The following is a 63,090-nucleotide window of genomic DNA, read 5'->3' as shown; positions in this document are numbered from 1 at the left end:
TCAATTATCATCAAACAACCACATGGTATCTCATCATTTATCACTATTATTTTTAGGTTATAAATTATAATCACAGACTTAAAGAAATCTGTGATTATAATATCTTATATCATTGATAAAATAATTTGATAGTGTAGACACTATTATCCCGGTCTATTATCGTTGGAGTTTGGACTATTCACCATTCTCAGATTAAGAAATGCAATTAGGACATCATAAATAAAAATAATTCGTAATTGGTCATTATGTCAAACGATAATACAGATATACGTTTTGTATTGACTACTGTTTACTGTAATAAATCGATAATTCGATATCCAGATATTAAAGTCGTACAACGGAAGCACTTTTAGTATTATTCACAGTAGCATTTTATAAATTAACACAAATATTCAGATGCCAATAACACCTTCAATTATTAACTCATTAATGTTAAAGACCCGTCAAAATTCATTAAAAATTAAGCTGTGCTCGAATTATATTTCAAAAATATAGGTTCCCATTTGAAATTTTAAAGTTACCTCTCGAACCTTCCCATTTTAATTAATAGAAAAAATATTTAATATCAAATTAATTTAGATTATATGATTCCAAAAGGTTTTCACATAGGTCATTTTTCTCTAATTTAAGTATATCATGCTGAATTTTGCTGTCACATGAAATTTGGAACACCCTGTATATATATAATATTTATATATACTTAGATCAAGGAAAATCAGTAAGTTAGTGTTTTTAAATGAGTTTTTGGTGTTAGTAAGTATCTCATTTTAAGATATTTAACAAGTAGATACAGTTTTACATAACATTATTAACTTGATATAATCTAATACATATTACATAACAATAATAATATACAATATAATAATTAGGAGTCATAGGTTTGTTCACTTTTTTAATAATATATTATACAAAATGTCTAGAATATATTAATAATAATATAATATGTCATATACAATTGCCACCGCCACTAATTATCCAACAACAAAAATTAGTTTTAATGAAAAAGTATTCACGGGGGTGATTAGATATATATATATATCCCCTCTTGAACTTATTAAAAAGTTGGAGAGTCAAACACTTGCTAAGGTTACTATAGTGAATGCAAAATAGCTAAGTGTGAGACAAAGACAACACATGTAGGTGTGTAAGAGCATTTTTTAAATGTACATACATTTTTAATTCATATTAAATAAATAAATAAATAATATAATGTAATATAATATAATGTAATATAATAATAATAAAAATAAAATAATAAATTTATATATATATATATATTATGTTCTATTTTTTTATATTATATTATTATTAGGGCTCGGATTTTGTAGCAAAATAAATCCTTAAAAAAGCATTTTAAGTAGCCAAAAAAACAAATTTCAATTACACATAAAATTAAATATTAAAAAAAGAATTCACAACCATATATTTAGTCAAGTTACTTTCATTGAAACTCATTCTATTGGGTGCTAATATATTTTTATACATAGAAAAAGACCTTTCCACGTCAACCGATGTAATCGGTGCATATTTCATATAAACTAAATCATTTGAATCATACTGTTCCACATTTACGTTTAGTGCAATGCCATTATGAATACTATTGACTTTTTGAAGTTCTGCCCATCCATTATTTTTTGAAAAAACACGATTGCACTTTTCTAAAATCAATTTCGCTACTTTGCCATTAGCTTCCTCTAACTTTTGTTTTGCTTCTAACACAATACCTTATACTTTTTGCCAAGGCTTCGCCTAAAAAATAATAATATATAAATACAGCAAATACTTGAAACAAAAATAAAAAATAAAAAATACCTTTTTTTTCTAATTGTGTAATTGCATGTGGTAAAAATCCAAAATTTGTTGTAATGTAGACGAGATTTGAATGTAGAGATTGATCTTTTATAAGCTCTTTTACAACATTCACACACTGGGCATTCTCGTTGAATTCTTCAACTGCACTTTTTATTTCATTTAAATATGTGCAATAATATTCGACTGCTGTAATCCATGTACCCCAACGAGTAGTGATTGGTTTAGGTGGATTTGGAATATCCGGACATTTTTCATTTAAAATAGCGATCCGTTTTGGACATTTCAGAATTGTTTTTTTCATCTCGGCAATCAGACGATCAACTTTTGGGAAATGTGCACGCACTTCTTCACACACATTATGGAGGGCATGAGCTAAGCATGTCACATGCAAAGCTTTTGGATACAGTGTTTGAATACAGCGGCCAGCTTTTTTCATATACGGCGCGGCATCCGAAACAAATAATAAAATTTCCTCATGATTAACATTATTTGGCCATAAAATATGCATAGATTTGTCAAATAATTGAAAAATAGTACTATGGTTCACTTTGTCTAAATATTCTGTGTGAATAAGATAAGTTTTACCAACATCTTTTGGTTTCAAAATACCAATAATGACATTAGCTACATTACGTCGCACATTGTCAATTGTTTCATCTATGCAAACCCATATTTTTTGGCCATTCACAGCATCGCGTATTTTAGTTATCGTATTAGTGTAGCAAGAATCGAAGTATCCTTTTCGTAAAGTTGATTCATTTGGAATAGTTTTATTGCAATATTTTGAAAGAAATGACCGAAAATGTTCGTTGTTTAATTTGTTTAGGGGGATATTCGCGGCTACAAATGCGGAACATAGGTCAGCATTAAAATCAGACTTACAAAATTGTTGAATGAATGGCTGAACTGCATTATGTTTTGCAGCTTCAAGTTTTTTCAATGCTTCTTTGTGTTTTTCTCTGCCAATATGTTGTTGAACGTTATATTTTTTATCCGAATTTATTTTGACTTCACACAATTTACAAAATATAATATTTCCGTCAGTCATAAGCACATTTTCACCGAATTTTCTTACGATTTTTTTTAAATTTAAATTTAAATTTTTAACTTTTGGCATTTTGACGATTAAAGAAATTATTTAGAACACTATACGTTTATACCTCACTGATTGTCGATTGCTATTTACCGGTCAACTAAAGTATTAGCACGTGCTATAAAAATACGTAGGTATAATTCAGATAATTTTCCCTTTCCTTGAGTCGTAAATACAACTATAGATAATTGTAGATAAAACTATTTCGGCACAATAACGACAGTTATTTTATCAGTCATATATTTATTACTGGTTTTTTCACTGGTTTTATAATTTCTGGTAATACTAATATAGTCCAAGACGTATAATATACATAGAAATAAGCTAAGTTTTCAAGAAAAATATATAAAAATCAAGAAAAAATAACCAAATAGGGGAAAAGCAATAAAAAGCAGATTTTGTGGAAAAAAGCAAAAAAAAGCAAAAAAAAGTTTACTCCATTAAAATCAGAACGATTCAAAATGTATTTATATAAAAGAATTATCTTTCTATCAAACTTCCCTCAAAAGAAGCATTTGCTACAAAATCCGAGCCCTAATTATTATTATTATATTATATTATTACTAGCTAAATTACCCGTGGTTGCTGGGTTTAAGTATAAAAAATGTCTACAGCCCAACTTTAACAGGATGGCCGCAGACCAAGACGGACGATTAATTTTAATAGGTATATAATAAAAAATAATAATGTATGACAACAATCTTCTTACAAAATTTCTCTATAAACTACATTTGATGTTTTTTCTGTTGGTGCCAAAATAACTAAATTTGTGGGCATACTGACTCTGGAGCATGCCACATAAAATGTTCCATGTGAAAAACAATCTTCTCTTACATCGTTCCCTGCAATTTTCAAGGTTTGTTCTTGTGATTTATATATTGTCATAGCAAAACATACTTTGACATGAAACTGCATTCTCTTAAATTGGAATGGATAATCTGATGGTATCATTGGTATGCGAGGAATAAAAACTGATTCACCTTTTAAAGATCCAGTCATAATTTGAGCTTCTATCAGATATTTTTGAAGATCAGTAATACGTAGACGAGTCTCATTGCACAATTTTGGTGGGCTAAAATTTTTTAGAATCATTAAAGGAGTACCAATTTTTAATGTTAATAAATGTGGTGGGAATCCAGGAGATTTGAGTGAATTGAGAAATTCTACGGGATAATTAACTGCATCATCTATTTCCAGCACCGAATTCACCGATCTGTATTCCATTTTTCTGCTTGAAAAGAGCCCAATAATATTTTTTTTATTTCACCTGCTGTACTATTTTTTGATGTCAAAATGGCCCTCTCATATAACCAGTCCATTGATATTTCTTTGAGGTTTTCGATGCCAGGGTATACTTTGTATGTAAGTTCTTGTAAAGTATTTACAACGGTACATAATCCTGTCGGCAAAGTAATTTTTTCTTCACATTCTGGATATTTTCCACCTCCTATTTTTAAGAGTAGCTCAGAAAACTGTTCAGAAGTCTTGTCTCCTTTTAAATGTATTCGCCTATTTTTGGTCAAAGGACATTTTTCTATTTTAGGCCACAAATATGAAGACTTACCCTCAGGGGAACACCTAGTGTTACGGGTTTAGCGAACCCGGGGCCCCAAGCTGAGGCGTAGGAAAGTGGCGCTCCCATCGCCCAGCGCACCTTAATACGTGTACTGCAGTAGCCCTGCCCTTACCTTAATTGGTTGGGGTAGCCTGGTCCTCCAGCATGGGGGTTGAGCGTCGGGCTAACAACTCGACCTTATAAAACTTTTCACCGTTAAGAAACCATCAAATAAGCCTCGGAACTGGATCAATCATGGTAAACAACTGGAATCTGAAAATGGACTAAATTTGGGAACTTGGAACGTAAGAACTTTGAACAAACCTGGAGCTCTAAAATATGTACTTGAAGAACAACACAAGTATAATCTGGACGTATTAGCTATACAAGAGATCAGATGGACTGGTAACGGGAATATCAAAAAAGAAAATATAACTCTTTTCTACAGCGGATCTGAAAATGGTAAACATGAAAATGGAGTGGGTTTTATGATACAGGACAAAATACTACCAGGCATAAAACATTTTTCAGCAGTCTCAGATCGGCTTTGCTACATCCGAATAGCGGGTAGGCTATTTGACCTAGTCATAATAAACTGCTATGCACCAACGGAAGATAAAAATGAAGACCTTAAAGACAATTTTTATGAAGATCTGGAAGCATTATATGATAGTTTACCGGTACATTGTGTAAAAATGGTAGTAGGAGATTTCAATGCGAAAGTTGGAAAAGAAAATAGGTTTAGACCAACAATAGGACCAGACAGCTTACATAACATCAGTAATAACAACGGAACCAGACTGGTCAATTTTGCTTCTTCGAAAGACATTATAATTAGTAGCACATATTTTCCCCGGAAAGGCATACATAAGCATACATGGAAGTCACCTGATGGTAGGACGAAAAATCAAATGGACCACATACTAATAAACAAAAGGCATGGTAGCTGCATTCAGAAGGTGAGATCGTATAGAGGAGCCGATGCAGATACCGACCACTACCTACTGTATGCAAAGTTCATTATAAGACTATCAGTGAAATGGAGAATGGCATCGAATAAAGCCAGAGAAAGATTCAATGTACAATCGTTAGAAAATATCGAAATAAGTAGAAAGTATGCCGAAAATCTACGACACAACCTAGAAAGGACTAAGAGTCACATAGAAAAGACGAATGACAAGAACGTTTGTGTAAACAGTAGATGGACACAAATAAAACATGTAATAACTAACAGTGCAAATCAAGTTTTGGGAATGGAGAATAAGCAGCGAAAAAAAGACTGGTTTAATGATTTATGTAGTGATGCCGTAACTAAGAGAAATGAACTGAGAAAAAGAATGTTGCAAAATTCCTCACAGGAAAATATTAATATTTTCAAAGAACAAAGTAGGCAGACAAACAGAATTTTGAGGAGAGAGAAACGGTTACATGAAAAGAAAAAGATAGAGGAAATTGAAAGGAATAGATCCAATACTAGAAAGTGTAAGAGGTGTCAAATATCGTCTAAAAAAAATTATTAATATGTTTTTTTTTGTAATTTATACAACACTTATATATATTTTCATAAATAATTAGTATGATTTATATTTTATTTAAATTTATGTTCATTTGTTTTTTAATTTTTTAATTTAGTTGTAATTGCTGTATTCGTAAACATAAAGAATAAAATTGAAAAATGTGTACAAAATATTTATTTTTTCGCTAAATTTTTATGTGCGGCCCAAATAGTAAACTTTTCAATATATTTGGCCCACCTGATACTTTGAGTTTGACATGCCTGACCTACACAGAATAATTCTGTGCTACCTATGTATGCTTTTTATCTAAACATTTTAGGTGATTTTAAAATTTCTCCATAGTCCATACTGGATTTTATTTGCCTGTGTTCACTATTACTATACGCGTCACGTGAAGTGTAGGTCTTGACATTTATTTTGTATTATACATATTAAATATTCTTTCTTTGAAAAATGAGTTATCGATCTAAAAGTTGGGTATGGCAATACGGTAAACGCCAAGGCGATAAAGCTTTTTGTGATCTGTATGACGATAATTCGAATAAAGTGTTTTGTTGTGCTGGTGGATCAACGGGATCATTCGGCAGACATTTAAAACTCATACACAATATAAGCAAAAACACTCAAAATCAAAGGTATGTATAAATGCAATTCATTTGTAATAATTCAAATAAAAAATGGACGGGATTGAAAATTTGAATAGCTTTAATTACACAATAATAAAATAAAATAAATAAATAAATTAAAAATTGGGTTATCTTAAAAAGCCTATTTTTATATAAAATATTCGTGTTAACGTATTATCGCGTAGTGGTGAAATTTAGAACTTTATAATAGTAAACAAAATAATAAACTAAATAATAGTAACTCGAAGTTGCGAGTTCGAATCTAAAAAATATGGTTATAAGTAGGGCCCGGATTTATATGCATTTGCGTGTTTTTTCTAAACAGTACAAAAAATAGATAGGTAAGCTACAAGTTTGAATTATAGTCAATAGATCCTAATTATAAAGTTATATTATGCACATTTTTGCATATTTCTGTATTTTACGATTTTTTATTGCATATTTAATTTTTTAATTGCGTATTTTATTGCATACACGATTTTTAAATGCATAATATATAATATTTTGCTTATTTTAATTAAAATAACGTATTTATAGTCCATGTAATTTGACGAAGTCGTTTTCTTATCTTATCTGAGACATATCGGGACAAGTAGTAATCTGTTATTGAGTAGGTTTTCGTAAATCATACATTAGACGTGTTTGTCATAATCCGAGTGCACGTAATTTTCATTCGATTTAATTTATTTATATTTAATATGCAAAAAATATTATAAAAAATTAATCATATAAATATTATATTATTTTATGTTAACATAAAAAATAATGAAAACAAGACTTTTTTTTAATAGATTTTTTTGTATATTTTTTATTTTATAGAATATAATCCTACAAAATAAGAGTAAAAATGCATATTTCTGAGGGTTTTAGAGTATATAAATCCTGGCCCTATTTAAAAGTTTTGTTTTTTATTACAATTATGAATATGGTGTAAAACGAAATATTTTTAATATTTGGTTTTATAAACACATATAACATTATTATATGGTTTATATTTTTTTAATACGATACACACATTCGATCAGTCCTAATAATAATTACATTAACTTTAACAACAATAATAATTGTAAATTATATATTTAAATTACAATATTATTTATATCTACATAATATATATTAATCTTATCATTCAATAACTATACCTATAAAATTGATTTACGTAATTGTAATTACTGTTATACTTTAATTTATTTCCTATACTAGGGCCGGCGAGAGAACGCTTTTGGGCGGCGACCAAAATTCGTCCGATCTCGCGCATTCCCACCACTTAATCTTCCCGAACGCTGGCCGCCGCCACCGTCGCCGCTACCGTCGCTGCCGCCGTCACCGCCGCCGCCCTTGAAACTGTATCAGTGTTTGTATACAGCGTGTACTATAGTGTTACCATAATATTACACGTTTACGTATACCTACATAATATTTTCATATTTGCGCGCACACATTTTTTTCGTATTTAATTACGTAATTGTTTTTTTATACAAACAACATGGACAACATGGAAGACGTCGCAAATATTTCTACTCCCATAAAAAATCCAAGAGGAAAAGTAAATATTAATTTATTATTTTTTATGGCTGGGCATTAACAAGTTAAAAAGTTAATTTTATTATAACTTTTTAACTTAACTAGTTACTTTTGGCTTTTCATTAACTTAACTGTTACTTTCTTAACGTGAAATTAACGAATTAATTTTTCATTTTAAGAAGTAAGTTAATTTATTTTGTTTTAAATTTTATTATGTTTGCAAATTCTTAATTTTTAAATATATATATATTTTTTTTAGTTCGTTGGCACTGCTCAAAAGAAAATAATTATTAATGTGTACAAGGATAAAATGAAACAACAGCTTGACAATCCAGAGATGCCCAAATTGTCGTTCAGGGACCTTATCGTGAGCATTTCAAGAACCACTGGTATTGGGCAACGTACAATTCAAACTATATTGGGAGAGTACAAGAAGGAAGGTATAGTGTCATCGCCCAACAAAAGAAAAGTGAGACCTACGGTAATTCAAAAAGTGGACGAATTCGACAAAAATGCCATAAGACAAAAAATTCACAATTTTTGGAGAAACCGTGAGGTGCCAACAATTCCAAAAATGTTAATTGCCATCAATGAAGACGACTCATTACCGAATCTGAAACGTACGTCTTTCCAATTAATATTAAAAGATTTACAATTTGAGTACGTCAAGAAGAATCGAAACAGTGCTCTTCTCGAAAGAGAAGATTAATATCTTGGCGCCGAAATTATGTGTATAAAATAAGGCATTACCGAACACAGAACAGGCCAATATATTACTTAGATGAGACGTGGGTCAATGCAGGCGAGACGCATAGCAGAACGTGGGTTGATACAACAGTTGAATCAACACGAGATGCACACCTGAGAGGTCTCACCACAGGACAAAAGGCACCCTCCGGCAAAGGTAAGCGTCTCATTGTATTACACATCGGGTCGTCAGACGGTTTTGTTCCGGGGGGCCTTTTGTGTTTCGAATCAAAGACCAATTCTGCGGATTATCATGACGAAATGAATGGCGATACGTTTTACGAATGGTTTGTTAAGATACTGCCATTACTTAAACCGAACGCCATAATCGTCATGGATAATGCTTCATACCATTCCGTAAAAAAACAGAAAATACCAGTGAAATCTTGGAAAAAACAAGCTATAATTGATTGGCTTGAGAGTAAAGGTGTGGTCGTTACTCATCCTACTGTTAAAAATGATTTAATGGAAAAAGTGAACAAAATAAAAAAACATCACGACACATACGTAATCGATGAGTACGCAAAAGATAACGGCAAACTCGTATTGCGATTACCTCCATATCACTGCGAGCTAAATCCAATCGAGCTCGCGTGGTCGTCCGTGAAAAGTTATGTTCGGACGCATAACAACACCTTCAAATTAAAGGACGTGAAGGAATTATTAATAGAAGCCGTGGAACACATAAGTCCGGATATGTGGAAAAATTTTATTGAACATGTTAAAAAGGTGGAAGACAAGTTTTGGGACTTGGAACATATTACCGACGAAATAATGGACGAGCTACCCGAAGAAGATGAACGTCATGTTCTCACGATAGGAACAAGAAATACAAGTTCTTCTGATTGTGACTCACTGATTGATTTTTTTTTGTATTTGAATATTTTTATTTTTTTGTATATCAACTATACAAATTATACTCCGATAATAACACTGTCTTGGAAGTTGAACAAAGATCTTCCATGTATGTTTCAGTTAATGACAACAATTTTTTTTCATCCATATTAAGACTTACGAGTGAATTAAAATTAGCTAAAATAGATTTATCACTGGTAAATCGAGCTTTTAATTGCTCAATAAATGTTTCAATATAAGGTATAAATATAGCGATTCTATAGTATACTTCTATTGAATCTGTTTTAACATTAACACGGTTTGTTTGTCTTTTTGTAGTTCTAGGGATACTTATATTAACATCAAATGTATTACCAAGACAAACAGCATTTTCAAAAATATTTTGGAAAGTAGAATCAGCATTTTTTCGAAAACCTTCTAGTTCTTTTACTGTATCCTCTGCTAATTTGATCGCTTCGCCAAGGTCAATATTAACCCGTTGAAGATGTTTCGATAAAAGAAGACCAACACTAAAACATTTAGCCACTATAAGCATAGAAATAATAAACTCACCTTCTAATATTGCACTACGCAGATTACTGGCTTGCGAAGAAGTCTCAACATCTTTCCACTCTGATATAAGATTTAATGATTCTATTACTTGTTCAAATAACTCCTCAAAATCATTCACTGCATGGTAACGTTCAATCCATCGGGTAGCGCAAAGACGTTTTAATGATTTTTTTGAGATTTTTTCATCACTGTTTTCAATTTGAGTTTTTAAAATATCTTTTCTTTTAGGAAAAATGAAAAAATCCCGAGCTTTAGAAATGGTCTCCAAACAATTTCTTATTCCATGTACTTTGCAAGAGTTTGAAACCGCTAAGTTAAGGACATGTGCGGAACAATGCACATAGAAAGCAAGAGGATGAGTTTTACGAATTAAGGCTTGTACGCCGTTAAATTCTCCTGACATCGCAGCTGCGCCGTCATAACCTTGTCCTCGCATGTACTTTGTTTCTATTCCAAAAGTGTGTAAGCTTTCTAATATTAATGTTGCCAAACCTTTTCCTGTCGTATCAATTGTAGGTATGAATTGAATAAACTCCTCTTTTATTATCATATTTTTTTTATCTAGGTATCTTGCACACAATGCTACTTCTTCGATGTTCGCAATGTCAGCTGTTTCATCGGCAAGTATTGAATAACATTGAGCAGAGTTCATTCTATTCACAATTCGTTTTAATAAAATTTGGTTACACGATTCGATGATTTTGTTTTGAATTAAATGTCCATTACTTTCTAAAAATAATTTAAGCTTTTCATCACCACGAGCCCTATACCGTAAAATTTCCTTCATTGTTTTCATATTCGTCATCAGTTTGGTCGATAATTAATTTTCTGGAATCTATGTGACCCTTAATTGCTATATTATGCCTGCCGCATAAAATTATTGCTTCAATTATCGGAGTTAAAAGTTCGCGATTTTTTATTATTTGATTCTTTCTACTGGAGTCTAGTTTTACTGATATGTCTTCATTAATATTTTTTTGTACTTTAAGAAAATGTTCAGAATCGGATAAACAGGTTTTGTGATAATTTGTTTCACATTAGTTTTGAAATCCTTCCAGTGCTTTTCTCCAGTTATCAAATTTAGTCAATACAAAAGAATTTGGCTTTTTTGAATTATATCCAACACCAGACTTAACGAATGCTACACAAAATTTACAAAAAGCACCGCATTCTTTTTCGGAATAACATAGCCATGGATACTTCAAAAGCCACGAATATTGAAACTTTAAATTTACTTGCTTGTTTTTTTTCATATACATTTTTATTGGAAATTTGTAATCGATATCGGGCACCCATAGATTATTCATAATATCAGAAATTTCATTTTGTGATAATGTACGGTTTATATAAAATCCTATATCACATACGTTCGTAACACTAGTAGAATCAGGTATAGTTTTTGAGACGAGAGATATAGTGGTTGAATCATCTTTTTTTTTTATTGAGGAAATTATAGAAAAATGTGCTCGCTTTTTGGAGGGGCTGATAATGAACGTGACGTATCTTCTAATTCAGGCGTAATACATGAGAAAATATCTTGCTTAGAATTAGCATCTGTACTAGTACTTAAATATTTAGTAAAATAGTATGTAAACTGCTTGGTTTAATATTCAAAATAAGATTTTGAAGATGCAAAAAAAAAAAATCATTTTGACCACTTTTAGGAGTATTGTGGAATAGGGTCGATATCATGTATAATCCAATTAAATTTTTTTTTCTTCATTATTACGGTCGACCTACCTCAATTTTCAAGTGGGGGTGTGAGTAATAATAACATGATTTTAACAACATAGTAATACATTTCCTAAAATATGTTGTATAATTTTAAAATAAGAATATTTAAACATATTTAGAAATAAAAACCTCTGTTTATAGAAAGCTCATTTTCTCTATGGCCTCTAAAAGCAATTCCTTGTTTACTTAAAAACAATGTTATTTCAATTAACTGCATCATGTAGGTTCTGTTTTCTTTTATTTGTTGCATACTTGCAGAAACAATTTTGTTGTGAACGGATCCATTTTTTTTCATTGAATTGTGACCTGACCATTTAGACATTGCAGTTAAATGATGTATACATCTATTATGCAATTCAAGTTTTGTACAATTAACCTTTGAATCTCTATAACCACTTAACTAAAACAATAAAATAAAAACTCATTAACGGTTAAGAAATTATAAGTAGTAAATAGTAATGTAGAACATACAGACATAGAGTTAATTGTATAGAATTCTAAAATATAAAATTTATTATGAAAAACTTACTTTTTTCCAATTATTAAATCCAATACTAATAAATGTTTGTTCAACATTGTTATTTGAAAATAAGCGACAAGCGTAACAAAAAATGGCATCATTTTTAATGCTGTACTCAATCCATGAAAATTTTTTATAGTGGGTACTCGAAAATGATCTGTTTTGTTGTCCAAATTTAGTTTTTGGATATACCTAGAAATATATTAAAGTAATTAACTACCTACACAATTAGTAATTACAACTTAAAATTAAAAATTGCATAAATATAAATTATGACCAATACAATAAGAAAAGGAAATTTGAAAAAAACACTTACTTTTAAAATTGGCCTCATAGGTCCGGAATTTAAATCGCCAAGATCTAAATATCCACTTGGGGTATTATTGGTATTAGATTCATCATCGCTGTTGACAATATTGGTGTAGGTAGCAGTAATGATAGAAACCGATATATTTTGATCAACATCTATTTTTGTAGAAACTGTAGAACTTGTAGAAGTAGTTGTGGATTTATTTTTGTTATTGAAAATGTTGAATAACTTTTTACTTTCCATTGTTAAGTTTTTAAAAACGATGAAATAAGTTTGAATGCACTGATCATGTAAAATGAACGATAGACTAACGTAAACGCGGATTGTTAACTGTTGTAATGAAAACGACAAGCGGATAATATGACGTAACCATAATATGTAACCAAAATATAAATGCATTCAAAATTCAGATAAGCGCACTAAATGGTCGCAGGGAAAGACCTATATATAGTTTGCCGAATTTAAAACAATAAAAATAAACATTTAATATAATATAGAATAAACTATATATAAACACGTCATGTCAAATATTATGCGGGCTTATCGCCTGTTAGTAAAGAGTATCTTATATAATTATTTATTATGAAGTATGTACCTATAAATAGTGTATAAATATACATTTAGTATAATATACAATCGCGGTCATGACGTGATAGCAATAATAAAACAATGTAATAATAATTCCTAATAATATAGGATATAAATAAAATTATACATTTATTTCTACAAGATCGGTGATAATTTTTATTTTATAATTAACATAAATAATATATAATATTATTTAAATATGTAAGAGATTAACTAATGGCCTTTTCTGCCAAGTTATATATAAAGATCAATAAAAAAAAAAAATTATTTAAATATAAAAAAAAAAACTGTACACATTTATTATATTATAGCATTATAAACATGTAGATTTTTTTTTTTTTTTGGGGGGGGGGGGGGGCTACGGCTAAGTTTTGGGGGGGCTAAGCCCCACCCAATTTGCGCCTATGTGTATCATACTGAAATACGTTGGCTTTCTAGGGGTAAAATATTAAATCGTGTATTGGAACTTCAAGATCAATTACAATTTTTTTTTGAAGCTGAAAACATAAATAATTATGCAAATAAAATTGATGATCAAATGTGGTGTGCTAAATTAGCTTACCTTGCTGATATTTTTCAAAAACTAAATGTTTTAAATTCAAGTATGCAAGGTCGTAAAGAAAACATAATTTCAACAAGTGATAAAATGGAAAGTTTCAAAAAAAAAATTAATTTATGGTTATCATGCATAAAAAATGATGATTTTTCATGCTTTTCTTCAGTTGAAGAATCAAAAATCCATTTAAGCATAAATCAAAAAACGGAATTAAAAAATATAATGTACGAACATTTATTGACACTTTCTCGAAATTTAAAGAGTTATTTTCCATCACTTCTAACAACTGTAATACAGTGGGTAGTTTCATTATATGGTCCATGTGGAGAAGAAAATATAAAAAATGCAAACTTATCTTCTACGGAAAAAGAACAATTACTAGAAATATCATCAGATACCACGTTAAAATCTAAATTTTATATGTCTGAAAATGATTCATTTTGGATTTCTTTGCAAAACGAATACCCAGAAGTGAGCAAAAAAGCGTTGCAAATTTTGCTTCCTTTTTCAACATCATATATGTGTGAATCAGCATTTTCGATATTAGAAGTAACAAAATCCAAAAAAAGGTCAACGCTTAAAGATATTGAAAGTGAATTACGCGTAAGTTTGTCAACAATTCGCCCACGAATTGAAGACCTATGTTCAATTCGCCAATCACAAGTATCGCACTAATTTCCATTATAAACTAACGCTGTTTTTATAATAATATTTTTTTAATACCTAATTTAAATTGTTTATATTTTAATAATGTAAATTTAAAAGATTTGTTTTTTTTTCAAATAAAATGCTAACATGAACTTAAATGTATTAATTTACATAGATTTGTAATTTTTACTTTTTCAAAAATCCATAAAAAAAATTTTAAGTGTGTCGCCATTTTTATGGATCTAAATTAAGGTGTCGTCGTACAAAAAAGGTTGAGAACCACTGCTTTAGATAATACTATGTAGATGTTAATACTATTACAACTGTATTTATATTATTATTTTATTTTAATGAAAGAATGGAAACCACATCTATATCTACCTTCATTCATTTCACGTGTTTTATCGATAACCATAAATCCATAATCATTATGATTCCAACATAGATGAGAAATTTTCCAAAATTCAGAGAAATCCATATCTGCCGATGAACGGTCATTGAATATATGGCGTAAATTCGTATCATCTTGTTTATGTATTATTAAAAAGTTTAAGTTATCTCTTACTAACTGTTTTGGTATTTTAGAATATGTTTGTGCTAAATAAAATACAAAACTAGCACCTGAATGTCTACACATTGAGAAGAATTCTCTAATTACAGATTGTGGATCACAAATCACGTCATCAAAAATTATGATAGAATTTTTCTTAGTTAAGTTTGGTTTTATAACTTCATCGGCACTTGAAAAAATGAAAAAATTAGCACCTTTTATATCATCTATTATTTTTTTTAGTAAAACATATTTTTCTTGATTAGAAGTTTTAGAGTATAAATAGATATTCTCAAATCTTAATCCGTTTTCATGTGTGATTAGGGTATACATTATATTTGTTTTACCTGAACCACTAGGACCAACTATAATAGCACGTATAGTATCCGGTAATAATGGTCCATGTCTTGATGGTTTCTTTATTATTTGAGCATCTACGTTTAAAATATCTAATTTATCTTTCTGTACAATCAAATCCATTTTCTTATAAATACTCTAGAGTTTTCAAATTATAATCAGTTGTAGATGATGCGTTCAACCCAAAAGTGGGAATCAGATAAGACTGGCAAAGGTTTCGTAAATTTCCTTATAAATAAATAGTCTCCCGTTTGAAGCCCATGTTCCAAAATATCAGTATTGTGGACCTGGTACGAAATTAAAAAAGAGGTTAGATCGTGGCGATAAAGGAATAAACCCATTGGATACTGCATGTCGTGATCACGATATTGTGTATGCGACTAGTAAAAATTTAGAAGATAGACATAACGCTGATAAGGTGTTAGAACTCCGTGCTTGGAAAAGATTTAATGCAAAAGATACACCTAGAAAAGAGAAAATTGTAGCGTACGCAGTAGCCTACACAATGTTTTGCTGAATATTGTATAGCAGCAATGATGCGGATCATCACATTTTTCCAATGTTGTTTTTCTTTTTCCATAGCCGATTGATGTGCTCTATCTATAGTGGAATTTTCCGAAATCCTCAATTTTAGTTCCATCCATGTCTGTAAAGCTTTTTAATGTAGGCTAGACTGTTCGTGAGATTCTAAATTTTCAGATAAACACTTCCAATTGTTGGTACCTATAGTTGACAATAAAGATTGTTGTGGTCCATAAGAAGTGAAAAGTTTACAGCAAAAGCAAAATACTCGGTCACATGATTTTGAGTAAATTAACCAACTTTTTTTTACAATTTCACAATTTTCCAATTTTCTAGTATAATAAAATGTAGAGAATTTTCTTTTTGTGCAGTCAATATCCGAATAGGGAAAATCAAAATCCTTCACTTGATATGGACCAAATTTAACAACTTCAGTTCTTATAGTTTGCGTCATATTATCATCAGTCCAAGTTATGTTGCTGGGTCTACCATACTAAATTTTCCATTTTCACATAAAATATTTGTATCCAATCTATTAGTTTCGTTGTCTTCTAAGCAAAAATTAATATTACTCTTTGTAGCAGAAGAGAATGTTTGTACTTCAGAAATTCCAAAGTATTCTTGTTTTTTATCTGATACAGTTATTTGTAATGTAGGGGATTGTACTTGAATATTTTCCATTGTAATTGATGTTGTGTTATTGTTGTTATATTTAAAGTTTTTGGGTAACGTTTTTGCTATGTATTTAAGAAAGCTTCCTTTCATTTTTTTTAATCGTTTTTCATGTCCTGACGGATGTGAACGATACTTGTCTCTATCACGTCCACTCATTTTAAGAATTTCCATATTTAAATAATAAATAATAAATAGATCGTGGATTTCTATATAAAAAAGTGTTTTTTATGTATGTAATATGTATGCACAACTAGGATTATGTACTTGAATTACCTACATATTAAGAAAAACCATAAGAATGGTTAATAAAATTACTATTTTTATTTTTTTATTTATACCTATTGAAAACTATTACACTGTTATTAAGGTGATGTAATAGAAAAGGTGAATACTAATTTATTTCAACAACATTTTGTTATTTTATTTATTATTTTAATTTACGTGTTATTTTGTTTGTAAATTTAACATTAAAATAAAGTTTAAAAAATATAATGTTTAATATTTTATTAACTATTGCTTTAATAATGTTATTATTCAATAACTATTATTTTAATAATTTTGTGAATTTTTATTTATTATTTATATTTATTACCTAATTTTAATGTTAAAAAAATAAATTGATATAAAAAGAATAATTTTGCATATTTTACTAATATTTTTAAAGAATACTTAAAGGATATATTCAATTTTTTAAGATAATATAAGCATCATATTATTAATAAGTTAGTCGTAAATGATTATTAGTAATAATTAAGGAACGGATTTTATTGTAAATATATATTTTTAATGGAACGAGATATTTTAAATCTGATTAAAAATGTGTACGATTTAGATCATTCTAATTGAAATAAAACCAAATTCATTTTACATATTTTATTTTAGTGATTTTTGATTTATAGAATACCGCTATTTGACTAGCTCAATTATAACACTAGTATAGTAGTATGTAGGTACTGCATACTCTATTGTCGATATTGGTATTGCCAGGCGATAAAAATATAAATTTGTTTTTTAAATTATATTAATTGTTAATTCAATCAGTTTATTTTACAAAGCTGTAACTCATTTTCTTGAACAATATGTATAAAGTTAGTTGTATTAAATTCTTCAGGTACTTCAAACATGGTTTTATCTGGTGAAAAGGATTCTAAATTCTATGGTAGAGATATTCAAATCTAAAAATTAAGAAATACAAATACAATATAATATGGATATTATAAAATTGAAAATTAAAATATTAATTGTTTAAAACCTAATGAAATAAACATTTGAATAATATACATTTCATAATAAAATTAAAAAAAATATTTTAATGTTGTTATGTACCTACTTGTTTTATCATATAATGCCTACAACTGAAAAGTCATCAAGTAAATCATTTTTTGGAAGTAAAATAAATTTGTTGATAGTTGATCAATCATTCCTTTAGATGATTTTCCATCAGGAAAAAATAATTCTTTAGCTAGACCAATCAAATCTGACTTGTAAAATGATTTTTGTACTCGTACTTTTCTGAAACCTCCACCATTAACAGTTTTCGCCTAGAAATATTTTACTTATCACTAGGTAGTAGATATACATTTAAAAGCATATTATATAGATATGTCCGTGGAAAAATAGCTCTTTAAAAAATATTTAAAAATAATATGTATGTTGAATCACAAAAATATTATGATTAATGGAGATAATTAAATTTAAGAATCTCAAACATGATTTATAAGAACTACCTATTATGATATTTTTGGGGAAAATAATACAAAAATTACTTGAAAAAATAATTATGCATTTTTCATTCTTATAATACCTGTTTATACGCAGACATTTCATAATTAAGAAATCCAATTTCAACATACCTCTTTGTTGATCTATTTTTCAAAACTAAGCTATATTAAAGAAATAATATATATTTTTTTGTTCGAACACCGATCCTCTTGGCGCGTTACAGCCGGGTCAAAGGCCATCGCGACGCAAGTGACAGTCCGGTCATCACACTTGTCCATTCTCCCTCCCGAGTAGTCAAGTTGTGATCGCCGCGAACTTGTCGCCGCCAGGACGGTTGACGCGTCAACTTTGTCAAGCCATCTTTACACCTTTTCTGACTGTCGTCAAAACCGGACGACCTGTGTTGTTGCCACGGTAGGCCCCCGACACCTTTTTTTATACTTGTGTGCCCGGTTGCGTTGTCCGGTGGCATAAAACCACGTGTTTATTACTACGTTTAAGCCGGCGTTCATATAAACTTACATTTTTCCATTTATTATTGTGGCGTCGTGTGCGGCCGGATATAATTGTGATTTGTACGTCACAGTCTTACATTCAACGTGCGAAAGCGTTTTTTCATGCATTTATCGGCCAAGTAATATTTTTGGTCGTCGTAATATAGCGTAACCGTCGCGGCCGTATGTATATATATATACATATTATATCACTTTATGTGCTACGTCGTCAAGCTGGTCCTAATCATCTACCACACCAGTGAAGATAATTAATTTGGATCCGAGGATCGACACCACTACCGGATACTCAGGTCTATGATTTTTTTGTTATATTGTATACCATTATTTACCTTAAAGGTGAATTAATATTCCATGTTATAATAATTAGTATTTATATTTTATATTATTTATATGTTATTATTGTCATTATTATATTATATTTATTTGTGACACTTTGCGACAGTATCGTATTTATTATTATATATTATATTTTGTGACACTATATTTGGATCATTGTCATTTGCTCCCACACATTCGCGAGTCGTTCAGTAAACTGCTAACGTAAGTGCTGACGGCGCAACAATTTTTTAATAAAATTCAATAAAAAAACTTAACATAATATTAAATAATAAACTTATCTTTTATTTGGAGTTTCTGATTTTGACTCATTATTTTTTTTACCTTAGACATCAATTTATAAAAAAGAGTGCTTTTTCTTTTCGATGAATTGGCTTGTTTTGAATAATTTAATAATGCTAAACGGTCACCATATTTAGGTGAGTACATTTTTTAATGTGGTATCTTCAGTAGAAATTGTTTTCAGAACATCTATATCAATCTGAAATACAATTTTTCAATTAAATTAACTTATTAATTAGAGGCTACTGTGATAATCTAAGAAAAAAAATAGACATTAGAGAAGATCAAATTAAGTAGAAATGGAAAAGAAGGATGTGTAATTATGTATGAAAGTTTGAGGCACGCACAGGATAATCATTTTAAAAAGTTTAAGTTAAGTTAGCCAATATTATAGAGGAAAAAAAAATTTTTTGAACCACTCAATCTTAATATTTAAATTAATTACAGGCAGGGTTGGACAAATTTGTGTATAAAACTTAAATATTATCCGGTTATTATAAATATTCCCGTTTTACCCGTTAACGATAAGCCACAAGCATGATTTCAAAATAAATGGTTTAATTCCTTTTAATTATTATCTCTTAATAAACATTGGATGCCTTGCCACACACTGTACCTAATTTAGAATAGATTATAGATGGGATTGATAATGGGAAAAATCACCATTCTATAAACATATTATAATTATAAAAATGTAACTTCAAGATTTATTTTCGTAGAACGAATGGGCGGTACCTTTTGCGGCCAAAATGAACCTTTCCCTTTTCGGTCATTCTGAAATGACTGTTTTAAGCCAGCACACTATTTTGGCCACCAATGAAATATTCTTTTAACGTTTTATTTTTGTTAAACTACCAAAAATTCCTTTTTTATGGACTGTATAAAATAATAATATAAATTATATATAAAAAATTAATTTATCAATTATATATAAATTAAGTTTTAATTATTTTGCATGTCTAAGTACTTTATTTATATATGCGGCAGCAGACACAATGATACATTTATGTAAGCGGATAGAAACACACTGAAATATAATTGAACAATGATATCGGATCAACCAGATATCGACAAGAATAAGATACTTATAATACAATATATTAAAGATAAAAGTAATAATAATTACATCAATAGTTATTATAAATGGCGAGTACGCGTCAACAATTGTCAATTATCAATTTATAATAAATTAAATTAAGTTAAAAAGTATCTATTATGTAAAATGGTAGTTTAACAGAAAAAAACACGAAAATAATATTTCATTGGTTACCAAAATAGTGTACTGGCCGAAAAAGGAAAGGTTCATTTTGGCCGAAAAGTGTCCCGCCCGAACGAATAGCCATAATATTATGTAGTAGGTTTTATGAACGCGCGCTGATACAAAGTATCTACATTGATAATTGCGATTACGTATAAACACTACACGTCTACTAGGACTAGGTTAATAGATAAGTACACAGTACACACCGTTACACAGTGTCAGTTATATTTTTATACGCTTAAAGCAAAATCATCATTCAGGCACCCCCATTTGTCTTATCAAAAGAAAATGCATAATCATGGCAGTTAATAAAAGCTATACAATTTTCCTTAACAATTCCCTTATGTACATTAGGGTGGTCCTTAAAATTGAAGATCAACATTTCAACTGCGCCACCTTCGAATTTGAAACTAAACTATAAAAAAATAATATCTGTATAATTTTATAACGATAGTTCAACCCTAAGACGTGCCTCAAGAGGGTTGAAATTTCTTTTAAGAGGGTGTATTTTCGTTTTTTTTATATACCTAAAAAATTATTGTAATTAATAAAAAAAGTGTACATCATATTATTTTTAGACAATTTATTTAAATTAGTATTTATAATGTACAATTTTAAATTGTTATAAATTTTCAAATGTGTTTTGAAAGTGTACTTCGTTTCGCGTCAGGATACTTATGCCGGTAGTCGTAAACTGTCTGCATCAAAAATTGTTTTTGTTCCTCGTCTTTAGTAATTTTGTCATTGAAATCAGTTATTAATTTTACTCCCCTCTCAGCTGCATCATTTACAACTTTAACTTGACTAAGTACAGATATACCTTTTTGGTAGTTGACATTTTTGTACCATTCCTCTGGGTTTTGGTTAAGGAAATCTGTAGCAATGTTAAACCTTTCAACAAATTTCATCGATGAACTGTTGATAAAATCAGAAATTTGTGAACTTTTTAGCAATGTTAAATTATTCATCGGGGATGAATTACATTGTACATATCTTAAAACAAGGCTCATTTGAGAAGTATGGCTGACATCGGTGGTTTCGTCAAATATTATAATAAAGTACTTATTTTCATTCACTTCATTAATAATATTTTCAATAATAAAATTCTGACATCATTCAATCAGTTCATTTTGGTGTATTGGGCTGATAAATGTTGCTTTAGAATTTTCTGATTTTAAATGTGCTTCTAGCATACTATCGCCAGATAAGATTCTATACTTTAAAAGTTCTCGAAAATTCCTCTGGTTAATTGTAGAAAGTTGAGAATCTTCATTATTAAAAACTACCGAATCATGGTTTCCCCTAAGTGGTATGATTTGCCTATAAAGAAAAATAATAGACTCTATAATTGGTTTTAATCTTTCCCGGTTCTCTAAAATTTGTTTATTTCTATGGCTGCTAACCATATTAATTATTTCATTTTGTGGGTGTTTATAGTTAAATAAAAAATATTCTGCTGTTGTTATTGCATTTACATGGTACTGATGGCTATTATGAACTTCCAAGTCACCTGTTTTACCCAAAATCTTTGCATATTTGACTAAAGGAATAGCAACCAATTTTTGTAAAACCACGTTATTACATTTTCTTCATTTGTCAGCAAATGGAACACAATATTTACAATATAAATCATTTTTTTTTTTGGGAGAATACACTAGCCATTTGTACGTTTCAAAAATAAGTTTTATTTAAGTATCTCTTTTCTTCTTTACCTTTCTTTATGTGTGTACTAAATGGGTATACAAAATTGTTCGCAGGTAGTTAGAAAGCTCTAATATTGTAGTTTTATTGTAATCTAATATTTGAGCACCTTTTTCTTTGACATAATCACCAATATCATTACTAACTAAACTCGATGTCATCACATATTTTTGAGGAAAAATGGACTCAGTAGTAGCAGATAACAATGCAGGTGGATTAGGATGTTCCAGTTTTTTTTTTCTCTGAAAATATAGGTTTGTTTTAATAAAATCCAGTGGCGCCGAGTACGTACTTGCATTTGCACCACCTAAAACTGTGGGTGGATACCTGGGTGACTGGGTCTATATAATTTGGTAAAACTAGCACTTAGTAGCCAGTAGGTCAGGCGCGGATCCGGGCCGGGTGGGCCCGGGCCCACCCAAAATTTTCAAGAACAATTATTTTAATTTTGAATATTGGCATTCAAGTTGTTATTTTAGAATTTTGACTATAAGTTTTAAAATTGATTTTATCAAATATATTATATATTATGTATTAATCGTGCATGGGGAGTATAACAAAACAACATTATATTTAGGTACCATTTATAACATGTAATTGCCCGTGTGATTAACCTGATTTTATCTAAATATCGATCGTCGTCGTTCGAATGCCGATGGAACTCCGATAAGATATAATAAGTGCACGTAAAACTGGGCATCACCCGACCACCAATTGTTAATTGACACACGTCACTCGTGTACTCGTAATATTATTCTGTCTGCTGTGAACTCCCAATACGCGATACCTGAATCCACATTTTAATTAAATAATTTAAATATTAAAATTTGTTGGAAATCCATCTACGAATTGTTGATGTGCTGAGCATATACATAAAATAGGTAAGTTTTATTTTATTTTTTAGCTATTTATTAAGGCATAACCATTTATTTTATATTTAACAAATTGTTTGCGCAATTATTGAATATAAATACATACATAATACCTATATGTACAGTATACACACGTAGATTGTTATATTATTATAGTAAATAATTATTCACACATAAAAACAAGTTGCCATTCTTTATATATTATGATATTCTAAAATCCTGTTTTATTTTATTTATAAATACTGCTTTTAGGCCATGAAACGTTTTCTTGTCCCCCTTTCAAAATCGGATGAATCTGATGAATCTGTTACTTCTAAACAAATTCGTAAATCTTCTACTACAATAAGTGTCAATGATCGCGATATTCAAAACAATATTTTTGATATTAGTCAAAACGTTGAAAACGGGCCAAATCAACCCAACATTACGTTCCCGAGACGAAACATCGGTGGAAAACAGAGATCATTTAATGTTTTGTGGTATTCAAAATACGAATGGTTAGAATACTCGAAAATTAGAGATTCGATATTTTGTTTTTACTGTCGCCATTTCACTAGTGATAATTCCGGCTATAGAGATAAAGTTTTAATTGTTAATGGTTATTCTGATTGGAAGCATATTGGAAACATGTTAGAAAAACACAATTCTTCAAATATTCATAAACTGTCTCTTAAAAAATATAAATCGTGGATATCCGCTAAAAAAACTGGTTCTGTAGCAACAAAATTAAATACACAACTAAAAGAAGACATTTTAAAAAATCGGGAAATTATGAGATCGTTGATCAGATGCGTGTTATATTGCGGGAGACAAGATATTGGTTTACGTGGTCACAGAGAAACTAATAATTATATTGATGATAACGACGATGATAATTTAAAAACTGATATTGACACCTTTCAAAATAATGGTAATTTTATCGAGTTGGTAAAATTGCTTAGACTTGAAAATGACGATTTAAAACAAAATTAAATACATTACCAAAAAATGCTAAATACACTTCAAAAACAATTCAAAATGAAATTCTTAATGTGTCATTTAAAGTAATTTTAAAAAGTATTGTAGAAGAAATTCAAAATGGAAGTAATTTTTACAGTATTATTGTCGATGAAGCTAAAACCGAATCAAATATAGAACAAATGAGAATTTGTGTACGCTACATAAGTGACAATCGTATTAACGAAAGATTTCTTGGATTTCTTGAGCTTAAAGAATTGCATGCAAAAGCACTTGCCGATAGTATTCAACTTTTTTTGTGTTCTATTAATTTGGATATAAAAAATTGTATTGGCCAATCATACGACGGAGCTTCTGCTATGTCGGGGACTATCAATGGTGTTCAGCAATATATCCGAGAAATGTCTAAAAACCCATGCCTATATGTGCATTGCTATGCACACAGGCTCAATCTTGTTTTAGTAGATGCATCAAAACATGTTTCAGCTATTCATAATACAATTGGTATATTAGAAGCAATTTATTCATTTCAGTCGTGTTCTTCACTAAGAAACAGTTTATTTTTGGAATCACCAGAAGACAGTGATAAAAAATTAAAAATACCACAGCACTGCGAAACAAGATGGGTTTCAAAGTACAAAGGGATACATTTCTTTAAAATACGTTTCAAAAGTGTTATTAAAGCTTTAAAAGAGTGTACTTTGAGTAAAAAAGCAAAAGAAGCTGCAAAAGCTAGAGGTTTATTAAACCAATTTGCAACTTTTGATAATTTATTGATAATATTTTGTTTAGATGAACTTCTATTTTGCATAAACTCGTTGTCAGTTTATTTACAAACAAAATCTACAGATTTAAGTAATTGCATAACACTTATTGAATGTACAAAAGATCAAATAAAAAGTATGAGAACCGAAAACAAATTTCATGATTTATATGAAAAAGTTATTAAATCTGTAGAAGAAATCAGTGGTGAAATGAGCATCCCAGTTACGAAAAAGAGAAAAAAGAATGTATCATCAAAACGTACAGATTATTTTGTGACAAGTTCTATAGGACAAAATCAAATGGACAACATTTCTGAACATGAAATAAAAATGAGAAGTCAATACTTTGAAATAATTGACAATATCGTCGTGGAAATGAACCGAAGATTTAAGCAAACAGAACTAATTGAAGCAGTGGAAGCCTGTAATCCAAGCTCCAAAATGTTTTTAGACTTTGACACACTTATAAAATTGCCAGGAATTTCTACAGATAATCAATTTATTGAAAAGTTGAGAGCACAATGTGATTTAGGAAAAAAAAATGTTTGCTGCAGATTCAAATTCTATAGAAGCCTATTTATCAATTAAAAGCATGGGAGCATCATTCTTACAGCTAGAAGAAGTGTACAGACGAATTTTAGTTATTCCAATTTCAAGTGCTACAGCTGAAAGGAGTTTTTCTACAATGAGGAGAATTAAAACGTATAATAGATCGACCATGACCGGAAAACGTTTACACAACCTAGCTCTGCTATCGATTGAACGAGAAAAAAGTGAAGAGTTAATACAAAATCCAGACGAAATTTTAAATGAATTTGCTAGTAATAAGTGAAGAAGGTTAAATTTTTCCATGTAACTGTAATTCAATATATATTTTTTTTTTAACTATTATTATATTTTTAACTAAGTGAAAATTATTCTTTATTAAATCTTAATTTTACTGCATTATCTTATGTGGTTAAATTTACGGGCCCGCCCAAAAAAATATTCCTGGATCCGCGCCTGGTCGGTCGGTGTGTTAGTATAATACGTAATAAAACGCGAAATATTTTGTTAACCGGACGCACGGCCTATTATTGTCCGTTCCCGGCTCAAACAGACACCTCGGGCGTAATCAAGCAAGTTCTTCCTTCTTCAGCGGGCCCTTCCTATTCAGCAGTTCTTTCTTCTTTAGCGGTTCCTTCCTGTTCAACAGTTCTTTCTTCTTCAGCGGTTACTTCTTCTCCAGCAGTTCATTTATCGCCAATGGTTCCTTCCTCTTCACCAGTATCATCTTTACCGGCTAAATCAATTTATGATGAATTTGCAGACCTGCAGATTAAACGAGTACATGATTTACATTATAATATTTACATTACCATAATACTATCTAATATATTAATCACACATTTTCTGTTCAAAAACCAGAAATTTAGGATTCAGAAATTATTATTTAAATTGTATACTTACATAAAATTTAATTTAGTGCACAGAATGGTGGTGTCCCGTACACTCAAAGTTCGAATTATTGGTGAAATCAGTAAAGCCAACGTCATATGAAGACGAACTTTTGATCAAAAGAGCCAAATCACGGTTTGTGTACTGGTCAAAAGGAGACACGGTAATATTATGATGAAGCATGATGCAAATAATCAATGTGTAATAGACAATAATGTATAATTTTCTATAACAGGTTCGTTGTTGCACTCTGGACAGAAAACACCAAACACCGCCAAATAAATATGTTTTCCCATCTTTTTGGCCAACAGTGATGCCTAGTGACATGGATAAACTAAGCAATTCATTTTCAAAGCTTTAATTGTTGATAAACTTGAATAAAAACTACCTATCAATTATTTATGACTTATTTCAACGTCTTGAACTTATTAATCCTACTGGTTAGTGGCTATTAAAAAACTAAATATACTTACATATTATAATGTACTGTACTACTATAGTATAGAAAAGTACTATAGTACCAATACCAGGGATACCATTAACAATATTAACTAAATTAATTTGTATACCATGGAACAATATTATATCTTACTTCATGTAAAAAATTAAACCTATAAAACTAATATTATCATAGAATTATGGACCACAGTCTTAAGAGTAACCATGGTTGAAATACATACATCTTAGAATATACCTTAAACAAGCTTCCAATATTGGTAAGGAAAGTAAGGTTTGGTTAAGTTCAAAATTTAATTAAAACAGACAAACACATATACAATACTTAGTAGTCAATTAAAGTTTATTAATAATCAGGGCCGGATTGGTATGTATCGGCCCATCGAGATTTTCACTTCTAAGCGGCCCATTTATATGTTCACCGGCCCAAAATTGTGCTAATATATCAAAAGACTATCTTATCGTCGACAACAAATTATTCATGTAATAACATATTGTAAATCTATTTATTGTTTATTCGTCGGTAAATTTCCTACGACTATATTATATATTACACATATTTCGTTTTTTTGTACGTTATAGTTAAGTCTGTTGCAGATAAAACCAATATCTGCACTATAGCAAACACCTTATAATATATTGAAAATATTAATGTATTATAATAATATATATTAATATATATGCAATAACAAAAATTCGTAACAAACATAAATGTACAATATATACCTAATAATAAAAAATTTAATATACGTCCACAATATATAAGTTGGAAATCGTATAAATATATTTGTGCGTGTGTGTGTGTGTGTGTCAGTATACAATATAAAAAAAAATGTGAGTAGGTATAAAAATATAATAAAAATAATTTAAAAAAAAAAATTTTAAATTTATTGTTTTTGCTGTAAAAAAAAGAATTAAATACATTATTAATTACAATAATAGTAAAATAATTTTAAACATAAATGATATTACTTATATTTTTTTTTTTTTATCATAATCATTGTACATTGACGTTGTTCTGTTAGACTTAACGTTACAAACATAATATGTTATACGTATATTATACGTGTAAAACTCATACTCTCCTCTGTACACAAATTATTGTTACACCAATTATGTAATAAACATAAAATAATTGAATTAATTATATTTCTAATGTTTTATACTTTTATATAATATCTACCTAATAAAATACATCCAATTGAATATAATATTTAATTTGTTTAACACAATACATTGCAAATTTAATCACGTGTATTATATTTAATAATAATATATAATATTAATGAGTGTATTGGCTGATGTTAGTATTTAATATTTAATTTTTAAATACACATTAGGTATATGCTGTAATGGTCACGATCAGATTGCCTACGTAGGTGGCTTTATTATACATAAACTGATTTTCACCGTTGATTGCTGATTACTAAAAGTACTTTGACTTTTTTATGAACAAATCGACACTCTACTATCGACTTCCGAGGGAATCGAAACGGGGATTAAAGAAAAGTTCTTATTTCACTGATTGCGCCCACGTGGTCTACGGTCTACGATCCGACGAATATAAATTTATTTTCACGAGTGATGACTGATTATTCAACGCTCTAACGACAACATTCGATCAGTGGCGGCTCGCAAGTAAATTCATTGGGGAGACTGAAAATTTAATAAAAAAAAAATGAATACAAATAATATAAAAAAAACCTTTTTTTATTATTATAATTGATAGCTTTATAAAAATTATAAGAATAGATAATTTATATTATTTTATATTCTAATTCAATTCTTCTTTCTTTTTTCTTCGCAAAATCATCAATAATACTTTCCACAAATGTCGGGTCCTTTGCCATTGATTTTAATTGACACTTTTCTTCGTATGTTAACGTATTAAAACTATTTTTAAACAAAAAGTCTAGTATATCTGTTTTTTTTTCTGTATTCCCATAGTAGAAAATATAATAAATATATGTATTTCTAGTGTAATTTATTATATTATAATTAAGTTTGTAACTTGTGTAGTTTTGTATAATACCAATAATAAATAATAATAATTTAATTACTACACGCTGCTATACAATGTCAAATAGCTAAATTTAATAATCTAATACGGACGCACGACACGCTGCAGTTTTCGTGTTTACAGAAAAATACGTGACGACCGCAATGCGAACGGCAAAAACTTTGAATGAGTCTAGTCTCAATGTACTGAATAACATCTATACAATATATGCCCGTCCTCCGCCTAGTCATGCATATGAAATTTGTATTCTATTCCTAACAGCCCACTCTTTTAATTGATCAGTTATTGATGTTTTTTCACAATCAGTGATATGGTTATTTGAGTTAAAACTGTTTAATAAAGTAGTAGAACTAGATTCACCGAATAGGGACAATGTTTGACTAGTAAAATTACTATTTTCAGAAAACATTTGAGATGAAATACTAAGTGGAATAACATAATTTTCCTTAGTAAGTGTATCATTCGAGGGATCATTAGATAATGTATTTTCAAAATTAAATTGAGTCTGTGCAATTGAACTAATATTGCACATAACTGGTAAAGCAACAGATGTTGTATTATTATGTTTTCTTAAATGATCTAAAGAATCAAGTTGCTGTTTTATTTTTTTATTGAATTGAGATTTCGATAAACGAATTTTTTTTTTGAAGCCATTTCTTGAATTATCCATTATATAATATAACTAGAAATAAATGATACCTACCAACAAGGGAACCAGTGCCGCAACTAGCGGGGTGACCGGGGGTGCCTATCACCACCAAGAGGCCTCAGTTTATAATAAATTGGGGCCCCGAAATTTAAAGAAGATTTAAGTGTAAATTTGAGAGTAGGCAGTAAAGAATAATAGTTATAAGGAAAATAAAAATAATAAAAATTCTCATTTCCTGTACATATTATAGTATAATAATTAATAGTATGACACTATAACGATCTTACATTTATAGTGATTTAGTCACATTAGGTAATAATAATAATAATAATTTTCAGTATTTGTGTGTCTATAATTTATATTGTATGTTGTAATTTTAATTTTATATTTATAAAGGTTGTTTGGTAACCTTATTGCCTGCTGCAGTTAACAGTAGACGTGATGGTTGGTGGGAAGGAACTCGAATGATTTGATATTAATTTTGATTTATTTTTAGAAAACCCCATATAATTTCTATCGATAACAAAAATAACACTCATACACACAAAGTATATATTACATATACTATGCAGTATTATATTATATTAATATAATATTATTGATTATAATGTTTTATATTACATGATGACAAATGGGAATTTCCATTATTATTATGTGTTTACAGTCTCGACTTTTGAGTGTTAAATCTTGAAACCATTAGTATTTACTGATCAGTGATTTAGTTGTGCGGTTGTTCCTGTGGCCTGTCGCGCGTGTTAGTTGTAATTTATAATTTTATATAATATTAGTATAATATTACCTACTTGCTATTTACCAAAATCGTGAAGTATTTTTAAGTAGTAAGTATATTTTTTTTATAATTATTATGTCGACACGAAGAGTGTATGAAAGTGGTTTTGCTAAACGCAAGGCAAAAGAACAAAGAGCCGCCGGTTTGGATTTAATGAGAGGTTCAATGACTAAATTTCTTCGAAAAACATCAGTTACTTCAGGTAAATATGGGTTAAAAATTAAAATAAGTATCTTGAAATATGCAATAAAAATCAATAAATCTAAAAAATATGCATTTGAAAAAAAAATTCCAAAATATGCAAACATATGCACAATAAACTTTTATACATTAACTCTAAACACCACAACATAAATTTGTACCTGATCAGATTTATTCTATTTACTTCCCAAACAAATATGCAAATGCATAAATTCCCGAGCCCTGGTCATAGCTCTAAAAATAATAGTAAATGGTGATAGAGACTTGAAAGTTGAAATTTTTTTAACAAGCAACGTCTAAATCATAATGCATAAAAAAATGCAATTATTCGATTTAAAATTGAACAGTATTTAAGTGTTAAATAAGTGAAAATATTTATTAATATGTTTAGAAAATGAATCAATTGTGAAGACAAATGAAGATGTAATAGATGAAGCTGAAGCAAGTGAAACGGTAAATGACATTATTTTATCACCTCATATTGAAATGGATCTAAATAGTGAATTTCCTTCAAATCGTGGAAAGTTTCCAGATGTCATAAATAATTCTAATTTAAAAAGACAGATTATTTTATTTGGGCCTTGCAAACCAAATATTAAATTTCCACTAGATTCTACACCGTGTCAAGATAATGAAAACAAAAGGTGTCGAAAATTTTCTGTTGAATATTATTTTATAACAAATTTAGCTGGCCATAAAATTCCCAGATCTTGGCTTTGCTACTCAGTCATACTTGATAAAGCATACTGCGAATCTTGTTGGTTGTTTTCTGATAGAACACATCCTTATTTTAAATCAAACTGGATAACAGGAATAAATGATTGGCGACATTTATCGCAAAAAATTAATAAACATGAGATTTCTATTCAGCACATTGACGCTGTTAAATTACGCACAATATGGGTAAAAAATCAAACAATTGATCACTCAATAGAAGATCAAATATCCCAAGAAGCTCAGAAATGGAGAGATATTTTAACTAGGTTAATTAAAATAATTTTATTTTTAACAGCTGGTAATACAGCCCTCCGTGGTAATGAAGGGAAATCAACTTCTACAAGTATGAACGAAGGCAATTTTATCCGATCAGTAAGACTAATGGCTGAATTTGATCCACTATTACATAATTTACTTTACACTGAAAAGACACAAATTAAATATCTGAGTTTTCATTAAAAATGAACTAATTGAATTACTATCAACAAACTTAATTACTTTAATTTGTGAGGAAATCAGATCTGCTCCATGTTTCTCCATAATAGTTGATTCAACACAAGATATCACGAAGATTGATCAAGTTAGCATTATTATTAGATATGTAGTAATTGATTATAGAGAACAAAAGTTATATTGTAAAGAGTCTTTTCTAGGATTTTACCCCCTTCATAAACATGGTGCTGAAGATCATGTAAATTTAATAATATCTATTTTAAAGAATTATAATTTGGATATAAACAAATGTAGGGGCCAAGGATATGATGGTGCTTCGGTAATGAGCGGTGGCTACACAGGTGTTCAAAAAAGAATTTCTGATATAATTCCAAATGCATCATACGTGCATTGTGCTGCACATAATTTGAATCTTGTTTTGTCAGATGTGGCCAAAAGTTCATCAAAAATGTTAAATTTTTTTGATATCCTTCAAGATATATTTTTATTCTTTAGTAAAAGTGCTCCTAGATGGGCCTCTCTGGCGCTAGGTGATGATGTAGCAAAAACAGTCTTAAAAAAAGTATGTACAACGAGGTGGGAATCTCGACATAACGCAGTTTTTGCTCTCAAGTATCGTTACAGAGATGTTTTAAAATCTTTAACAAATATAATGCTAACAAGTGACAAGAAAGAAGAAATTAATAGAGCTAAAGGTCTAAAAAAGAAGTTAGAATCTTTTGAGTTTGTGCTAATACTCACTATATGGGAACAAATTTTAAGACCTTTTTATGTGGTATCTAAAAAATTACAATCAATTGATTCTAACCTTCATAATGCTTGTGAGTGTTTACAATCAGCTATTGCAATAATTCAAAATTTGAGAGAGAAATATGAAGAACTGGTTACTTCAGCAACAGATTTGTGTAATAGTTGGGGAATAGCTGTGAATAATAATCAACGGCGTCGAATATATTCAAAAAATTTTTTTGGTGATTTAGATGGAGACAAAAGACAAGATATAACCGAAGAAAACCTCAGAATAAAAGTATTTTTGCCTTTGATTGATACAGCTTTAGTTCAGCTAAATAATCGCTTTTTAGGTTTACAGAAAGTAGTTGATAAATTCAACTTTTTACAACCACAAGTAATTTTAGTATCTAGCGAAGATAACATTATCAAGACTACTTATGACTTCATTTTATACTACAAGAAAGATATAAGTTCAGATCTTACGAGACAGATGTTATCTTTTAAAGAAGTGATAATTGATTCACTGTCAACTATGAAAAGTATAAAAGATATAGCAAATTATATTTTAGAAAATGATATGGCTTCTCTTTTCAAAGATATATTAACTGCTTGTATCATTTTTATATCATTACCAGTCACTGTTGCATCAGCAGAACGTTCGTTTTCCAAGCTAAAAATAATAAAAAACTATCTAAGAAATTCAATGGGACAAGAAAGGCTATCAAATATCAGTATTTTAAATATAGAACGATCAAGAACTAAAGAACTTAATGTAAATAAAATAATTGATGACTTTGCTAATAAAAAAGCAAGAAAAAAAAATTTTTGTAAATAAAAATGTTATTTTATAAAATATATTTTAAATTTGAACTGCATAGGTATGTTATAATAGTTTTTTATTTATTTATGAATATTACTTAATTTACTTAGATGTTTATTGTTTATATATTTTATAATACAGAATAAAATAATAAAAAGGTATTATTATTATTATATTATGTTTGAATTTAATTTTTTAATTACTTGACTGGGTGCAATAGTTTAAGTGCCTAATAAGTAAGGACCATTTGAATAATGTAAATTAAACTAATTGTAAAATGTAAATTTATAAAGTATTCAAATCACAAGGGAACAAAAATAAGTTCATTTAAAGACTGATTCTTAGGAGCCATGTAGTATATAGAAACAATTTACAATAGTATAAACGATGCTTTTATCTACCTATATAATATTATACATTGCAGTGGCATAGCTAGGAATTTTAGTTGGGGGGGACTAATTTTTCAAAATTGTTCATAATAATCATGAATTATATAAAGTCAAATACACAAGTATATAGGTAATAATAAGTAATTAATTTCAGTAAATGAAAATAATAAAATAAAGGATAGAATATAGAACTTAATACTATACAACTTCAATATACAGTTTTTTTAAATTATCAAATTGTGTTTAAAAGTTAATTTTCAGAGTAGGTTGAGGGGGCAAGTGTACAGGTACAGGTATAGTATACAGGTACAGGGGCCCCATAACATTTTTTGCACCAGGGCCCCACAAGACCTAGTTGCGGCACTGAAGGGAACAACTATATAATTTAACTATAGCTTATTATTAGCTTCCTAGTTCTTACTTACGGGGAAATTATTTAGCTGCCTAATTATTATCGATACATTAACCATAAATTTACACAAAAAAAATTCAGAATATCTAGATTAATGACAATTACTTATTTAATATTTGAATTATGTAGGTATATACGAATATATTAATGTTTAATATTATTTTGTTTGTTTATAATATTATGTAATATACATATGTATATATACATACAGACATGGTATAAACTACAAGTATATCGTATGTATTAGTTGTTACCTAGTTAGGTTAGATTATATTACATATTGTTACACTTACTAAATGGAAAATTACAATATATAATTATTTACAATTTATTATAAAACAACAATCATATTTTTACTTATACGTACCTTAAACGACGAATGGCCAAACTAATTAGCAAAATAATAATAAATATTCAATCAATATAGTATCGAAAAATCGAGACTATAACAGCACAGAGTAGATTAAATAATATAAAAGTATAGACTATCGGACTGACGAATACGGAATATCGATCGATCGGAGTGACAGACGACGGTACCGTATAATATTATATAATGTCTGCATTTCCACTGTGGTGTGTGTGTGTGAATATGCCGTATCCGTATCGTTCTTGGACTCTTCTGTCTCCCTTCGCCATGTGCGTTGAATGTTTTGGGTAAAACCGACCGTTTTAAAATATATTACATTATATTAAAATCTTAGATATAACACCACGATAAAAGACATCGTATACTAGACGGCGGTTAATGATTATTGACTATACAGTGTAAATAACTGGTACATCGTACATGGTAATATTTTGTATGACAATAAACAAAAATAGAACAACAATCATAAACCGCCGTCGGGTCGCCCCGCGCACACACACATAGCATAGACATATTTATTAATTTAATATAATAATTCAATTGCTGTCGACGATCGGTTCGTATCGTTCTTATCAGAACGATCGTCAAAAATCCAGTTAACCAAAAAAATAATTCTACTATAGTAAATCCTAACAATAATATTATTTATTTTTAGTAAAATTATTAAAATAGCTTTACACTATTATACTATATGTTTATATATATTTAGGTAATTAATTAAATAATATTATAATTATTATAAACAATAATGGCGTTGACATAATTAATAAAAGAATATTCTTCTATTATTTACAGACAAAACTATAATGGATAATCTATAAATATTAAAACCATATTATTCATTGATTGTACATAAAAGAATATGAAAAAAAAATACGAATGTAATAGGATAAAATGAATATTCCTTTATCATCTGTATTATAATATCCGTAGAGTATTTTCAAATAGATAATTTTTGTAGAATATGACAATATTATGAATAGAATATCCTCTGTTGAAATCACCTGATAAAATTAACTAAAGAATATGTTTAGAATATTGATTAGTATTATTAATAGAATACTTAAATCGAAGATTGAAGGAATATCCAATGAATATGCCGTGCTAGTTGGGTACGTTTACCCCGTTTGTCCGTGAAATCTGTTAGTGTGATTGGACGGAACGATTAGAATTGCCGAACGACGTATGCACGTCCCACCTACTCGGTATTATTTTAATGATTTCGATTAAATCTCACGATTCTATGTGTTATTTCTCCGTACGTGTTGTTGGCCTTTTGTTCGTCGATTCGTGTCGAATTCAAGTCGTTTTCGTAGCCTTCGTACTCTGTCGTTCCCGATGGTCGACGGTGCTGAATTGGCGCTGCAGGTTTTTTTTTTTTTTGGATATTAAACGCCGTGGCGGGGTATATTTCTTTAAATATCAAATGTGTGTGTAGTACTACATTAATATCTATTATCATATGTGTTGCAGGTGTGTGGAGCATTAACGTTCGTTTGTTCGCACAGTGTTGATTTACTCATATTCTACATAATATAGTTAAATTACTGTTTTTGATTTAATAAATTGCATTTTATTATTTTATTTACATTGTTTTATCCTTTGTAACTCAGCCCTAACTCCATAAGACCAATGTTTTACCCCCAGTAGTACTATGTGGCACACAAGTGTTTGTCGACGATGCAGGTTCATTCGCAGAGTACCGTCAGTATGTACTCCAATACAGTGTATTGAAGCTACACTATGGTTGAATAGTTACTTTTACCCAGATGTACACATATTAACAGCATAAACACATTAAAAACATACGGAAAATGTTAATAGTTCATAAGTGAGTTGTTGAGTTAGAGGAGCTGATTAACTACGTACCGTGTGATTCTTAAAACCCGAATAAAAAATAAAATAATCTACATTTGATACTTAAATTATTGTTGTTCAACTCTAAATATATAATATAATGTAATTTTATAATACACATTATACAAATTATAATAGTACTATATGTTTTTTGCATATTTATAAAAATACATTTTATTAATTAAACATTTGGCAAGTTCAAAAGATTTAATTAGCAACCATAAGTTATTTAAATTATTTAATTTGATTTAATAACCATCGTGTAAGTTTCAGACGAAAGGTAATTAAATAGTTCTATAGTCTCAGTGTAAATAGTATACAATTGAGTATATTTGACTCGCTAAACGCAGAATGGACACATGTCCATCTGAAGGACTTTAAGGTTGTGGACATGTGCCGTTTATGTTTCAAATTACCATTTATATTTCAAAAATAACCGTTTTCTTATAAATAAGTAGCTTTAATATGCATAAAAATTAAAATGACATGATTAAATAATATACAGTAGATTATATACTAATATTGAGTCACAAATATTTTATATCTTTTTAATAATTAGAAATTTAATTATATAAAAAATATCTTATGTTCTATTTTGCCTTGCTTGAGGTGTCTCTATTTGTAACGAAAATATATAATTCCAAAATGATTGCAATGCTTGCTCTTAAATGTATTTTGCTAGTTGCTTCAAATCTTTCATTTTGCTTTCAAGAATTGGTAAGCTTGAAGTATAAACAAGTGTTTTTGGGAGTTGTATGGGCATTGCATTGTTTTTTCTCAATTTGAAATGGTTTGATATTATTCCGTCAATAAATTCACTTGCCTTAATTATTCCACATTTTTCCAATACACATTCAAAATAATGGTAATTAGAAATTAAAAATTTTTCTATTGTACGAAGTTGTTTCAATGTTTTATTACGGCTTAAACATTCTAATGCGTTAGTATTTTTAATATAAAATTTTGGAAACCACATTTGATAGTCATAAATCATACTTTTATCAACTAGAAACACTGAACATTTTTCTGGGTTTCTTGATGATTTTAAAGTAAGTTCTATATAGTCTTCTAAGGTGTATAGACGATCCACTCTGTTCAGTTGTTTTTTTATCAATGCAAAGTCACTATCACACGGCAAAAACGTGTCCACTTTGTGGAAAAAACACCTGAACTTTTTTGAATTTTTTAATTTCAACTAGAGCCATAATCATTCTGAGTAATGCGTGGTTTTTTTTTTGCCCAGCACAATTGTCACAAAACAAATGCAATTTCTCAACATCATCATCAACATAACTATTAATATAGTGAACCAAAAAAGAGCATACATCATTTGGCGTTTTTCTTGCTGTTGCCTCATGATAAACATAACAAAATAAATTATTCGTGTTTAAATTATGAATACCAAAAGTATTGACAGATAATTGACAATAATAATATACTTCCTGCACCGGTATTTTAGGTAAGTCAACTACAGCCATAAAATCAAATCAAAGACCTAACACTTTTTTATTCTGTTGAGAAATCTCTATTGTTTTTTTTAATATTATTATAAAATGTTTTGCTTCTATGTTTATGAACTAGTAATTCCGCAGCAGCAACTCTTTTTTGCAACATCATTTAAATCTTTACTCATTATTTTTGTATTTAATTCTTCGCATTTTGAACAAGCATCTTTGACTGGAGCACCAAAGCCTAATGAAAAAAAATTCTTAAAATACTCCCAATAATATTGATATTTTATTTTCCCTTCTAATTCTGGATACTTTTCTATAAACATTGTATGCATAGTTTTAACATTTAATTTAGGGTCTAAATAATTTTTCAATCGTGTTGTGTAATGAGAATCTTTAGTTGGAAAACTCAGTTTATGTTCATGTATTTTTTGACAATACTCATATGGCATAGTATTAGCATTAATATTTTCGCCTCTCATATCAACTGGAGTAATATTATTTTCTAACAAATCGACCAGCCGTCTAATTTTCTTATTAGAAATATTATAAACGTTAATGAAAGATTTCTTACATACTTGAATACGCTGTCCATCTACTATTAAAAAATACTGAACACTTTTGGATTTCGGTTTTGATTTTCCTTCTTCTGTTTCTATTAGTTTTCGTTTCTTGTAATTACCAACGATTGTTATTCCATTTATACACATTTGTAATCTACATTTAAACATTTGTACACCCCCCCTCAACCTAACCTTTCAAAATTTCCCCGGCGGCGCTGGCGTAACGTTAAACTAGCGCATTCATTTTGCCAAATATTAAAAAATATCAATTTTAAATGATACAGCATTATGTACTTTTTTTTATACAATTCTGTAGAAGTAAAAAAAAATGTAGTACAACCCCCACCGTCAATCCCGACCAAAACCGTTTTTTCTATGCGCGTATTGCAGTATGTAAATAGGTACGACGCGTAACTCGATTGTAAAATGTTCATCATTTCAATTACCAATACGCTGGCAACCGTAAGTTTGAAATTCAACTCATAAATAAAATCAGTAAATATTATACGAATTGTACAAATTTTTGATCACAATTCCAAAATTATATCATCAGAATTAAAAGATGATGAAATTGTTGTTATTTCGTACCATTTGAATAAAAAAAAAAACAAAGTAAAGCTAAAACGGTAAGGCGATGTTGTGTATATCCTCCGAATATGAAGAGATCACAAGGAGGGTAATATTTCATATTTATTTTTTTAACTTTGAGGCCCGTTCAATTAGTATTGCTTGAGAATAATTACGTTTGATTAACTAGTAAGTGAATTTTTACTAAATATATTTTTATATTACGTACCTATATACAAAATATGTTTTTTTAAGATTTTGGTTTAAATAAATGATTACTCCGCTTTTTTTCTTGAAATACATATTTATTTATATAAATGAAGATATTTTAATAACTTATTTTATGTAAAATCATCTATTGTATGTTCATTGTTAAAATTGTTCAATTATTTATCACTTACCGGGACCTTACTTAAAAAAGAAAACACTTTTTTGTGTATAGCCATTCCACCTGAAGAATGGCTCTCTGTTACATTTTAGTATTGAATATTTCATCAAATCAAATCAACCTACATCAGTACTTTGTTAATATACCATACTCTGTAGTTTATATTGAATTAAATACAAGTATTATATATTTTCACTGTCATCATTAGAACAACTTTAATTCATAAACATTTTGATAACTCATAAATCATAATAAATCATTCACAAAACAGATAAATTAAAATTAATTTGGAGCTCCTTAAAATGGTGAAGGCGTTTGAGAATATTTTGTTGTATATGTTAATAGTTTACAAATACACTAAGCTGGTAATATTAATTTAAAACAAAATGTAGAAATATACAGGTATAATTTCTATTTTATTATTTTAAATATTTCATATTGATTAGGCATAAGTTATAAAATACCTAGATATAAGGGGTATAAGTGATATTAAACATACGTAATTCACAAGAACAGTTTATAATTTATTATAATATTTATTTTGATTATTAATAATTGGACGGTATTCGTGAAAAAGGGTATAAGTCAAATTTAACAACTTTTAAGGAGACGTAAAAAAGTGATTAGTTCTTGTTTTTTGCAAGAATGTTAATCGATGTATTTTTAATAAATTAAACTATTTTTATTGTAATATAAAATTATATAATTTTAATGAAAAAGTTAATTATTATTTATTATAGATGACTTATTCCCTATTGCACTGAATATATTGAAATATAGTGACTTATACCCTTTTACACCATTATAAATGTATATATTTTTGAAAATATTCACTGTGAAAAAAGGTATAAGTATTAAAACAATGTAAAAATATATTAATAATAATATTATTTTTTTATAATTTTTTTTTAATTTTTATTGTTCTATACAAGTAATTAAATAATAAAAATAATGAATACAAAATATTCTGAATTATCGTAGTTTAACAAATTTTTAATCATACAGCTATAGGTACAATATAATAAAAATAATTTATTATTATCATAATAACATAACAAATATAAGCGTTTTGTTAAGTACTTTACATTATTACATTAGGTAATTATAACCACATCATACAAATATTATAAAAAAAAAAAAACTAACATATTTATTTTATTGAGATTAAGAGATCCTTATACTTCTTTAGGAACATATGTTTAACAACATTAACTATTAAGATTATACATTATATTAATGATTTATTAAAAATAAAAATAAAATAAAAATAACAAAACAAAAAATAAAAATCGCCATTTTTAAATTACCGAGTTCCTTACATTAAGAACATGCATTTTAACATAATTTAGTATATTAATGATTTATTAAAAGTTACAATACTAAAATTGGATATAAAAAGAGAATAAAATAAGACTAAATTTTAAATATAATGAAAACTTACTCTCCTTTTTCATCAGACACAAGTGGATCTCTTAAATTGTTTTTTGTTTTTAAGTTTTGATAAAATGTGTGATATATTTCTGGAATGAACTGTAGTAACGAAATTAAATCTTTTTTCTTCTCTTCAGTTATTGGCAATACATCACTATATGCTTTAGGTATTGGTGCATTGCATAAAGCATTCCATCGTGTTAAATTCATTTTATGAAATATTTCATCGTCCTTCAAAGATGATTTGTAAAACACAATATTTTTGTCAGATTTATTATATCGTAGCCATTGTACACTACGAAAAAAAAATACTTGTCCTGCCTCATTTTTTTTTTTAATTGATATTTGGCTTTTAACAAGCTATGAAAATCTTGAAAATTACTTTGTTCAGTTTCAATGACATTACATTTTTCTTTTCCAGCAAAACGAATTAATTGGGACCAATCATAAGGGTGATTAATTTGAGTTGCATACCTTTTTTTTGCTTTTTCAATTCGGCCATGGTCCGAATCGCACTCCATGCGAGTATGTCCGGAGATCATAAATTTATGATCAATAATTTTAATTGTCTCTTGTTGTTCTAAAAAAGCTAAACACATAGCCATAAAAATAGAATTTTTATTTTGACCTGCACAATTATCACTGTACATGACAACATGGGTTATATTTGATGGCAAGTTTGCTAAATAATGAAAAACACAAGACCCAATATCATTGGCCCCACGTTTTACAATGGTCTCATTCCATATATAGCATGATGCATTTGAAGTTAGTATATTATGAACTGTGAGATTGAAGGTCCATAGTTGTCTTTTATAAAATGCAACAGATGATTCCAAACTTGGAGTGGGAAGACATTGTTGTAGGTCAAAAGCTATTACACATTTATTGACATCATTGTTTTTGAATCTTTTCTTTTGGCATCATATGTTTCTTCTGCTTCATAATGATGCTTATTCTTTTTTATAAGTAAAGCAGCCTTTTCTTCACTTGAAGAAATATTGTTGGAAATCTGTATTTTAAAACTGTCACAGAGTGCACATGTGTCTTTTTTGGGATTTTTTATTTTTAAGCCGGCTTGTTTAAAATATTTTCTATAAACAGTAGTACTAACAGGATCATTAACAGCTTTTACATAATCATCATAAGCTAATTTCAAAGTGAAATGAGCTGGTAAGTATTTTTTCGTAGTCTCTTTACGACAATAGTGACTTTCATAAGATGGGAGCATTCTTATATGATCTAAGACTAAATTAATACTGTTTTGACTGTTTTTATTTTTGGGCGTGCTTTTACCTCTTTTATCGGGTTTCATTTTTTGGATGGGTGACTGAACTTTTTGTGTGCAGATTTTTTGAATAAATTTAGGTGTTTCTCCAAATATATTTAAAAAACACAATTTGCAGACAACAATCAATTCATTATTATTAGGAATAAAATATTTGTAAGTAATCTGTCGATTTTTTTGCTTCTCAGGGGTATCAGTTATTTTCCTATTAGCAACTTTCTTAGTAGAAACTATAAGATTTGCTATGTAAGAAATTCGTCTATCATAAGATTTCAAGGACCAATACGCATCAAATAGAGTTTGTTGTAAATTGCGGTCAATTTTTTGCTTACATTTAGATCTACAGTCAGTTAATGGTTTTAACATCCTTGCTGGAACAAGCTTTCCTTTTTGTGTAATATATTCTTTACCACTATTCCTTTTTACTTTAATATTTTGTCTAAATTGTCTAGTAATTCCTTTTATGCTAATCCGCTTTTTTTTATCAACACTCATAACAACATCTAAGATTTAAAAAAATATATAATATTAAGACTTACTTAACAACCTTTAAGATTTTCATACTATATTTTTAACATTAATACCTGATTGAACCTGTTCAGGTGTTCCTAATATAATACTAATATCATCATGATTGTCATGCTGCATTAATACATTATTAAAATCATTATTAATATTACTATAATTATTGCTAGTATTATCAACATCCATAACAGTAACTAGGATTAAAAAAATATGTATTATTTAGACTTACTTAACAAACTTTAAGTTATTTATATTATATTTTTAACATTAATACCTGATTGAACATGTTCAGGTGTTCCTAATAAAACACTAATAATATCATCATTATAGTTCTGTTCTTGTATCACAATCTCATAGTTCTCTCCATTTAGCATTACTACATTATTATTATTTTGACTATTATCAGGATTAGAATCACATTGGTTTACCCATTCCTAGCCACAAATAATATATCAAAAGATTATAATTATAACAAGTTAATATTTTCATGTCAAATAAGTTACGGTATAAATGCAGTTTAGTTCTCACTCGATTTTTTCGATTTTTTTCTTCCTAAAATGTGTGTTTTAAAACACCGAATACAAAAGTCTAATTCAAAAATTCTCGCAAATCATTATTTTGGAAGTTCTTTCTTTCCAAAGTTTACGATTTTACGTATTTACGCATCCATACTCAAAACGCTGTATACTTTGCTTTCCTACGTCTTCGTATTAATATTTATGTTTATTAATACATATTTTAATATTTACCCTGTTACCTAAATGAGGTGGTTTTACATAACAAGTCGAGGGATATTTTCGATTTGCGCCGAGGAGCATAGCGACGAGTGCCGATACATGCGTAGTCACTGCCTAGGGATATTGCAGTGGCGTAGCAAGGATTTTTTTTGGGAAGGGCTGATCAATTTTTGGAATTATGTACAATTTAAGTTTTTTGTAGTGATTATTTTCATATTTTCATATTAAAAATTAAAATAATTTTTAAATTTTCTTGATATTTCGGAGGGGGGGGGTGCAGCCCCTTCAGCCCACCCCCTAGTTACGCTATTGGGATATTGTGATATCAAGTTGAGATATTGTGTTAATTTGTTATTATTAAGGATTTATTCACGAAAATAAAACATTATTATTTATCAGTCTTATTGCCTTTTGAAAGTCGTTAAATATAATAATCTAAGTATAATCTAAATTTTTCATCAAAACTACTTTAGATAATAATATTATAACAAGAAAAAAAATTAATAAGAGCCAAAAGGCGACAATCAAATACGAAAACGTAGGAGAGTAAAGTATACAGCGTTTCGCGCATGCATGCGTAAATGCGTAAAATCGTAAACATTGGTAAGATAAAATTTCCAAAATAATAATTCGCGAGAATTTTTGAATTAGACTTTTGTATTTGCTTTAAAACAAATATTTTGGGAAGAAAAAAATCTTAGGGAACTAAACTAAATATGATAAGGAACAATAATAAATAATATAAACATTTTTATCATTCTCCCTTCACGTATAAAATACGCGCCGAAAAATGTCCATTACAATGGACATTAGGTAGTTGTTACTACAACAACATATTAACACTAGAAATAACTTGTCTAATAAATTATTAGTAATATTTAGCAAAGTTTTATAGTTGATGCCTTTATTTGAATAATAAACTTAAAAGAATAATAGTAACTGGTGTTAGACATAAAATAATAATAAAATTGACTTGATAAAAACTTAAGTTATGACCTTATAACTATAAAGCTAAAATAAAATATTTATTTACAAAATTTAAATTATGTTTTATGGAAATTAAAAAAACAATTATTGCTTGTGGTAATGCAAAAATACATAGAACATTCACTGCATTGAATCTTAGTTTTTTTTTTACAACCTATAAAACGACACCTTGATGAATTTTTGATATCCTTCATTATTGGTAAATGTTCAGCACCTGAAATATAGGTATAAATAAGTTAATTATTTCAACGTAAACATACCTAATATTTACTATAATTTTTGTTAATAATCAAGAGGTATGCAAGAAGAAATTTAATAGATATGAATAGTTTATTCGATTATTATGAAAGGTGTGTAAAAAATTATTTTAGGGAAATTAAGTTGGTAAAATTAAAGATATAGGTACAATGACTACAATGTATACTATAACTATATGAAAATATTTTCTTTAGATTTTGGATACACAGAGTGGGTGTGGAAATAATCTCAGTTTGTGATCAGGCAAGAAGAACAAATAACCACATAGAATCTTTTCATAATAAACTAAGATATTCATTTGGGGTAGCTCATCCAAACATCTGGGTGTTTTTGAGTAAGTGTTGATCTACACTTATAAATTTGTTATGGCATATTGTTAAATTCATAATTTTAGTTTTAAAGATTAAAATTTTGTTTATAACTGTTTTTTTTAAATTAAAATTGTTTATGTTGCTTTAAAATTAAAATATAGTATCTTTTTTACTCTTGTATTTACCCATATAATATCCAAAACAAAATAAATCACTTTCTTTGTACTAAACTCAACTGATTAAAGTTTAATGATTTTAAAATATAAACTCTTCCAAATGCTAATGCATGTCACTTATTAGAATAAGATCTCTATATATAAAGGGTTATTATTTTAGTAATAGTCTTATCATATTAGTCATACTAATCAAAAAGATATACAATTTTATAATATAATATACCAAAATATTTTATTTAAGTGTAACAACTGAAAGGCTACCACGTTCTAACTATATTGGTGATCTCAGTTTTAGGCTTTTTAAATTTAAAATGTCAAAGAAAGAAGAAATAGTTGTTACTTTTCTTTTAAAAAAAAAATATTAAATAACATCAATGATTCTTTTATAGAAATTAACTTTGAGGTAAATACAAATAATATTCATAGTACAGTTAATTTGTATTCCTGTAAAGATCATATTATATTATTTTATCATTCCCAATCAATAATTTTAGCCACTACTAGGTATTCAATAAATTAACTATAATAATATTTTTTTTCTTTTTTGTACATTAACTGTCAGTTTATACTTTATATTCATCTTAAAAAATCTGTGATATTAAAATAAATAAATAAACTAGTATATTACATAATATGTAATGTATGTTATATTATAACTATCGGTTTTGGCGTTTTGGGCAATACTTTATTATGACATAATATCAATATTATTATGACATTTGTACTACTTCTCTACATTGTAGAGAAGTAGTACAAATTGATTTGTTGGATATAATAAGTAATTAGCAATTACTAAATAACATTTAAAATATTTTATGTATGTTTCTATTTACAGATAAACTATGTGATTTAATTAGAAACTATAATATTGTAGTTAATCAACTACAAAATGGTTTAACTCCGACAAGGAATACAAGAATTAGATATATTGTCAATAGTGAGCGCATTCAACATGCTACTAGACAACTTAAATTAGGTCTTATAAGCACCAAAGAATTTCTGAACCGGTGTTCTTATACAGTGGCTTCTTATGAAGAACGCCAACGACATTTTGCCATAAATATACAGCAAGCCGATAACCAGTCGCACAATACTAGGGACAATGAACCACTACATCAACAAGATGAAACTGTAAATGTACAACTACAAGATGAATCAGATCATGCCGATCAAGGTAAGAACAAATTATTATTTTTTAATAATTACAAATTAAAATTATTTTTAACAAATTATAATGCTAATTACAGAATATTTAGTATCTAGGGAAAATTCAAATGAGAGCTTGGATTCATTTATTTCTAGCCCAGGGCAGCAATTATTAGAAAATCTAGATGATGCTGTACAAGCTCCTCATTGTAAGAATATATTATTATTATTATTATTATTAGGTATTTAAATAAATAAAAATTGTTCAAATTATTGTTTTCAGCAATTCATAGTAATCTACCCTATACAGATCATGAAGACAATGAAACTCAAGATGAACATCTTGATTCCAATGAGAGCTTGGATTCGTTTATTTTAAGACCGAGAAGGCAACTAGTAGTGATTGATGATTCAGACGATTCACTGTCGACTGCTAATCGTAAGAATATATTAGTATTATTATTTATAAATAAAATAATATTATTGTTCTTAATTATTATTTTGTTGTGTTTTTTCAACTTCAAGAGCTTCCTAATAGAGCTATAGTTGAAAATCCAGAGACAGAAGAACACGACTGTAAGAAAATTAAAATATTTATAATTCTGTATTTTTGATACTCTAATATGTCTTTAAACTCTATACCAGGGGATGAACGTGATTTTTTTGTTCCGGAAGACCTGGCGTTAGTTATGTGGCAGGAAGTATATGGTAGGGATGAACCTCTGGATATTCCATATGTCCAAGTTAATACTTACCTCCCTGAAGTAAGTCTTAACACTGAAATAGTGTGTGTTGTATGTAGGGATAATGCAAGAACACACGCACTTGTACCTTGTGGGCACAAAGTGTATTGTGAAGAATGTGTAAACCAGTTACTTGATAAGCGTTGTCCCCTTTCCAATATAGAATACACCTTAGCTATTCGCATTTGGGATTAGTTTTTTTTTATTTGTTATTTAAAAAAAAAGATTGTAACTAAGATATGGTTTTGTTTGTTGTTTTAACATTTTTATATTATATTGAAAAATGAAAAATAAATTTATGTTTATTCCAGAGTAAGAACTTTAATTCTCAATTGTTTTTAATGAGATACTGAACATAAAAGTCTTCAATTAAATAGGTATATTATAATTAGGGCCCGGATTCCAATGCAAAATGCATCATTTTTTGATTAATCCTAGACAATGCTTTCCAAGTTTATAATTTGATTCATGTAACAGAGACTTCAAAGGTGAAATTTTTATTTTGCATTTTTTTGCTTTTTTTTGCATATTTCAATATTTTTTCATTTTTAGAACATAGTTTAGCTTTTTTCGTTTTTAATGCATATTTGTATAATATACAAGTATAATATATAGACATTTGTCACCAGATGACATTTGTCATTTTAAATATGCTCCTATAACATCAGTGGACGTCGAACGAAGTTTTTCAACATATAAAAATATTCTTTCGGACAACAGAAGATCGTTGGTGTTTGAAAATATTAAACAATATATTATTGTTCAATGCAATGCTGAACATTTTATAGGTAAAATAGCTTAACGTAGAATTTAACATAATCTTAAGTGTATATTTTGGTATGTTTAGAATGAATAATATTTCCCCTAAAACGGCCAAAACATGCGTGTCAACATCATATCAGTCAATATTTCAAATTTTCAGTTTTTTTTTAATAAAATAATTATTATGTCATTTATAAATTACAATTTGTATAAAAAAATATATATGGCATTTTTAAGGTCATTTTTGTGGTAAATTGTATTTTTTAAGTGCATTTTTAAGGTCATTTTTGTGGTAAAATGCATTTTTTAAGGGCATTTTTGGCTATTTTTTAGAGCATATCTGTATGGTTTTAAGTGCATTTAAATCCGGGCCCTAATTATAATGTTGATAATACTAAGTTATCAGAAAAACATAACAAAAATATTTATTAACATGTTGAACGCTATAAGACCCAAAGTGAAATTTAACTGGTTGTTGTATTCGCCACCATGGAGCTATTTTGGCAATTTACTTAAAACATTTTTGAAAAAAAATATAATAATTGAAATGACTTGAAATTTTAAATGGCTTACTTATAAAGTTATAAAGTTAATTATATTTTCAAATCAAATATGAATGAAATACCAAAATTAATTTTGAGGTGATCCACTAAATGATTATTTTATTACTGTTATCCTGAGACCCAATATAAAAATCTTCATGAATAAGATCATATATTGGATCTCAGCAGTTTGTTTTTTTTTTAAATATCTTAAATAATCAATTGCATGAATGTTACTAATCCCACTTATAAACTAATTGAAATTAATACTTATATGTATATATATCATGTAATTTTAAAATTTATATAATATTTATTGATGAAAAGCAATATTATAAAATGAAATTATAAATAAGTACATGATTATATTTTTTGAATACAAATTAAATTAAAAAAAAAAAAAAATCTAAAATAATAATAAAAAATAAAACAAATTCAGTTAGGTATAATGAAATAAATCGAAGCAATTTCTTTCTTTATTACAACATAAAAAAACATCGCATTTAGTACACTTAGCGAATGATTGAAATTTACATTTTGGTAGTTTACATACTCGTCGAATTTTCTCAAATTGTATTCTGTGTTGATGCCCATCCAAACGTATTTGGGTTGATGGAATAATTGCAGTTGGTGTCCTTTTTTTTCTTTTTTCAAGCTCCTCCAGCATTTGTTTTTCCAACGATTCCTTTGTTTTTCTGCCTTTTTTTTTTATTTCCATTTCTGTTTGACAAAGTTCCACAGCTAATTGCTCTCGAAATTGAGCTAGTTTCATTGGTTTTTTTGTAATTTTTTTATACAACATCCACGCGTTTACAATCGACATATCAACCAAATGGTAAAAAAATTTCATGTACCATTTCTTAGACCTCATTATTATTCTATAGCGCCCAATCATAGAATCCATAAGGTCAACCCCACCCATATGTTTATTGTAAACTTCAATGATTTTCGGCCTAGGTACAATAACGGTGGTCTTTTTTTTTTTGTCAAATCTACTCACTACATTTTTTTCGAGTTCACCTACAAAAGTTGAGGATACGTGTACTACCTTGTTGTCTTTCCATGCAACAGCTGAAATAGGGACATCTTCAACCACTGTGAAACACTCTTCAGAATATCCACGATCTTTTTTCATCAATAAACGATCATCTGTCAAACAGACGTTTGGAAAACGATTACGTCTAAATGTGCCAACTGTGTGAATGCCTTTTTTTCTAGATATATCATAACTGGTAATGAGGTATAGTAATTATCGAAAAATAACTTATGGTGCACATTTTCCGGCACCATTCTAGTCATTCTCACAACAATGTTGCCTGTAGCTCCAAAATCTGGTTCATTGTGTATAATTCGTTCGTCTTCCTTATTTTCATTTCCCGTGTAAATTTCAAAGTTATAACCGTAGCCAGAAACACCACATAAAACAAATAATTTGTACCCCCATTTATGAGGCTTCAGAGGGAGATACTGTTTGAGATATGATACAGCTTTAGTTGGACACAATTGCTCATCTAATGATAAGTTTTCTTCGATAGGTACAGAACTAAACTTTTTATTGAGTGTGTCAATAAGTGGCCGAACTTTAAAAACCCTGTCACGATTTGGATTATCTCTAGGTAAATCTAAAGTGTTGTCGTTAAAATGCATATACCGCCTAATATTTTCAAACACATTTACACTCATGCAATTTCTTATTATTTTATTATGAGTATTTTCTGACCAATATGACCTCGTATTTGGTAGATGGACGATTGACATCATTGTAATTATGCCCAAAAAATGTCGTACGTCGTTTATCGTTATTTTATTTAGTTTTTCGGGATTTTGTTGAGTACTATAAAGTGTAGACTGTTCGGCAATATGTGCTAATAACTCGTTATCAAAAAAATAAGAAAAAAATTCTTTAGGTGATTTCATTTCTTTTATTTCGTCAGGCATTGGCTTTTCCCCAAAAAATTTTATAAACTCGGGATTCTGTGAAAAATTTCCTTTTCTCCAAATCGGGTCCACCTTTTTTATTTTTGGTATATTTTTTGTTTTAGGATTATTAGAAGCAATTAGTTTTCTTGTGGATCTACGGTTTCTACTTATAGGTATTTGTGAAACAAATGACGAAGATGGTGAAACAGATTCTGTTGGCAAAGATTGTACATCTAATGGAATTTGAATGACAATAGGGGATTGTGACGTTTTTTCTTCAGAAAAATACACGGGATAATTCAGTATATTATCAGCATCGTCTAAAGTTTCATTTAAAATGCGGTCGTCATTTTCAAATAATTCCTAATTATAAAATAAAAAATCCTAAATTTAATAAAATACTAATACCTCATAAAAATAATAATAAGTAACTTACGGGAAATTCAAAATTTTCGTCATCACTTAGACCAATATCAGCAAACTCATAGTCGCTTTCAATAGGTATACTTAAAATTCGTTGAATTTCTGATTCATTATTCACTAAATTATCACACATTTTGATTTTTTAAATAATAAATAATTCGAAAAAATACTTTCATAAAAATATAAAAATCGACGGAGTCGGGAGTAGTAATAACACTAATAACTATGGTACCTATATTGCATGGAAGTGCACCAATGCATTAGAACAAAATACGTAATTTTACAGTATTCAATATAAAATTATTATCTTGGTATTTGTATAATCATAAATAATAATAGATATGAAGTATGATGATATTTTTTTGGATTTCCCATCGATTTTATTTTCGTCACAACACACATTACAACATTGACAGATAACGGATATTTCATAACGTTACTCGGTGGATTTTATTTTAGGTATATGGAATACGTAATACACTCTAGCGGTGAAATTCAATTTTAAACTTCTTCATCATATTATAGATTTTATTTATCAATATAATTATTATCAATAAAAATCATATTACGCTTACTATAACCATTGAAACAACGCAGTGCACCAGTGCCCTTGCATGCAGTGAAGGGTTAATAACTCAACACATGTAAATATAATCATTCTATATTATATAACATTATACATTTACAAATATGTTTTAAAATGTTTTAATATTTTACAATATTATATCCAGATTCCTAGGCTTTTTGGCAAGCTCATCAATGACCTCTTCATTTGAAAATATAATATCATTATGAATTGCCAACATTGCCAGACCATTAAGTCTTTTCTACAAAAAAAAAAATAAAACATTTTTCTCATTAGATATTATGAAAATGTATTAAGCACAGGTGCACAGCTATTATAATTACTAACCTCGGACATAGTGTTTCGAAGATACGTTTTTATCCTTTTAAGACTGGAAAACATTCTTTCAGGCGTACTTGTCGAAACAGGAAGTGTGCATAGTATTTTTAAAATAAAATGCACATTTGGATAAATATTGGCATTACACACATGTAATGCTTCAATTGCAGTTTTCGGAATATTGTTTATTCGCTCAAGTTTTATCTTCCACAATTTCAATTCTGCAATTGAGTTGTTCACATCCAAAGAAGGTGAATAAAATTCAAGTAATTTTCTAAATGATACCTCCTCATTAGAAGTTAAAGTATAAGAAAATAGACTTTGAAATCCTATAAAATATGACATAAATACATTATACATAAACCGTTAAAGGTTGATTTTAATAATATAGATTGATTATATGAATATTTTATTTCAGTGATTTGTTTTTAATTTAATATAGGTACCTTTAAAAATTTCAGAATGTATTGAAAATCTTTCTCCTAGTTGTTGTAAAAAAAAGTCCAGGTAGGGTATAAATACTGACACTTTGTGGTATTCTTCAACACTTAAATTGGGATCTGGAGTTGCTCGATTTACTTGTCGTTTAGATATTCTTTTAGTACTCAAGTCTATATCTTTAATTACTGACATCTCCTATTACAAATGTAAATTCATATAATAATATACTTTATATTAGTATACTTACTTTTGCATGCAAAAACAATTTGTGGAATTCAGTATCACAATTTAATCTGATATTTTTTAATACATTTATAATATCTTCAGCAAGGCTTACTGCTTCTTTCAAATCAATTTGTTCTTTTTGTAGCAACTTACACAATGGTAAACCAAAAGAAAAAACCAACTGAAAAAATATTTTATTATTAAATAAAATAAATTATATTTATTAATTACTATTTACTTGTATAACTTGTAAGGATATAAGAAATTCTGAATCAATAGCTTTTAATAGTATATTAGCTTCCGTTGATGTGGAATCATTCCAATTAGAAATATTTTCTAACGATTCAACTACAAATACAAATAGTTCAATGAAATCTGTTACCGCATCATAACGCTGCACCCATCGTGTAGCACATAATCTTTTTAAAGTTTTAACCTTAGGATCTTCATTACTATTTTCAATGTTGGTTAAAAGAACATTTTGGCGTTTTGGTGTATTAAAGAAAACATAGTACTTTTCGATAATACCTAAGCAGTTTCTGATTGGTTGAATTCCACTTGCAGTTGATCATAGGCGCGCGCACGGGGTATGCAGGGTATGCTCTTGCATACCCTGCAACCAGACGCTTAAGGCACATGAACGTCATGAACAATGTCTCAGTTCATAATTTAAACTGGATTTTTATAAAATAGTAATGCGATATCGATATGGAATAGGGACTTGTTTTTAAATTAATTTAGGACGGTTCTCAATAATTTAAGGAAATATGGGTTTTATTTTTAGTGTAGGTATTTACTATTTATATGTCCCAAGAAATGACAGCGATTACATGTATTCTTTAATTTGACGATATCTAAATACTGATAATAATTAATATAATATAGTAGTTAAAGTAGTTGATACTAAAATAATAATATTATTATTAAATTATTTGATAATCTATTCTGTGCCAATATAATCACTTGTATGGCTATCTATAATTTAGATATCTGTAACCACTGACCACTACTGACTATTGAACACTGATAATAATATCTTTACCGCGCATTTATAATCAAATTGCGTATCCTACCGGGGCACCGACTTTTAACTTATCGTAGTATCGTGCGTTTGTGTACTAAGTTGTTTAATTTGTTCTACGTTCTACGTATTATTGTTACAACTCAATCGAATATTTTTATTTATTTACGATTTTTTTTCTATCTACTGTGGTTTGTGCTAAAATTTAAATGTCGAGTTCAAAAATTAAGCAATTAAGTGGTAGCGCGAAACGCAAAAAAGCTGCTATCATAAATGACGAGAAAAATAAAATGTGAGGTGCAATGGACAAATTTATATTAAAGTGCGATACAAATAATGGTAAGTACAGTGATTAACTTACTTATATATTTAACTTTTATTTTAGAAATCTATACTTATATATATATTAATATATTTAGAAATCTATACTTAAATAACAGATTATCAAGTACATGATTACTATAAAATCTTATTGGTGGTTTTAAAGGTATTTTAAAATATTAAAACAAATTGACTTAATTAGTGATTCATATTTTTGTATTACAGATGGTGAAGGTTTGGATCACACTACGCTTGTAGAAGCAGATTTTAATGATCTAAGTCAAAGTAAAAAAAAAAAATATGGCATAAAACTTAATAATTATATTATTAAGACAATTTATATTGTACACAGGTGAAGGTGATGCATCATTGAGTGTTGAAAAATCAACATCCAAAATAATTTATGATGAATCTAAAGCAACTATTAATGATATAAGTCAAAGTAAAAAAAAATATATTGCAAAAAACTTAAATAATTATAATATTATTAAGACAATTTATATTTTACATAGGTGAAGGTAATGCATCAGTTGATGCCATACGAAATAATAATAATAATAATGCATCAGTTGATGATTTTGAAGGTATGTATATTGTACATAGGTAATATTATAATGACAAGAATATTAAAACATAGTCTATTTAATTGAGTATTTTTTTTCTAATACATATTTGTTATTTTTATAATGCAGATAGAAGGTTGTAGATATTTAGTAGGTATTTTAATTTTAATTAATAGGCTATTAATGTGTTGACTACCATATGTTTTCCAAATTTTTGTTTATAATAATAATAATATTAAAAACCACTACAGTCTACATGAGTGAATATGAAATCCAAACGCGCATTATAGTTGTATCCGCGTCTACATCACCTATAACAGTACCATAATATAATCCGTCATAGATAGAACAATTTGTTTTTTGTCAACTGTTGATTCTGTTAGTGTTTTTAGAATTATAATGGAATTTGAAAATTATTATTACGTAAAGAGTGGTCGAGGAAGACTGAACGATGTAACGTAAGTACTAAGTACCTTTATACTCTTTTATAATTAATTTATACTTATTATATAATTTCAACTGTGGTGATGGATTTAGAAGGTACCAAAACTGGGTACCGAGTTTAGATAGTTTTCATATTTAATTTATCAAAAACATAACGTTATTAAGAAAATGTAATATATATTTTTTTAAACTTTATAGGTACTACAAGTGTAAATTCGCAAAAAAATTTTTTTGTAACGCATCAGTGAAGCGACTTTCTAATGGTCAAATAATTAAAAACCAAATTCATAACCACGATGTGGATTTTAATGTAGTTAGGATGGCACAGTTTAAAAAGCGATTGGAAATGAGATCTGCTACGGATTTGATTCCACTGTCTCAAATTTATAATGAGGAATCACGCAAGTAAGAACTAATTTGTTTGTTACAAAATCTTTAGATTATCTGAAAAACCATATGTAGGTTTATACCTATGTCCATATTGCAGAGACGGATTTACACAATTGTCACCCCTAGGCAAATTTTATTTTGCCGCCCCATTAAACTTATTAACGAGAAAACATATTTTTAAGTACTTATTTAACATAACTACTAAAAAAATAAATCATACATACTAATACTAAACAATAACTATTGGTTATGTTAATTAACTGTTCTAATCAAGTTAAAAATATAGTTAGGTTGTGGTAACACGTCACCACGGCAACTTAATTTAGTTATTAAATAAATTTTTTTTTTGTGTCCATCATCACGTTTTGGAGTAGCCAAGTGCTTCAATTTTCCACGAATCGCATCTAGTTGGTACTTTGGGGGGGGGGGAATATTTTCAAGTGTTAGGAAAAACTTGCAAAAAACGTAACGGAAAAACGGGAATTAGTACGATAAACCAATTTTCTACAAAATCAAATTCGTAGCTTAAAAATAAATCTCTAAATACCTCTAAATAGGTACTTGAAATTTTCATCAAATTTTTATAATAGCGTTATTAGTTTACAATAAATTTTTTAAAATATTTCGAATTTTTTAAGCTATTTATAGACAATTTAAATTTTCGACTTCTCTAAGCTTTTTTTTTGAAATGCTCAAAAAAAAAAAAATTGGGATTCCAAAAAATCTTTAAATTTTAATATAAGGTTTATTTTTAAGTTGTACTTATTGTAGTAAAAAAAAAAATCAAAAATGGTTAGTCACAATTTTTGTTTATAAGTATTTAAAGCTCCAATGTTTACGAAATATGTAATTTATTTTCAAAATATTTCGAATATTTTCAAGGAATTTATAAGCATCTGAAATATAAGATTTTTAAAGGTTTTAAAAAAAAAAATTAAAAATTAAATTTTTTTTGCTAATTCAAAATATTTGAAAATTTAATACTTGGCCTTACAGATGAAAGAGATATTTATGTAATTTGATCCATTTTTAATCTAAATACATTTTAAAATTTTTTTTAACATGCCAATTACAAAATATAAAATATATTTTGATTTTAATAAAATATAATTTTAGTTTTCCAGAATCAGCTTCAAATTATACTAAACATTCGGCAGAGAGTTCAATGAGAAGGGCAAGAACATCATCACTTCCATTAATTCCAGATACTTTAAGTGAACTAGCCAATCAATTTATAGCTGGAGAATTAAATCGATACACTGTTAATGAAGAGCTAATTTATAAAGGTAAACTCATATTATAAATATTTGATACATATCTAAAGGAGATAAATAATTTTTATTTTTTAGGTTGTGTACAGGATACGAACGGAAAGCATTTAATTGTTTTTGCATCACGGTCACTCATAAATAATGCCCTTACTATGTGTAAGCGAGAGTTACATGCTGATGCAACTTTTAGAATAGTTCCTTCGAAGCCATTATCCTACCAACTTTTGATATTACACGTTATAATTGAAGATCATGTAAGTTATTACCTATCTACTTAATTGTATAAGTATAAACTATCAATATGTAATTAAATATTTACTTACATTGCATTATTAAATTATTTGTTTTGTATAGAGTATACCAATAGTTTATGCTTTAATGGAATCAAAAAAAAAAATGTAGTTACCAAGCAGTATTAAATTTCATCAAAGCCCAACTTCTACTAAACTTTAACCCCCGTAAAATACTCACTGATTTTGAAACTAGCTTGAGTAAAACATTGCAAGACAATTTTCCTTCTGCAAGACGCATTGGATGCTGGTTTCATCATAACCAAGTAAATAAAAATATTTTACATCACATGTTTTATAATTTAATAAATTATTAAGAAACACCCACATGTGTTGTCTCCTTCTTACAAATGCATAACGTACAAATTGTGCATCCTGAATAATCCATTTTACTCTTATTTTTCATATTGGAACAAATTAACCTATTATCAAATTCATAGCAAATTATATTATATTATATTATTATATTATAGTATTGTAACATGTACAAACAATTTGCAATTTTAAAATAGTCATAACTTGCTTTAAAATAAAAATATAAAATAAAACCTATGAGATTTACTAAACAATATAATTTTTACTTTTAAATTTGATAATAGGTTAATTTAATCTTACATTGATCATAACAATGTTAAATAAATTATTCAAAACGTACAAATTGATATGTTACACGTTTGTAAGACAGAGACAACGCATGTAGATGTAACGTCCTCTTAATAGTTCTTTAGTATCTACACAATACTGTATATTCTAATATTTTTATAATTCTTCTTATTAGGCAGTCTGGAAGAAGATGAAAAGTCTTGGGTACTTAAATTTAGTAAACGAAAATGAACATGCTTAATACATTAAGACGAATTATGGTGCTACCCTTAAAACCTAGCGATAAAATAAATCGAGACTTAAGAATTGTAAGGAGATACGCACGAAGAAATGAAGTGGATATAAATCTACTTTTTGAGTATTATGAAAGGTAAATTTTATTTAATAAAAAAAATTAATTGTTTAAATTATAATGGTGATATATACAATTTATTAGGTTTTGGATTGCCAAGATAGGATGTGATGTATTAAGTGTCCATAATCAACCAAGAAGAACAAATAATCACCTGGAATCATTTCATAACAAACTACGATATTCCTTTGCAATGGCGCACCCTAATTTGTGGATATTTCTTAGTCAGTACCTATTTTGATTTTATACCTATTTATATATTTTTTTAATTGTTATTAACATTGCCTTATTTCATTTATTATGTTATTGTTATAGATAAGTTGTGTAATTTAATGCAAAGCACTCAAATAACAATAAACCAACTGTCAAATGGACTAAATCCAACAAGGAATACCAGAGGAAAGTTTATTGCAAATAGCAAAAGAATAAAATATGCTACTCAGCAACTACAACTAGGGCTAATCAATATTGATGAATTTTTGAAACGTTGTTCCTATTCTGTGGCATCATATGAAGAAACGTTAAGAAATTTTTCCCTTCAAATACCATATGAATATGACAATGACAACGAAGAACAAATTCGAGAACAAGAAGGTAATCCACCATATGCAGAAGACATTAGACAATACACTATGTAACAGCTAAGAAGACCTAACAAATCAAATAATTTTAGTTCTAATCAATATTCTTTTTTTTTCTCTATATTTTTTTGACTCGTGCTCATGCTACATGTATAATATAACATTTATTTTTTAATACTAATATTAAATAATTTAAAATTTAAAAATAGCCAGGTTGCTAATTTTGCTTTTAAAAAATTTGATTGTACAAATATTCATCTAAATTGTGGTTTCTTATTATTTGATTTTTTTAAATGTCAAATTTTTTATAAGACATTTATTCGAAAATTAATAACAGTAGTATTTAAAAAATATTTAAAATTTAACAAGTACCTAAATAAAAATTCTCATAAAATATTTTTTAAAAGTCTATACTTTTTTAATTTAAAAGTTTTTGATGACTGAATAAATTTTATTTAACAAACATAATGAGATTTCAAAATTGTTTTAAAAATAAACTAAACGACTTTAATAAATGTTTTTACAAACAAATTATTTTATACCTCATTTACAAATTGGCTATTTTGTGATTTAAAATAGTTTATTTATGGTATTTAAAATAAAAATAAAAATATTACACCATACATGTATCGCAAGTCTCTATAAATTATATAGGTAACAAAAAAAAATTAAAAAATATTGTTTGGAACAAAAGTTGTTTAATTTGTCAGGTATTCTTGTTACACCCTATGTGTAATGTTTATACAAATTAAAAATCACCAACAAATTATAGATAATAATCAAGAAATAGAAAACGATAATGTACAAGATGAAGAAAATATTGTGGCAGGAAATGTACTGAGGGGTGAAGATTTATTTGCAGATGATGGTCCACTGTTTGAAAATATAGGTAATTATATAATATAATATTTTATATTAAGATACCTATTGAAGTAGTATTATAATAAATTAAATTTACAAAATTCCTTCCTGTTACACCTTAATTAATGTGTATACAAATTAAAAATCACCAACAAATTATAGATAATAATCAAGAAATAGAAAACGATAATGTACAAGACGAGGAAAATATTGTGACAGGAAATGTACTGAGGGGTGAAGATTTATTTGCAGATGATGTTGAAAATATAGGTAATTATATAATACAATATTTTATACTAAGTTATTAAAGTATTATAATAATTTAAATTAAAAATATCCATAATTGTTTCTTTTTATAATTTTATTACATTGTAACCTTGTAAATGAATTAATTCTAGATGAACAAAATGAAAATATTAATGAACAGGACAATAATTGTAAGTTAATAATTTATTAATATTAATCCAACAAAAACCTAACAGTAAAAAAAGTGCTAAGTTCAGACCCCCTTTAAAAATAGTCTGTCATTATAAGTATTGATACCTGCATTGCTGCCAATTATGATCTTTCTTTAAATCTTTTACTTTAATACACAAATACAGTCATGTCCAACAAATCTCTTTTAACTTTCTTTAGTGATTAACTTGCCGGTTACTTTTGATTTTATCTCATTGGCGTTGAGTTAGGTTAGGTTCAGTATACAATTGAAATACCTAGATTTCAATCGCCCACAGGTTATTTTTCTTTGAAACTAATGATATTCATAATATAACTATATGATATAACTTGGCAGGCGCACTACCACGTGCTCGAATAAATAATGAATAAATAAATATTATTCTTATGTATGACATTTATTTACATTACAGGGAATGAAGAAGATTTTATTATTGAAGAGGAATTAGATCCTGATATTGTCCGCATGATGGAAAATGAGAATAGAAGACAAATGTTGGAAATCGAAAATTTACCATATGTTCAGGTTCCATTAGTTCTTCCTCCAATTAATCCTAACTCAAATCAAATGTGCGTAGTTTGCACTATTAATGAAAAAACACATGCTTTTATACCATATGGACACAGGGCTGTGTGTGGGGATTGCCTTGAATTGTTAGAACCACAACGCTGTCCACTGTGTAACCAGGCATTTACAGCGTCTTTAAGAATTTGGTCATAATATAGCGGTGCTACCTATTTCCGATAAAAAATATAATATTATTTGAATTATTGTTCATTGTTGGACAAAAATAATATTAATTTGTTTTAATTATGTATAGGATGTATTTTGCTTGGATGATGTTTCATTTTTATTTAATTATGTTATAGCATATATTATATATATTTTATGTTAAAATATTAAAAGTTTTTATTATTTATACAGTTTAATATAATATGTAAGAATACATTTTAATCAAGGTTATTTACTATACTATTATAATATATCTATATTTGTTTTTAAGTAAAAAATAAATAAGTTGTTTCCAAATGGTTTGGTAGTTCTTTATTTATTTTATAGAAGCTAGGAACATTTAATTTTATAACTTTATAGGTAACCTAAAATTATCAAATCAATGATTACATTTTATTTATATAAAAAAAAGTATTTGAAATTTGTTAATCTAAATTTGCACATTAATTAATTGAAATTAATGCGGCAAGATTAAATTCTAACTATTTACACATAATTAATAATTTAATTTTTATGTTCCCTACTTATATGATAGAAAACAAGTCAAAAACAACAAGGTACTTTACTACTTTATCACTAATGAGATAATGAAACAAAAATTAAAATACCAAGCCCTCCCCTTGACAAATTCCTGTGGACATCCTTGCAATGGTGGTGTTACTGTTGTTAAACGGTTTCTAACTTTACCCACTCGCAATCATCAGGATATCTGTAAGACTATTTATATGCTATTTACCACTTATGTTCTTGGCATATTATAAGGTATTAAGGTCAAAGTATATCTTAGTATAAGTGTAAAGTATTTAAGCCTATGACTCTTGTTAGGTTGTAAAAAAGGTTAAATTTAATAAAGGTTATTTTGATTCTGACGGAAACAATTTTTGTGTTCAAGATTTTGACGTTCAAGGATTTGACGGAAACAATTTTTGTGTTCAATATTTTGGCGTTCAAGGATTTGACAGAAACAATTTTTTTGTTCAATATTTTGACGTTCAAGGTTTTGAATGTTCAAGATATTGACATAATTTAACATTCAAGATTTTATCGTTCAATATTTTGACGTTCAACCATTTGAAATTCAACCGTTTGAAGGGCGTCCCGACGTACGACCTATTTGTCTACCTCTAGAACTGCACAGTATTTTCTGTTTTTTGCATTCATTTTTATTTTTTAAACTATGGAAGACATTGAATCTCCGAAGAAACCGAATCCTAGAGGGAAGGTAAATATTCATTCTTCAATTATTATTTAATAATATTATTAAGATGATGACGTATTGTCCGGAAAACAATTGCTTTTTTAAATACCATAGTATCCTCGATAAAAATAAAAAACTATTTTTTTTAAGTGTGTGTACACTGAAATTTTTGAAGCAATCAAATTAAAATTGTTGATTATTGAAATGATATTCCAGTGTAATGCTGTGTTTTTAATGTACATACAGACGTTCGTGTTGTTCGGACTTTTTCAAAAAAAAAAAAATTAGGATACAATGATATTTCAAAAAACCAATTGTTTTCTGATTTTTTTGGTATAACTTCCGTAATAAAAATGAGCAACATTTGTTTCAAACACAATTTTTTTTGCATATTTCTACATATTTAATGGTAATTGCATATTATTGCATATTTTCTATTAAGAGGACGCCATACCCGCATACCCGAGTAACAATTTCAGTGCTGTCAATGTGATAATAAAATGTAAATGATGGTGCAAGATACGGTGGTATTTTGGTTCAGTGCACTGTGTTTTTGGTCAAAATGAATACCGAATTTTTACATGGGTTTCATCGTGCCCTTTAGGTACTAGAGACCGTTCATACACCGTGCGACAGTGTTGACTAGATAACAAAATATACTGTGCCTCGTACTTTAATTAATATAAAAATTATAATATAATATATTAATTAAAATATATGTTACCGGCAAAGTATTGAATATTGGCATTCTATAAATTTCCTAGGCATTCTATAGAATTCCTTGAACTATTTGGCAATGTATTAAATGTTTATGTTTTTTTATATTATGACTAGGCAATCCATACATTTCCTAGGATTTCTATAGAACGCCAATATTATGTCCTTCCTTAGTCCCTAATCGATAATACCCATCAACTGTTACCTGCAAAATATTTTAATGATCATAAATTCATAAAATATGAATGTTTTAATTATTATACTGCTATATGTATTATTTTATGTTTACCTCTATAACAACAGCTAAAATATTTCGAGCATCTCCGCGACCTTTGTCCACATCGGGTACTGGAACCAAATACTATAAATGACAATACGGGACAACTAGTGTTAAAAATCGCGACAAAAGTATGCCCCCTGATAAAGCAACTAACGCGCTCTAGGATTGTAATTTGTAATATTCTGCTATATAGGTAACAGAAAAATTTGATCAGCTCTAAAACATTAAATACATATTACATAATATTTTTATATTTAACAGTTATTATATAATATAATATACAATAAATTTATTTACAAAAAATATTCATATTTCATACAACTATACAAGTTAATTAGGTACTTACCTCGGTACTTACATTATTATTCATATTATTATAAATGCATTATTTTTTTTAATTTTTTACTTTTCACTTGTTTAAAAGTTGGTGTATTATTACATTTTTTTATAAAAGAATTGATAGTTACATTCAAAATTTTATCAATAAATAAAAGTTTACAATTTTGACAAATGTTTGGACATATTTTTATGTAACAATCAATTTTAGCCAACATTCTACTCTTTATACCATGTTTGTTGTCTATCAATGATTTTTCTATATTATTATTGAAAAGACAAACTATTTTTTCAACAAATTTTGAAGTGCCTGGAAGTGGTAAAAGTAAGTTACATTCTTCGTATTCTTTCATAGTTATAAAATTGTTTTTCATTGTCATTAATTGGTCTTTATCCTTTGTAGCCAGTTCATTTACACATTCTGTGTGGCT

At 28.2% G+C, this 63,090-nt stretch overlaps 10 protein-coding genes and 1 pseudogene across 10 annotated transcripts; 6 read left to right on the top strand and 5 right to left on the bottom strand.

Annotated features, from left to right (window-relative positions):
• Window positions 1-3,610: 3,610 nt before the first annotated feature.
• LOC132925411 (uncharacterized) lies at window positions 3,611-4,129 on the bottom strand. Its single transcript, XM_060989808.1, has one exon. The coding sequence runs from the start codon at window positions 4,127-4,129 to the stop codon at window positions 3,611-3,613; it is 519 nt and encodes a 172-aa protein (XP_060845791.1).
• Window positions 4,130-4,198: 69 nt separating this feature from the next.
• On the top strand, window positions 4,199-5,980 carry LOC132925410 (uncharacterized). The gene is made up of 2 exons (XM_060989807.1): window positions 4,199-4,495; window positions 4,682-5,980. The coding sequence occupies exons 1-2, from the start codon at window positions 4,199-4,201 to the stop codon at window positions 5,978-5,980; spliced, it is 1,596 nt and encodes a 531-aa protein (XP_060845790.1).
• A 1,991-nt stretch (window positions 5,981-7,971) lies between these two features.
• LOC132926422 (uncharacterized) lies at window positions 7,972-8,995 on the top strand. Its single transcript, XM_060990778.1, has 2 exons — window positions 7,972-8,149; window positions 8,387-8,995. The coding sequence occupies exons 1-2, from the start codon at window positions 8,090-8,092 to the stop codon at window positions 8,834-8,836; spliced, it is 510 nt and encodes a 169-aa protein (XP_060846761.1). The 5' UTR covers window positions 7,972-8,089; the 3' UTR covers window positions 8,837-8,995.
• A 780-nt stretch (window positions 8,996-9,775) lies between these two features.
• On the bottom strand, window positions 9,776-10,933 carry LOC132925409 (zinc finger MYM-type protein 1-like). Its single transcript, XM_060989806.1, has one exon. It carries the CDS (start codon window positions 10,931-10,933, stop codon window positions 9,776-9,778), a length of 1,158 nt encoding a protein of 385 aa, XP_060845789.1.
• Window positions 10,934-11,318: 385 nt separating this feature from the next.
• Window positions 11,319-13,183, bottom strand: LOC132925407 (uncharacterized). The gene is made up of 4 exons (XM_060989805.1): window positions 12,852-13,183; window positions 12,545-12,727; window positions 12,145-12,415; window positions 11,319-11,422 (listed from the first exon to the last, which is right to left on the bottom strand). The coding sequence occupies exons 1-4, from the start codon at window positions 13,086-13,088 to the stop codon at window positions 11,319-11,321; spliced, it is 795 nt and encodes a 264-aa protein (XP_060845788.1). The 5' UTR covers window positions 13,089-13,183.
• A 10,502-nt stretch (window positions 13,184-23,685) lies between these two features.
• LOC132925406 (zinc finger MYM-type protein 1-like) lies at window positions 23,686-26,949 on the top strand. Its single transcript, XM_060989804.1, has 6 exons — window positions 23,686-24,250; window positions 24,475-25,694; window positions 25,765-25,972; window positions 26,347-26,477; window positions 26,617-26,751; window positions 26,824-26,949. Exons 1-6 carry the CDS (start codon window positions 23,686-23,688, stop codon window positions 26,947-26,949), a joined length of 2,385 nt encoding a protein of 794 aa, XP_060845787.1.
• Window positions 26,950-30,578: 3,629 nt separating this feature from the next.
• On the top strand, window positions 30,579-31,880 carry LOC132925405 (zinc finger MYM-type protein 5-like). The gene is made up of 2 exons (XM_060989803.1): window positions 30,579-30,705; window positions 31,096-31,880. Exons 1-2 carry the CDS (start codon window positions 30,579-30,581, stop codon window positions 31,878-31,880), a joined length of 912 nt encoding a protein of 303 aa, XP_060845786.1.
• A 215-nt stretch (window positions 31,881-32,095) lies between these two features.
• On the top strand, window positions 32,096-33,764 carry LOC132925404 (zinc finger MYM-type protein 1-like). The gene is made up of 4 exons (XM_060989802.1): window positions 32,096-32,112; window positions 32,169-32,324; window positions 32,370-33,378; window positions 33,720-33,764. Exons 1-4 carry the CDS (start codon window positions 32,096-32,098, stop codon window positions 33,762-33,764), a joined length of 1,227 nt encoding a protein of 408 aa, XP_060845785.1.
• Window positions 33,765-48,764: 15,000 nt separating this feature from the next.
• Window positions 48,765-50,805, bottom strand: LOC132925403 (piggyBac transposable element-derived protein 3-like). The gene is made up of 4 exons (XM_060989801.1): window positions 50,686-50,805; window positions 49,594-50,612; window positions 48,883-49,543; window positions 48,765-48,803 (listed from the first exon to the last, which is right to left on the bottom strand). The coding sequence occupies exons 1-4, from the start codon at window positions 50,803-50,805 to the stop codon at window positions 48,765-48,767; spliced, it is 1,839 nt and encodes a 612-aa protein (XP_060845784.1).
• Window positions 50,806-51,385: 580 nt separating this feature from the next.
• Window positions 51,386-52,889, bottom strand: LOC132925402 (52 kDa repressor of the inhibitor of the protein kinase-like). The gene is made up of 6 exons (XM_060989800.1): window positions 52,771-52,889; window positions 52,481-52,694; window positions 52,265-52,423; window positions 52,023-52,212; window positions 51,586-51,905; window positions 51,386-51,499 (listed from the first exon to the last, which is right to left on the bottom strand). The coding sequence occupies exons 1-6, from the start codon at window positions 52,887-52,889 to the stop codon at window positions 51,386-51,388; spliced, it is 1,116 nt and encodes a 371-aa protein (XP_060845783.1).
• A 1,785-nt stretch (window positions 52,890-54,674) lies between these two features.
• Window positions 54,675-60,116, top strand: LOC132925401 (uncharacterized; annotated as a pseudogene).
• The last annotated feature ends 2,974 nt before the right edge of the window (window positions 60,117-63,090 follow it).

Source organism: Rhopalosiphum padi, chromosome 3 (assembly GCF_020882245.1).
Source record: "Rhopalosiphum padi isolate XX-2018 chromosome 3, ASM2088224v1, whole genome shotgun sequence".
In the NCBI taxonomy this organism is placed as follows: Eukaryota; Metazoa; Arthropoda; class Insecta; order Hemiptera; family Aphididae; genus Rhopalosiphum; species Rhopalosiphum padi.
Note: the sequence above shows the minus strand (reverse complement) of the source record. Positions and strands in the feature narration are given on the sequence as shown.

Coding starts and splice junctions, on each gene's coding strand:
- LOC132925409 (XM_060989806.1), bottom strand. CDS start 10,933: ATGAACTCTGCTCAATGTTATTCAATACTTGCCGATGAAACAGCTGAC.
- LOC132925407 (XM_060989805.1), bottom strand. CDS start 13,088: ATGGAAAGTAAAAAGTTATTCAACATTTTCAATAACAAAAATAAATCC. Junction 12,728..12,851: donor CTATGAGGCCAATTTTAAAA/GTAAGTGTTTTT, acceptor ATATATTTCTAG/GTATATCCAAAAACTAAATT. Junction 12,416..12,544: donor GATTTAATAATTGGAAAAAA/GTAAGTTTTTCA, acceptor TTATTGTTTTAG/TTAAGTGGTTATAGAGATTC.
- LOC132925404 (XM_060989802.1), top strand. Junction 32,325..32,369: donor GCCAAAAGTTCATCAAAAAT/GTTAAATTTTTT, acceptor TTTATTCTTTAG/TAAAAGTGCTCCTAGATGGG. Junction 33,379..33,719: donor CAAGAACTAAAGAACTTAAT/GTAAATAAAATA, acceptor AAATTTATAAAG/TATTCAAATCACAAGGGAAC.
- LOC132925411 (XM_060989808.1), bottom strand. CDS start 4,129: ATGGAATACAGATCGGTGAATTCGGTGCTGGAAATAGATGATGCAGTT.
- LOC132926422 (XM_060990778.1), top strand. CDS start 8,090: ATGGACAACATGGAAGACGTCGCAAATATTTCTACTCCCATAAAAAAT. Junction 8,150..8,386: donor TAAAAAATCCAAGAGGAAAA/GTAAATATTAAT, acceptor TATTTTTTTTAG/TTCGTTGGCACTGCTCAAAA.
- LOC132925410 (XM_060989807.1), top strand. CDS start 4,199: ATGGCCCTCTCATATAACCAGTCCATTGATATTTCTTTGAGGTTTTCG. Junction 4,496..4,681: donor GGGAACACCTAGTGTTACGG/GTTTAGCGAACC, acceptor TTCACCGTTAAG/AAACCATCAAATAAGCCTCG.
- LOC132925406 (XM_060989804.1), top strand. CDS start 23,686: ATGAAACGTTTTCTTGTCCCCCTTTCAAAATCGGATGAATCTGATGAA. Junction 25,973..26,346: donor AATTTTAAATGAATTTGCTA/GTAATAAGTGAA, acceptor CCTGTTCAACAG/TTCTTTCTTCTTCAGCGGTT. Junction 26,478..26,616: donor CAGACCTGCAGATTAAACGA/GTACATGATTTA, acceptor AATTTAATTTAG/TGCACAGAATGGTGGTGTCC.
- LOC132925403 (XM_060989801.1), bottom strand. CDS start 50,805: ATGTGTGATAATTTAGTGAATAATGAATCAGAAATTCAACGAATTTTA. Junction 50,613..50,685: donor ACGAAAATTTTGAATTTCCC/GTAAGTTACTTA, acceptor TTTTATAATTAG/GAATTATTTGAAAATGACGA. Junction 49,544..49,593: donor CCGGAAAATGTGCACCATAA/GTTATTTTTCGA, acceptor TGATATATCTAG/AAAAAAAGGCATTCACACAG.
- LOC132925405 (XM_060989803.1), top strand. CDS start 30,579: ATGTCGACACGAAGAGTGTATGAAAGTGGTTTTGCTAAACGCAAGGCA. Junction 30,706..31,095: donor AAAAACATCAGTTACTTCAG/GTAAATATGGGT, acceptor TAATATGTTTAG/AAAATGAATCAATTGTGAAG.
- LOC132925402 (XM_060989800.1), bottom strand. CDS start 52,889: ATGACGTTCATGTGCCTTAAGCGTCTGGTTGCAGGGTATGCAAGAGCA. Junction 52,213..52,264: donor AATTGTTTTTGCATGCAAAA/GTAAGTATACTA, acceptor CATTTGTAATAG/GAGATGTCAGTAATTAAAGA. Junction 51,500..51,585: donor TTCGAAACACTATGTCCGAG/GTTAGTAATTAT, acceptor TTTTTTTTGTAG/AAAAGACTTAATGGTCTGGC.